Genomic DNA, 72089 nt, shown 5'->3' with positions numbered 1-72089 from the left:
ACGCGCCCCCTCCCTCGATCAGTTGCAGCCGAAGCGACAAGGGACAGGTTTGCGATGTGCACGCGTACACGCACACATATGTAAACTGCATAAATGTGCAACCAGTTTTGCTATCCAATGCGCTAGTTGAAATACTCGATAAAAACAACAATTATCATATCGCATGCGCTTTAGTGGACAGTGGTAGTCAGAGTTGCTTCATTACACATTCGTTTTGCAAAAAATTAAATCTTCCTTTAATGTAATGTTTAGGATAATCAAATAAGGAAGGACAGTCATCTATGTCTATTAATCTAGAATCTGAAATAGCAAAGCTGTCTATGTTATCCTGTAAGTCTTTTAAATGTGACATGGCTCTAGGGTAAATGCAAAGTAGGATGGTTGAAAGTACGATCGTGGCAACGTAACGAATTATGTTTGCTTGGGATCTACAATGGAGAAACTTGTGATAACTTATGGATTTATGGCCAAGCCGGTTAAAATTATGCTTTAAGAGTAATTTAATGTCGTAGGACTTGAATTGTCTGTACTGATTCCAGATATAGATATAAGTGTGTGTACGAATTGTGTGTTTATTGTGTAGAGTAAATAGTGTAATAGTGTAAATAGTGAATAAATAATGAGGGATTTGTTGCTCTGATGCTAACATGATAAGGTTTAAGAAGAAGGAATGAGATAACATAATAAGAAAAAGATGACAATATGGATTGCATTGTACCTTTAGATATAACGAAACACATGTGCTTCTACAGTTGCGCCTTATTTCATCAATCAGGTATAGTCATGTTTCCATTTTGGAGTTTGTTAGGTTCGCTTCTGATTCGATTTTTATACGTTTTCCTCCGTCGTCTTTTCGCAAGAAGATTTGGCCATAAGATATCCAACAGTATTTATATTTATTTCTCGAAGCGAAATCTTTAGATAGCGTAAATAGTTTTCTAGTTTTTGGAGACAGATTTTCCGACAGGTATATGGGCGTTTTGGGTCCATTTATTCCTATGTGTGTAGTGTTGAGTTTATTTTCTCTGGATTTATTTCTATTAAACACGTTTATTGATTTTAACAATTTCTCTTTGAGAAGAGTGGAATTCAGATCAGCTATGACTGCAGTTTTACCACTTTTATGATTTGTACGAAAGACGTCCTTGAAGTCTTGTGGTTTTATTTCAACATTAACTGAGTTTCCTATTTTCATCACAATGTCTATCAGGGTGTCCTTCGATTCTTTACCCGTCGCCGGAACGTTTCTGATTTCAACGCTTGAGCAGCGTAACTTTCTTTCCAAATGTTCAACTTTATCTTCGAGGTATTGAATGCATTTCCGATCATTTAATCGCGCATCTTCGAGTTTTTTAAATTTTCTTAACATTTCGTCATACTTAGCCGATAGAAATTCCACCGATTCCTGCAATTTGCTGTTCTGTTCCATAAGTTGTTGTCAATGAGAATAATCCTTATAATATTCCGCAAATAAATTCGAAAATTCCTGGATTATGGAAACATGAGATGGGTGGATGATCTGATAACAGAATTTATAGGTTTACGTGCCAAATTATATTTTATAAACAGTTTAACATCCGAAATAAAAAAGGCTAAGGGTATTTCGAAAACAGTGTCAATAAAATTAAAATTCAGAGATTACAAGAATGTACTGTCAACAAATGATACTTTTAGACATAAAATGTCTATGATAAAATTCATTAAACATATGTTATATTCTCAACAAATCGATAAAAAAGTGTCAGATAGAAACGATGATAAAGTGCAAGTTTTACCTGATCAGATACATACATGACCATGGGGTCATTGTGATTCAGTATTCATGGATTATTCCAGCGATGTGTAAAAATAGCTGGGAATTATTTATCATTTATAATCATATTGAAAGTAATGTAGTTGACATTGTTTATTTGATATGTTTATTCATTAAACCAATGTAACAGGACAATCGCGGTCGTTCCAGGTCCAGGTCAAAGTCGAACTACCGGAAGTACCCCATTCGCTGGTATCATGCGAAGTTTGGGGATAAGGCCAACCATTGTTCGCGACCCTGCGACTACAAGTCGGAAAACGTGCAGGGCGGTCAGTAATGGCGACTGCCGATTGCCCTTACACAACTAGTCGCCTGTTCGTCACCGACCGGAAGACGAAGATGCAGTTTTTGGTAGATACTGGAAGCGACCTCTGCGTCTTCCCCCGATCGTCACTGCAGGACCGACGAGCGAAAACGGACTACCAACTGTGTGCAGCTAACGGCACCCCCATAGACACTTATGGTTTTGTGTACTTGTATTTAGATTTTGGACTTAAACGTGTATTTAAATGGAGATTTGTAGTAGCAGATGTTCAAAAAGCTATTATTGGTGTAGATTTTCTAACCTTTTATATTATAATGGTAGATTGTCGCCATACCTTTATCATATAAAAAACTTCAAGAAAAATTTAGTATAACTACACTTAAAAATAGAAGGCAACAAATAGATGCTACTATATTGTACAACATATGTAATGCTAAGTATAACTGCCCTGCCTTGTTGGCAGAAATTCGTTTCAGAACCCCCGCTAGACGAACGCGATCGACGGCGTTACTGGACACAGTTTCGTGCTCCACTAACGCCGGTGAGCGAGCTCCTCTACAAAGAATATGTAAATCATATAATATAATATTTGGTTCTACAAACCTTTTCGGCAACAGCTTATATAAATTTTAAAAAGAAATTAATGCTATTGTGGGCTAAGATAAATGTATCTATGTGTAACGTAGGTATACTTACAATTAAATTTATTACTATCTGTAATGGGCTTATGACACTTAGTAGTAAGGTTAAGTAATTAAGTATATAATATTAAATTAAGTAGTTAAATTACCCTTGCATATTATACACTTGTAAATATATAATTTACTGTTTTCATCGTAACGTGGCTAATTTGTTACCGGGCAGAATATGTTTGATTGGATTGTCTACATATTATTATTACTTGTCACTTTACACTTAGTATGTAATCTTACTTTTTTGTAGCTTCTTTTGCAATTATGTATGTCTCAGTGAGAATATTTTAGGATATAAGTTTTTATGTACTTATATATTAGATTGTACGCATGTAACTATAACATAAACTTGTGTCTGTTAATTCTCCGAATAAATAAATAAATAAATAAATAAATAAATAAGCGCTTAATAAACAATACTACTACTATAACCGCTGTAGCTTCACTAGATTGTAAGAATGCTATTACCTCTGTAAAAGTTGCAACTGGAAACACAAACAATCACAAGATCTTGGAAGAGTTCCCAGATATCACACGACCCCCAGGTACACACCGCGCCATACTACATAACACCGTGCACCACATACGCACTACACCAGGCCCTCCAGTTTCTTGTACCCCTAGACGTTTGTCCCCTGAGAAACTCAAAATTGCCAAGCTCGAGTTCCAGTCAATGTTGGACGGCGGGACAGCTAGGCCTTCGGAGAGCCCGTGGTCCTCCCCATTACACTTAGCACCTAAAAAAGATAACGGATGGCGCCCCTGTGGGGATTATAGGATGCTCAATGCGCGTACGCCAACAGTTGACGCGCGTTTGCCGGTTTGCTTCAGTCAATTCGTGAGGTACCCACCTTTCAAGCTTTTTAATCTTTCCAATTTGCTTCAAGTGAATTAAAACAGTTTTATCACTAACATCGCAGCCTGCAGCTAGCTCGGACGTGGTTTGCGATGGATCCGCTTCCACAATAGCCTTCAACTCTTCATTATCAACTTGAGTCTCAGGCCGTCCACGGGGCTTGTTCTGCAGATCGAAATTTCCAGAACGAAAACGTTGGAACCAAAAACGAACTGTGTTTTCTTTTGCAACACGACCGCCATACACATCATTCACCCTTCGAGTCGTTTCCGCAGCACTAGTGCCACGGCGGAACTCGTACTCGTAAATAATGCGATATTTTAAGTTTTCCATTTTGTAAAATGATTGCTGCAAACAGAAAAAAACAGAAGAAAAAAAACAAATGAATGACGGTCATCGAACCACAAATACATGAGTCTATAGCTGTACAAATTTGAATTTGGAATTCCTTACCAAAGAGGAGAAATTCGTGATTAAAGTGGCCAGTACGAAAAACGCCAATTTCATATGTAAGGACCTAATATTAGTTCATAAGTTTCTTTTGTGTGGCAATAATCGCTTATTCTATTCTATTCTATTCTGTTCTGTTCTGTTCTGTTCTGTTCTGTTCTGTTCTGTTCTGTTCTGTTCTGTTCTGTTCTGTTCTGTTCTGTTCTGTTCTGTTCTGTTCTGTTCTGTTCTGTTCTGTTCTGTTCTGTTCTGTTCTGTTCTGTTCTGTTCTGTTCTATTCCGAAATTGTTAATAGGCTAAGATAATTATCATATTATTGCACCTGTTGACTGTCACAATTATTTCACACTATTGACAAGATATTTCCGTGGCTCACTTTTTCACGTCCGATGTCCGAAGATGAGGCTTCTTCTGACGCTGAATCTACTAGTGCGCCAGAAAATGAGTAGAGGTCAAACAGGGAAATTGTCACGATCTCAATATTTTTACGAAATATTATGATTAAGAATAAATTGTAAGTCGAATTACGCAGTTTGATATTACAATGTTTATGGAGTTGATTGTATAGTTAATTTTGATATTATGTTAATTCATTACGATTTGTAGATCAATGGACCAACTGTCAAGCTGTTATTATTTGTTAATTATTACTGTAAAGTAAAAATAAGCAGATCGAACATTAGCAACGTGTATCGAATCGTAAATAAATCATATTAGCTCAGAGGTCGTTAACTGATTAATGTAATTATTAGTTAATGTCAGTCACTGGTCAACGTAAAGGATCAGTTTAGGTCGCTGATCAACGTCATGGATCCTTTTTGAAGGACAAGGAGCTCGGCTTTGGTTCGCGTCGTAAATAGTTGTGACAAACAACTAAGCGCACAGACCAATTTACTTCAGTGTTCGAGTAATAAACATGAGTATTTTAATATGTGCTGTGTGACTATCAGTACAAGACTATAAAGCTTATCTTCGGACAAACCTGCAAAACTATTTACATGTTTATATCTAAAACATAAATGATATAAAAAACAGAAAAATCGTAAGAAACATAACAAGGATTTTACACTATTTTTTTGAGATCTTCCTCCTCGACTATTTGTAGGGCTTGAGTTGTATCGTTTTTTTCTCGTGTAAATTCTTCCGTTTTTGACCACACATATTGGTAATGTTTTAATTTTGCCAGTTCTTTGCATTTTCGAAGTAAGAATTTATTATATGGTGAAAGATGATCATTTATAAATATGGGTTTAGGCTCACCTTGTAAATTTATGTCTTTTGTTGTGATACGGCATTTGCGCACTTGCGAGAAAAAATTATCCTTCGTCAGTCTAGAAGCAAACTTGACGATTATTAATCTTGGTCTTCCTTGGACTTTGGTTCTTGGAGAAATTCTATTTACATGTAAGATATCATTACAAGTGATAGTGACACCTGCATAGCTGGCAAGTTTGAATAGTAATTCACTAAGGTTTTCATTTCTGTCCTCGGGGATACCCACGATCTCTAAGTTCAATAGACGCTCCCTTTGCTCATTTGCATTAAAATCACTCTTGAGCTTCCGATTTTCATTATGTAATCTTTGTAACTCGGCTTATCTTCTGTAAGTACGGTTGTTTTTTTAACTAATTCCTCATACTGAGTGTCATTGAACTGTAGTGACTGCTGTAATTCCTTAATTTCCTTCTCAAAATTGTTCTGCCTTACATTTAATTTATTTACTGAGGTTTTCATTTCTGTGTAGTCCATTCTAATTTTGGTTAATTCCGATTTCAATTCCGATGTAGTATCTTTTAGTATTGTTAGGTCATTCTTAATTATTTGATCCAGAGATTTATGGACCTTAATAATTTCTTTCCCGAATTCCGCTTTCCAGGTGTCCAAAGAGCACCCTATATTTTCGCTAAATTCCTTAAATACTTCTGACATATCTTCGCTATGTTTTCTTTTACGTATCGTCACATGATCCTTTTGTTTTTCATGTGTAGACAATTCCGGAGTTGAAGAAGTTTTTGGTGACCGGATCATCTTGAATATTTTATTAAATACACTGTGCCGCGGGGCAAAGTTGTAAGAATTACTGTTAGTACGTCCACTCGCGACCAGCGCGCGCGGAGAATGTACCACCATTATTTAGCTATTTCACTAGAAGGGTGAAAAAAGGATATTCGCGACAAATTAATGAGAGTAAAGATGGGAAATATTTCGGCGAGATGAAGATTTATGAAGCCGATGAAATAAAAAAAATACAGCCCGTCCATCGATGGCGGCATGCAATTACAACTATCAAAACCAGAATTGATGACGATGCGGAATCTTGGCTATACATTAAGAAATTTGTGAAATGTATCCAAAAAGATTTCATAAACAGCCCCATAACACTTATAGGCCGGTATGATTATTAGGATAGGTTAGATCTTTGTATTTAATCAGTATTTTATTTGACTATCTATATTTGTAAACAAAATAGCTTTTAAACTTTGTGTCCTTTTTGTATTTTGCATAATCAACAATATTTCAAAAGTGTTTCTTTTTTTTACAGCTGTGTTTCCCGATGACTTAACAAGATCTATACATTGTAATAATTGCAATATGTTTGTCCAGAAAAGGCTGTTTTCACATTAGTAACATACCGATTGAACGTCACTCAGGAAGACGAGTACCTCAGTCCAGAGGCGTTCCTGAGTGATAATCAAACAGATTTATTGAAATTATTCAATATGTCATTGAAAGAGCATGATGTTTTGAGTTGTTCGCTTATTTTTTACTGCCAAAATTAGATGAAAAGGAATTGAAATCATTTAATACTAAATATATTATAGTTTATAAAAAGTTTACTGAATTTCAGCATACTCAATCTGGATAGTCATTTTTATCAATGAGTCATGTTGAAATTAACATTAATAAGTATTCTCCTATGAGAGGTGGATCTTATTTAGATCTACCACCAGCAATCAAATATTCAAAAAGTTGCATTAATATTAAAAATAAAGATAACCACTGTTTCTTATGGAGTATAGTAGCTGCATTATACCCAGCTAAGAACAAAGTTTGTGTAACTAGCTCATATCCTCATTATTCCAGTATACTAAATACCAAAGGAATGAAATTTCCCCTCACATTGAATGATATTAAAATATTTGAAAAAAATAATCCTGATATTAGTGTAAATATATACATATATGGTTTACAGAAGGATACTGTAACAGGACCCTTATATTTGTCTAAAAAGAGAAAGAAAAACCATGTAAATTTATTGTATATTGAACGTTTTAACAGTAGTGAAGGGCATTATTGTTTGATTAAAGACTTGACTCGATTAGTTCGACGTCAAGTTACTCACTATAAAGGAAAAGTTTACTTATGTGAAAAATGTTTACAATTTTTCAGTAAAGAAGCAAGATACAAAACTCGTAGTTGTTCTAAAATTGTATCTGTTTTACCTGAAAAAAACTCTATATTAAAATTTGAACATTACGAGAGACAACAAAAAATTAATTTTATTATTTACGCTGATTTTGAATGTTTGCTCTTTGACTGCGATGAAAGTATTTCTACTAAAACTCAGAATCTAAAAGTACACCAACCTTCATGTTTTGCGTATTACATATGTTGTTCACATAACGATGACTTAAACAAATATGTTTCATACAGAGGTAAAGACTGTGTGCAAATGTTTGTGAAATGTTTGATAAAAGATGCTGTACGTATACATAAAATATTAAATGAAAAAAAAACCGATCACTCCATTAACCTCGGAACAAGAAGTAGAATATAACAACGCTACTTTATGTCACATATGTAAAAAATCATTGTTAAACGACAGAGTTCGAGATCATGATCATATTACATCAGAGTATAGAGGTGCGGCGCACTCGCACTGTAATTTGATGTCCAGAGTTTGTCCATTCATTCCTGTTGTATTCCATAACTTAGCTGGGTATGACTCACATTTATTCATTGAAGAATTAGCGAAGTATGAAGGTTCGATTAACATTATACCGAAAACAAAGGAAAAATATATGTCATTCACAAAAATAATAAAAAGTAAATATTATAAACACCCCATTCAAATAAAATTTATTGATTCTTATCAGTTTTTGAATTCTAGTCTCGACACACTAAGTAAAAATTTAACAGAAAGCGATTTTTATCATTTATCAAAAGAATTTAGCGACAAAAATAAATTTGAATTAATAAGAAAAAAAGGTATTTATCCATATGATTACTTAAACTCTTGGTCAAAATTTGATGACTCCCAACTACCCTCAAAAGAATTTTTTTTTAATAGTTTAACTAAGGAACATATTTATATCTGATGAAATGTATTTGCATGCACAAACAGTTTACAAAGTTTTCGGAATTAAATCGCTTGGCGAATATACAGACTTATACATAAAATGTGATGTTCTTTTATTATGCGATATATTCGAGAAATTTAGAAAAATGAGTTTACATTATTATAAACAAGATCCAGCTTATTATGTTAGCTCACCAAGCTTAAGTTGGGATGCTATGCTTTTTTATACCGGTACTGAACTCGAGCTTATAAATGACTTGCAAATGTATGAATTATTAGAAAAAGGAATTAGAGGTGGATTAGCACAATGTTCTCTTCGACATGCTAAGGCAAATAATAAATATTTACCAAATTTTAATAGTTCACTTCCAAGCAGTTATTTGATTTATCTTGATTCTAACAATTTATATGGCTATGCAATGATGAAAAAGCTTCCGATATCAGAATATAAATTTTTAACTCAGAAAGAAGTTATTGACTTTGATTTACTTAGTATTTCAGATGATAGTGATATTGGTTATATCTTGGAAGTAGACTTAGATTACCCAGATTATTTACATCACCAGCATAAAGACTTACCATTTGCTATCGAAAAGATTGTACCCCCTTATGGGACAGCTGAAAAATTGATAGCAAATCTTTATGACAAACATAATTATGTGATCCATTATACTCATTTAAAAGAATGTCTTAACAATGGTTTGATTTTAAAAAATATACACCGTGTAATAAGTTTTAGACAAGACAATTTTCTCAAAAAATACATAGAACTTAATACTAGTCTACGTCAAATTCCAAAACAGTATTTGAAAAATATTTCTTCAAGTTATTAAATAATTCAATATTCGGAAAAACGATAGAAAACAAACGTAAGCAAGCAGATGTCAGATTAGTGTCAAAATGGAAAGAATATGATAATCGTACAAATAAATATTTAGATGCTGAAAGATTGGTAACAAAACCAAATTTAAAAAGCATAACAATATTTTCAGAAAATTTTGTAGCAATAGAGTTGAATAGGGAGAAAGTTATTCTAGATAGCCCAATCTACATTGGATTTACTGTTTTAGAATACTCGAAGTTACATTTATATGAATTTCACTATAACTTTATAAAAAAAAATATGGAAATAAATCTGAACTATGCTATACTGATACTGATAGCCTACTTTACTTAATTTATTGTGATGATTTTTATCAAGATATGCATGATAATCTTTCCTTGTTTGATACAAGTAATTTCAATGAGAATAATCCTTATAATATTCCGCAAATAAATTCGAAAATTCCTGGATTATGGAAACATGAGATGGGTGGATGATCTGATAACAGAATTTATAGGTTTACGTGCCAAATTATATTTTATAAACAGTTTAACATCCGAAATAAAAAAGGCTAAGGGTATTTCGAAAACAGTGTCAAAAAAATTAAAATTCAGAGATTACAAGAATGTACTGTCAACAAATGATACTCTTAGACATAAAATGTCCATGATAAAATTCATTAAACATATGTTATATTCTCAACAAATCGATAAAAAAGTGTTAGATAGAAACGACGATAAAGTGCAAGTTTTACCTGATCAGATACATACATTACCATGGGGTCATTGTGATTCAGTATTCATGGATTATTCCAGCTATGTGTAAAAATAGCTGGGAATTATTTATCATTTATAATCATATTAAAAGTAATGTAGTTGACATTGTTTATTTGATATGTTTATTCATTAAACCAATGTAATAATTAATGCATAAGTATTATAATATGTGAAATTTTATGTAAATAATAAATTTTATATATTTTATATGTATTTTATTTATGTTTTTATGCAATATAAATTGTGGTTAGTAATCTGGCTGATATATAAGGACTAACAGTTCAAATAGCATTGCATTTAAAAATGAAATTCGTAAAGCAAGCATTGTCCTTAGAAGTAAATAGCTTAAAAGTCAGTAATAATCGAGGAATCGTAAAACATAGTCCTTTACCTTGGGCTATCTAGAATAACTTTCTCCCTATTCAACTCTATTGCTACAAAATTTTCTGAAAATATTGTTATGCTTTTTAAATTTGGTATTTATTTGTACGATTATCATATTCTTTCCATTTTGACACTAATCTGACATCTGCTTGCTTACGTTTGTTTTCTATCGTTTTTCCGAATATTGAATTATTTAATAACTTGAAGAAATCTTTTTCAAATACTGTTTTGGAATTTTGACGTAGACTAGTATTAAGCTATATGTATTTTTTGAGAAAATTGTCTTGTCTAAAACTTATTACACGGTGTGTTCTATCTTTAGTAGATAGAATGGTGCCTTAAGTTAAACAACCGGATACTTTAAAATAGTATAATTAAAAAATACATGTGAACGTTACGGTGATCTCGGGACAAGTGGCACACCCGCGACCGATTTGTATTAAAAAATGCCCAAGCGCCTGATGCGGGCGACGGCAATTTTCGCGCCACTATGCCCCGACGCAATATTGAGCAGGCGTCAGTCTGAACATCCTCCCGGCCGTTGAAAGATCACTTTCAACCTTGAAGTTCCTCGGCTGTCGGTAGCTTGCACAGCCTTACTAGAGATCGGCGCACACAGCCTTTATTAGTGGTGATGTCTGCCACTCTCGCTATTCCATCGGATCCCGTGATGAGCCGTAGTACTCTCCCGAGCTTCCAAGATAGTGGAGGAGCATTGTCATCTGCTAAGAGTACCATATCTCCTATGTCCAGCTTTGATGTACTGCTTTTCCATTTTGTTCTCTGCTGCATCTCAGACAGATATTCACGCTGCCATCTTTGCCAGAAGTGTTGCTGCATTTTTTCTAAGCGTTCATAGCCTTGGAGTGTACTTTCCTTAGAGTCACCCAGATGTTGCGACGGTGGAGCAGTTAACGGTCTCCCGATCAAGAAGTGTCCTGGGGAAAGGGAAAGGAGGTCATTAGGAGAGGATGATAGGGGACACAAGGGACGGCTTTTCAAAATCGCCTCCACTTGTGTAAACAAAGTATTAAGTTCCTCAAAAGTAAGGTGGCTATTGCCAACGACGCGTTTTAAGTGGAATTTAGCCGACTTAACGCCGGCTTCCCAAATACCACCAAAATGAGGCGAGTAAGCCGGAATAAACTTAAACTGGATAGAATTTTGACTTGCAAAATCAAATAGAGAGTTTTGATTTTGCTTGATAAATGATCCTAACTCCCTTGCGGCTGCTACTAAGTTAGTTCCGTTATCACAAAATATTTCCGTTGGCCTGCCTCTGCGCGCTACGAAACGCCGAAGTGTCATTATGAATGCATCCTTTGTTAAATCACTCACAGCTTCGAGGTGGATGCATTTATAACGCAGACATACGAACAAACACATGTAGCATTTTATTAGACGACTTCCACGGCCCTTACGATTTACGATCGTGAACGGTCCCGCGAAGTCCAGACCCACTGACAAAAACGGATGACCTGGGGTTATACGTTGGAGTGGTAGATTACCCATTTTAGGTTGCAACGTTTCACCGCGCACACGTCTACACCGAACACAGTTGTTAACTGTCCGCCATGCGAGATGTCGTCCATTTACTGGCCACACTGTTTCCCTTACGATAGATAATAACAGTAAAGGACCCGCGTGCATATTGTTGACGTGTTCTCTTTCAAAGTGCAGTCTTGTTAACCTGTGCGAGGCATGAAGTAAAATAGGGTGCCGTTTCTCATACGAATAATAATTAGCCGCATCCAACCTACCTCCAACTCGCATTAATTTATTACTTAAGAATGGAGACAAACTTAAAATTTTGCTTTTATTACTTAAAGGTTTATTTTTAGCTAGCAGATCGTATTCAGTTGGGAAGGATTGAGTTTGAGCGATAATACATAATGAATGCCATGAGTCACGTAATTCCTCAACTGTTAATAAACCTACGCGTTTTGCATTGCTATTTCTAGTGTTAAATATGAATCTTTGCACATAAGCAAATGAACGTTGTAATCTATTGAGAGAAGAATATCTTTCAAAATCTAAAAAAGGTTCACTAATTGTTGCAGAGTGCACTTTCAATTCGGGTAAAGGATCAGATTCCTTGGCATTCAATACTGGCCATTTGTTTTCATTTTCAAGCAAAAATGTTGGTCCCGACCACCAAAGTGACTACGACATCATGTTTTTTGCATTTACCCCTCTTGAAATGCAATCCGCAGGATTTAAATCGGTTGGAACGTATCTCCATGATAGCGGTGAAGCATGCTCCAATATTTCGCTAATACGATTAGCTATAAATGTTTTCAGTCTAGTGATATCACCTTTAATCCAGCCCAGAACCACACTCGAGTCACACCAGTACACAATCCTGGCGGGCTTGTATCTCAAGGAATCGACTACAGACTTAGTAAGTTTAGTAGCAAGCAAAGCGGCACATAACTCTAATCGTGGGATACTGGTCGGCTTTAATGGTGCTACTTTAGACTTAGCACATAGTAATTTGACGGTGACGTCACCATTTGTGCTAATTGACTTAATATAAACACATGATCCATATGCGGACTGAGAAGCGTCACTAAACGAATGTAATTCTATATATTTAGGAGAATCACACAACACCAACCTCGGAATTTGTAAATTAGATAAGAATTTTAAGTTGTCTGTAAATTTAGTCCATTCCTTTTTTATTTCGGAGGGTACTGGTTGATCCCAGTCCAGCAAAAGGATTTCCCACCAAAAGGATCGAATATTTTGAAGGAATTTGACATTATAAAACGTTTCGTTATAGGTACATCTGGTTCCTGTGTCACCCTAATAGGAAAATGTAAAGTGTCGCTAGAGGGTTTCCATCCAAGACCAAGAGTACTCGAAGACTCGCTGATAGTTAGACTGTCTTGCTTATTTATGTCAAGGTTATCAAATACATACGGATGATTGCTCTTATATTTTCGAAGATTAAAACAACCTGATTTTAATGCATTGGATACTGACTTTTGTATGTAAATTAATTGCTGAGGATCATCAGCTCCTGTTATTAAATCATCTACTTAAAAATCATTTTGGATGATGTTTTTGATAAGTTCATCATCTTGTTCCTGTCCTAGCTGCCACAAACACCGTGTACTGAGGTAACTTGCGCTTGCTGTGCCATAGGTTAAGGTATTTAAGACTAACGTTTGGATGGGGCGTGACTCGTCCTCTCTTCACAAAATTAGCTGCAAGTTCCTATCACTTTCGTTTACAAGCAAAGCGGCCATGCCTATACATTTTTTCCACATCTCCAGTGAGTAGGTACTTGTATTGCCTTGCCCGAATTAGGATGGAAAAGAGGGTGTCTTGGACATTGGAGCCTACCATCAAAATATCATTCAATGAGTAACCTGATGTAGAAGAGGCTGAGCCGTCGAATACTACGCGGAGCTTGGTAGACTCGCTCTCTTGACGTATGACCGCATGATGACACAAGTAGTACGCTGGGGGAGGGACAGGTGAACTATTATAATTAGATACAGAGAGATGCCCTAATTCTGCATATTCTCTTATGAATTTTGTGTATTCAGATTTAAGGTTTGGATTACGCTTGAACCGTTTTTCTAAATTAATAAATCGTTTTTTAGCAAGATTATAGCTATCACCTAAACAATCTACTGATTCTTTCAAAGGTAATTTGACACAAAACCTACCTTCTTCATCTCTAATGGTATTAGCGAGAAAGTGCCTTTCACACGCGCTTTCATCTTCAGTTATGATTGACTTTTTCGAAACTTCTTCTAACTCCCATAACTTAGAAACTAACTGTTCTATATTTTCATTTTGTGATGAAGAGACAATGGCGTGATTATAGTGTATCCTATTGCTAGATACTGCTGAATTTATAGGGCCAGAGATTATCCAACCTAACTGTGAACTCCTTAACTTAGGATTGTTTGGTCCTAGAGAACGTTGTTCGTTGCCTAGAATGTCCCAGAAGAGATCAGCACCTATTAGTACATCTATGGGAGCTGGCTGATAAAACATGGGGTCAGCCAACTGAATATTTTCTGGTAATTTAATTGACTTGATGTCAACCGGCGTCTTTGGTAAACGACCGGTGAGCTCATTTAACACAAAACACGATAACATTGCACTGAAATTACTATTTGTTGCTTTTAATTGAATATTACAACTTTCAATTACATTCATTGAAGAAGTATTGCCTACACCAATGACCTTTAGTATGTCAATGTGGCGAGACTTTAATGACAGTCTGGTCTTTAGGGACTCAGATATAAATGGCTTCCGCAATCTAAAAGAGCACGAACTTTGACCTTTTGATGATCAACTGGATTCGATACTTCAATGATAGCAGTAGATAATAACACCTGATTTGTATTGTGATTAGAATAGTTAACGATAATTTCATTTTCATCTTGTTCATCAATGAGAGCGAGGTGGCTTGAGGAGGATGATGGGCGATGGAGCAGACTATTGTGCCGCTCGGTGCAGCCGCGTTCACGGCATGGACCCATGCGACACTCGCTTTCGGGGTGACCTTGTCTTAAACAATTAACACACAGTTTATACTTCGTCACGTCCATCATTCGCTCGTCAACCCCCTTCGCTTTAAACGTTGGACAATCATATATCATATGACGCTCATTGCAAATAATACACATAAATGTAGTATTTGGCTTCTTGCTACAAATTTTGCTGGTGCTCGCAAACGATTTTACGACATTGTTTTGATTTTGACCTTGCCTTTGAATATAATTATTATTAGCTATAGAACGCACAGGGGCACTGGTCATCTTTGACACGCTACTAACGTCAGACCGATTATTACGATTCAATGACTCGAGCACATCAGCACGGTCTATCATAAATATATAAAATTGTTCGAGGGTAGGTACGTCGCCTTCCAAATTGTTGCGATATTCCTCCCATTTTAACAACGTATTGCTATCTAACTTAGATGATAACATAAATATTATTAGTACATCCCATTTGTCAGTGGGCTGTTCTAGGCTTGTTAACGCGCGCAAATTTTTGGTCACGTGGTCAACCAAAAATCGTAGAGATCGCTCTGATTCCCGTGGAAGCTGTTTAATATTAAATAATGATGTTAAATGATGATTAATCAATATTCTTTTGTTGTCGTATCTATTGCAAATCATCTTCCACGCTTCAGCATAATTGTTGGTTGACACCTCTAAATTTGAAATGATCCTGGCCGCGTCACCTTGCAAATAAGAAACGAGGTAATGGAATTTATGAATGTCTGATATGCGATCATTCTTGTGTATCAGATTTTCAAAAGTATCCCGAAACTCCAACCAACGGAAATATGCGCCATCAAATTTGGCTATTTGAATTTGAGGGAGTTTCAACCCTAATTCGTGGGGGTGATTAGGATCATCTATGCAACATGACGCGTTATGACCCGAACTGTGCCTTTTTTCGCATTCTAATTTTTTGGAAAATTTTTCGACTAAAGTTTTGGCCTTTGCTATATTCATAATTATATCTTGCTCAATTTTATCGCGTTCCTCAATTTCAGTCGAAATATTTTCATAATTTAAAACCTCTATTTCACTTTGCAAATCATCATCCTTCATAGACAACGCTTCAAATTTAGTGAGTTTTAAATCTAACTCCGTTAATTGAACGTTGTTTAGTTCTATTAAACAAGCAATGCTATTTAAATAATTTTTAAATTTTGTAATTTGTCCCTTGGCGGACGTTCTCCTAGTGATTAAATCACGTAAACTTTGTTTATTCATTTCTTCTGTCATTAAATATAACACTTACGAACAAACAACAACAAAACAATATAATTTAAACTATTCTTTTTTGAAGTCAGTTAACTAAATATTGAATCTCTTTATTTAAATAGCAATGCAATTCCTACGTTATTAAATTGAAATGGCTCACGTTCCTCGTTCTGGTGGTACTTGCCGCTCAGGGAAGCCGGCTGCGCACGCTCAACAATTCGCTCCCGGCCGGTGCAGGAGCCGCGGCCGGCCAAGGTATTCCAACGGGATAAGTATGTATGTACTTGCGAACGGCGCACGGCGATGATGAATATTAGCCTGGAATATTCGGCAAATACGCTAAATATTGTATGTATAAACAATACGAAACGAGAAAACATAAAATACGAAGCTAACGTTACTTCGTAAAATAATTTAACTTTATATCAATTGAGTGACCTTTTATTGTTTAATATACTTCCATTGAACAATTTTACGGAATAGTGAACATAAAATTGAATGATTCATGTATTCATCTAAATAATATTGCGATAAATAACTAAAGTTAATTGAATTGTTCACTTTTTTTTACATAAGGGTAGGTAACAAAAATGATGCAATTTTGCACTAAATAACCAATTTACGTGCATAAAACGCTGTAAAACTTTTCTAAAACACTTAATTTACACAAATGACGAACGATTTTGAATATTATTTTGTTAGTTATTAGGTTTTTTAGGAATTAGTTAAGAAAGGACACTTATCTTAGCGGACGAACTCGTAACTGCTCGATGTGAAACTTTAGCTGATTCACTGCTCGAATCTTCTTTGTTTTTCTGCTTCCCAATACAGCCCGTGGTTTTAGAAATATCCACTGCAAGGCTCCATCCACAGGAATGATTTGATGTGATGTTGAAGATCGTTAGGTCGCCGCGCTAACCGGTGTCTCGTCGTATTTACGTATTAATTGTCATTATTTCGCGGATTCTTCTTTGTTCCCCTCATGGGCCACCATGTTCTATCTTTAGTAGATAGAATGGTGCTTTAAGTTAAACAACCGGATACTTTAAAATAGTATAATTAAAAAATACATGTGAACGTTACGGTGATCTCGGGACAAGTGGCACACCCGCGACCGATTTGTATTAAAAAATGCCCAAGCGCCTGATGCGGGCGACGGCAATTTTCACGCCACTATGCCCCGACGCAATATTGAGCAGGCGTCAGTCTGAACACGGTGTATATTTTTTAAAATCAAACCATTGTTAAGACATTCTTTTAAATGAGTATAATGGATCACATAATTATGTTTGTCATAAAGATTTGCTATCAATTTTTCAGCTGTCCCATAAGGGGGTACAATCTTTTCGATAGCAAATGGTAAGTCTTTATGCTGGTGATGTAAATAATCTGGGTAATCTAAGTCTACTTCCAAGATATAACCAATATCACTATCATCTGAAATATGTACTAAGTAAATCAAAGTCAATGACTTCTTTCTGAGTTAAAAATTTAAATTCTGATATCGGAAGCTTTTTCATCATTGCATAGCCATATAAATTGTTAGAATCAAGATAAATCAAATAACTGCTTGGAAGTGAACTATTAAAATTTGGTAAATATTTATTATTTGCCTTAGCATGTCGAAGAGAACATTGTGCTAATCCACCTCTAATTCCTTTTTCTAATAATTCATACATTTGCAAGTCATTTATAAGCTCGAGTTCAGTACCGGTATAAAAAAGCATAGCATCCCAACTTAAGCTTGGTGAGCTAACATAATAAGCTGGATCTTGTTTATAATAATGTAAACTCATTTTTCTAAATTTCTCGAATATATCGCATAATAAAAGAACATCACATTTTATGTATATGTATGTTTCACAATTTATAAACAACATGTTAAATATTGGTTGCGAAAAAAATACTATAGAATTTGTACGAAGACTAGGAAGAAAAAATGATAGAAATAGACCGATTTTAGTATCGCTATTGACTATGGGGCTTAAAATAAAAATAATGCAATCCAAAAGTATATTAAACGGAACACCGTTTTATATAAAAGAAGATTATCCCAAGGAAGTATTAGACAAACGCAGGGAACTCCAATCAGAATTAAAGAAAGCAAGAGAGCAAGGAATAAAAGCTATTTTAAAGTACGATAAGTTAATTATACTCAATGAAAAAAATAGCCGACTTCAAAAAAAACAATCTCAAACAAAATGCACTCAAAAGTAACATAAAAAAACAATTTCAAACAAAATGCATTCAAAAGTACCATAAAAAACAATCTCAAACAAAATGCACTCAAAAGTAACATAAAAAAACAATTTCAAACAAAATGCATTCAAAAGTACCATAAAAACAATTTCAAACAAAATGCATTCAAAAGTACCATAAAAAACAATCTCAAACAAAATGCACTAAAAAGAAACAAAATAATGACATGAAAACTTCTTTCTTTCTTTCTTCTCTCTTTCAAAAACCCTCTAAACTCTAAAGAAAGTTCTCTTCTTTCTTGTAACATGTCTATATTGTATAATTATTGTTATTTCGCAGTCGGTGTCGGCCGAAGTAAATATAATATTATACATTTTATGTCCCTACTTAGGCCGAAACCGACTCCAAAATAACAATAATTATACAATATAGACATGTTACAAGAAAGAAGAGAACTTTCTTTAGAGTTTAGAGGGTTTTTGAAAGAGAGAAGAAAGAAAGAAAGAAGTTTTCATGTCATTATTTTGTTTCTTTTTAGTGCATTTTGTTTGAGATTGTTTTTTATGGTACTTTTGAATGCATTTTGTTTGAAATTGTTTTTATGGTACTTTTGAATGCATTTTGTTTGAAATTGTTTTTTTATGTTACTTTTGAGTGCATTTTGTTTGAGATTGTTTTTTATGGTACTTTTGAATGCATTTTGTTTGAAATTGTTTTTTTATGTTACTTTTGAGTGCATTTTGTTTGAGATTGTTTTTTTTGAAGTCGGCTATTTTTTTTTCTTAAAATTTTTGTTTTATTTCACAATTTTTAGTGAATTTGAAGTTCAATTACAAATTTCCTTAATACGCATGAGGAAAGAAATAAGACAAATAAAGAAAAGGACTTTCCTATTTAATATGTGTGTACTCAAAAACTAATATACAATGCAGCAGATAACCACTATTCCTTTAAACAATGAACTAATTATCAAAATCGGTATACAAATTGAAAATTAACGAACTAATACATCGTACTTGCCTCTAATTTTGTCCAGCCGCGCGCCGCAGTAGCATTTTTCGAATGCGCGTAGTTTTTAATCATTTAATATCTTCCAAACTATTGATCAGAATTACATAGTTTAAAGGCTAATGTAATCTGCATTTAATACTCTAGCCATCAAACATATTTATTTGGATAAGGATTCATATCGAATATAATATAATAGCGCCGTAAGTTTACGACGCTGTTTTTCGTGTGCATTTTAATGGAAGTTTGTTCACAATAACATGGTTTTTGTGAGACATCCATAGATGATAGATATATGCCACCTGAGACTTTTATTTAGCAAATTTAAGGATCTATAATTACTCCATACATCATTTTAATGTAGGTCATATAGTTTGACCTACGTAAGCCCAGAAAGCAAATTTGTGCTATTCATTGTAACGCGATGTAGCATTTTTCGTTTCCGCGTAATTTTATTCTTACGATATCTCCTAAACTATTAGACAGAATGATATAGTTTCAATTGCAAATATAATCTACATTAAATTCTCTTGATAATGAACATATTTATTTACATAAGGGTTAATACTGAACTTGAATAATAGCGTCGAAAATAGGGCATGAATTTAATTAATGTTTCGTAAAGAAAAAAATGGTTATTGTGAGAAAACTATAAAAGATAGATATATGCTATCGCGGACTTTTATTTAGCACATTTAAAGAGCTACAATTCGCCATACATCATTTTGATGTAGGTCTTATAGTTTAGCCTACGTAAGCGCTGAAAGCAAAAATGTCCCTAATTTCCGCAACAAATTTTGAAGCTATATTCAAATTCTACTATTCTTCTAGTTATTTAAAAAAAAAAACAAAAAAATGGGACCCACCTGCAAGCACTTCCTTTCGTTTAAAATAATTTTTATCAAAATCGGACCACCAGGGGCGGAGATTCGCGGTAACACACATAAAAAAAAAAAAAAAATTCAGTCGAATTGATAACCTCCTTCTTTTTGAAGTCGGCTAAAAAAAGAAGATCAACAAAACAAAAGCAAAAAAAGGAATTTGTCGGAATCGCCAGAGACTAACACAAAAGAAAAATTGAAACAAAAACAACCCGCAAAAATTAACAAAACAAACAAAATAGACCACTTCATTATGAAAAAACCGGCAACTACATCTCCGCAAGCTCATTGCTCTAAATTTACTACACAGTAGCAACCAAGGCCCTCCTCTCACGATCTCCCATCACGGTTGGTCACCGCGGGAGACCTAGACCGCAACCCTCCATTACGCCGAAAATTGTACATATGTACATACAATGTAAGATCTTTACTTTCACCTGAAAGAATGATACTTCTCAAACATTCCCTAGAGAAAATTAAACATGATATAATAGGGCTAGCAGAAGTAAGAAGACGTGGCAATAACATTTTAGAAGACGACACCCATATATTCTGTCACACTGGTGAGACAAATGGCCTATACGGTGTTGGTTTTCTGATAAAAAAAGAACACAAAAACAACGTGGAAAGTTATAGGGGAATATCCGAAAGAGTATGTCTGTTAAATATGAAATTCGATGCAACAAAATTTTCCATTATTCAGGCCTACGCACCAACAACAGATGCGTCAGAAGAGGAAATGAATGAATTCTATGAACAACTAGAAAAAGCTCGAAACCTTTCGAGCGAAAAAATTATATTATTAGGAGATCTGAATGCAAAGATAGGTGAGCGAAAAAAAGGAGAAGAAATAATCATGGGCCCAACCTGTTATGGAAAAAGAAACCAAAGGGGCGACAAACTAATCGAATACGCGTCTTTCCATAACCTAACTATAATAAGTATAAAAAGTAAGTAAGTAAAACTATAAAAAGTATATTGATACTGATTTTTTAATGTTAATTCAAGTTCTAATAATTGTATTTTTAAAGCCCGAGGCAGAATAAATAGGACAGTTTCTTTTCTACTTCTGGTTGCCTTTTTTTTCTATTCTGTGAACCGCATTAAGATTTTCATATACAAATAGAAAGATAAACCTTATGCATAAACCGTAATCCATTATTTTCCAATAATAAGTCTGTAATAGGTGCCTCTTAATGGTATAGAATTGAACGCTTCGTGCGCGAGTCCGACTCGCACTTGGCCGGTTTTTTTTTTTCTTTATGGCGCCTTCAAGCACAATTTAGATTATTTAAAAAAAATGTATCCTTTGATAGCTTTGTGTTGTTTAGCCAGGTTTTGCCCTTAAAACGATCTAATGAGATATAATTGATCAAAATCGGTCATGTCGTTGCGTAGTTAAGACAGTTTAAAAACGTCGATATTATTTTTCCCATCACTAATCGCAGCGAAAATTTGCCCTATTTCAGTGCGTTACGAGGTGTATAAGATCCCATATTTTGTTTTGCTAATAATTCCTAAACTAGCCATCAGATCCCGGGGCGACGGTGGATTAGGGTTCATCAATTCACTGTCTATATCAATAAGGACCAAAATTCTCATTTATCTTTGATTTCGCGCCAGAAAATGGATTTTAGTCTGTAAAAGGAGGTGGGGTCTAATAGACCGCGTGTCGCCCTAACGTCTGGTCACGGTACGGGCCGATTATACCTCGTGCCGCAGGAACGGAAAGTATGCAAAAATTGGTGCCGCAGCTAACGTGTTACTCCTACTAATATTATAAACTAGCTTTTGCCCGCGACTCCGTTCCCGTGGAATTTAAAAAAAGAAAACGGGATAAAAAGTATCCTATGTCCGTTTCCTGGTTCTCAATTACCTGCCCACCAATTTTCAGTCAAATCGATTCAGCCGTTCTTGAGTTATAAATAGTGTAACTAACACGACTTTCTTTTATATATATATATATATATATAATATATATATATATATATATATATATATATATATATATATATATATATATATAAATAGATGCAAATGTTTAGATGGATAGATGTTTGTGTGAAGGTATTTCTGGAATGGCTCAACGGATCTTGATGTAATTTGGCACAGATGTAGAACATAGTCTGGAAGAACACATAGGCTACTTATTAAGTTTTTCTTTTCCGCTAACCGGTGGTTCCTACACCAAAATACCTGTATACAATATATCGTCATCCCTGTCATTATCTTTGACAAAACAGAGATAACAATGTTTTAAACGGAGGTTTTGGTTTCAGAAACCCACGGTTAAAAGTACTCGTATATTTTTTCAAAAATGATATAGTTTGAGGAAGCCCAATGGCAAGATTTTATGTATACTTATGTATGTCGTTTTTTTCTTAATTCTAGAAATAGGCTCGCAGAGGATATATAGGCCTTGAAACCAAACATGTTTCTGTATCATTCTAAACTGATTATGTACATCAAAGTTCGGCAATACGTTAAATATAAAGATATGTTAAAGATAATTTGTTTTATTTTTATCTTGGGATTCTTCAAATTTTATCATGACGTCTATAACAGAATTTAATTTTATCACCTCTAAAGCTAATTTCGGAACTTACGTCCTTAGATGTCGGTAAGATATTGTAGCAAATAAAAAATTGTGGTTCCGTTTAAGTAACTTAAGCGCAGGTACTTTTCTTTGTGAAATCTAAATGCATTATAAATTGCTTGTATTAAACAAATTATAAACACACCAATTTTTGTGACCATGAGTTAATGAACACAAAGATTCTGTTTTGGTTTTATTTTTTAATTAATCTTATTTTAAATCTGGAAATGTAATTAGTAAAATTGAAAACTTAAAAATCAATTACAATTCTTACACACAAGTGAGTAATATAAGCCATGATAGAATTTTTTTTTTTCTGATGGTAACATTTTTTAGTACATTACTATTAATGTACTAAAAAAGTACGAAACTCAAGAACAATTGCGTTGTACCTTGAGACTAATATTTAGAGAATCCCTGAATTGGGAAGCACATTTTTACTACCTATTTAGTTTAAAGTACCGGTTAAGAGAAGACGTTAAACAAATCTGTTTTAGTCTTATCGCTAATCCGAACTTATCTTTACTGTAAAAAAATACGCGTGTTAGAACGGAATGTACATTTATACTATTAAAAAAAAGTAACTACTAAATTACTCTATTACCATACTGACATGATATGATGACCATGATCGCGATTGACGGTACCTATCCTAGTGTATTTTTGGTTAACCATTAATTCAGTCTTAAAAAATGCATATCGTTGCACAATAGAAACCTTAGTTTTTATTTTAAATTAAATTTAAGAATCATTAAATTATTAAAAATATAATCGTATAAAGTTTGATCAAATTGTAGTTCCAACATTACGATGAGTCGTTATATTTTTTCTTAAGAGAGGCCAAATTAAACAGCAGATTGTATTTCCGATATGGGTCGGAGCAAGTGGAGACTTTTGTTGTTGGAGGCCAAGGCCCACTTCAGGTCACAAAGTCACCCTACTTTTTTTTATATCATAATATGGCAAACGAGCAAGCGGTCACCTGAATTCGCCTAAATAGCGAAACGACCACTACCCATAGACATTCGCAATTGCAGATGCGATGCGACTTTTAATCTACAGAGGAGGGGACGTACCGAAAGAGGATATTTGAGGATATATTCCTATACGTCCCGTCCACTCTGTTGAGTTTAGTTTCACTTTGTCAGTTTAAAATTTGGGAAAAGTTCACATAAACTGCAAATAATAATAAGTTTATAAGTCAAATTACCTTATCTAATTCCATAAGCAAACTATCTAGACTTTCATCACATAACTTTCCAACTTCAAATAAAGTGACAGCATGACTTTTTAGATCGTGTAAATGTCAAAAAGGGTTTACATAAAATCTTAAAGTCGCATAAATCTCTTATTACAATGTATTTAAAGGCACTTCCGCCTTATCAGAGTGAGTTTCCATCTTAGGGCGTGGGAATTTGGACCAAGTAGGTAGATAGGAAATACAACTTTTAAAAGTAACAGCGTCTTATAATTAATTGCTACAATAATTTGTCACGTTTCATCGAGCACGTAGTTGTGAACGTAACTGACGTCTTTTCGCACCGACGATCAAACACTAACTGCCCTACGCTCTCCTCGTGGCGTCACCTTTTTGTCCGGAAACAGAACTGTCAATTAATCACCCCACTAGCGCTCGGTGCTACGTTTTGAAATTAAAAAAAAAAAACTATCTCAAACAAAATGCGCTCAAAAGTAACTTAAAAAAAACAATTTCAAACAAAATGCACTCAAAAGTAACGTAAAAAAACAATTTCAAACAAAATGCACTCAAAAGTAACGTAAAAAAACAATTTCAAACAAAATTCACTCAAAAGTAACATAAAAAAACAATTTCAAACAAAATGCATTCAAAAGTACCATAAAAAACAATCTCAAACAAAATACACTGAAAAGAAACAAAATAATGTCATGAAAACTTCTTTCTTTCTTTCTTCTCTCTTTCAAAAACCCTCTAAACTCTAAAGAAAGTTCTCTTCTTTCTTGTAACATGTCTATATTGTATAATTATTGTTATTTTGGAGTCGGTTTCGGCCTAAGTAGGGACATAAACGTAAGTATGTCTAATACATCTCAAATATAAAATGTCACCTATTTACTTCGGCCGACACCGACTGCGAAATAACAATAATTATACAATATAGACATGTTACAAGAAAGAAGAGAACTTTCTTTAGAGTTTAGAGGGTTTTTGAAAGAGAGAAGAAAGAAAGAAAGAAGTTTTCATGACATTATTTTGTTTCTTTTCAGTGTATTTTGTTTGAGATTGTTTTTTATGGTACTTTTGAATGCATTTTGTTTGAAATTGTTTTTTTATGTTACTTTTGAGTGAATTTTGTTTGAAATTGTTTTTTTACGTTACTTTTGAGTGCATTTTGTTTGAAATTGTTTTTTTACGTTACTTTTGAGTGCATTTTGTTTGAAATTGTTTTTTTTAAGTTACTTTTGAGCGCATTTTGTTTGAGATAGTTTTTTTGTATTTGTGAATACCTATGTTCAGCGGGCGTTAGCGTGCGCGACGCAAAAGAGACAGCGGGGTTAGGCAGTAAAAAACAAAAACGAAACGAAAGCGACTGTCGTTCGATTGTGATTGGTTGAGAGACTGACGTCTGACGTCACGCGTTAAAACCGTAGGCAGTAACACGCACGAAAGACGAAAGACGAAGCGTCGTCTATCGTCTATCGTTTTTCGACCAATTCCTTTGAAATTCTTAGGCAGTTACACGAAATGACATTTCCAATCGTTTTAAAAGCGACACGATCGTTCGTTTTTGAGACGATCGACAAAGGTGTCTCGTTTTGCCGCGAAGTCAACCGAATCAACTTTAGTTAAATATCTTAAACTATTATTAAATATTAAATAAAACTTCTAAGGTGAGAAATCAATTTGGTATTATGTTATAAATGATTTGTTAGTTGAATAAAGTAAACAATTTATGATTTGGCATATTATAGATATGTCTCGCATGTGGAACGCCTTGATGTTAGAAGCTGCAGATGCCGAAGCTAAAAAGATGTCTCGGCAGCGTATGCTTCTACAAAGATTAAAGAATCGCGAACGGTTACTCCAAAAAATTCCGGAGTGGCAGTTTAGAGCTCATTACAGGCTGAATAAGGAAGAGTTCCACTCGTTGTGTGACGAGCTCAGGCACAATACCAGTTTAAAAGGTTCGAAAACAACTTCACTGGAACTTAAGGTAAATTGATTTCTTATGATATATGTTTTTTTTAATATATGTGTGTTAAAAGGTGATTATGTATTTAATATGATTAATGTTAACTTTAGTCACTTTGAGTCTTATACTGACACAATTATTATATTTTAGGTGCTGACAGCATTGAACTTTTATGCCATGGGTTCATATCAGAAAGGTGTTGCTAATGAGGTACATATGAATCAAAAAAGTGTAAGTCGGTGTATCAGAGAGGTGACAAAAGCTCTGAATGAGATTTCAAATAAATGGATACAATTCCCACAAACAAGCACACAAAGAACTAAAATTAAGCAAGGGTAGGGGTTACTATATATAACTTCCGTCATTTTATTTTTATTACCTTGAGCACATACAACTACTTACAAATATTATTTTACAGATTTTATACTAAGTTTAATTTTCCTGGTGTAATTGGTGCCATTGATTGCACCCATGTGGCCATAGTTCGTCCAGCTGCAGATGTACTTTGTTTTTATAACAGAAAAGGCTTTCATTCTCTTAATGTCCAAATGGTATGAACCTTTTTATGTTTATTATAATAATTATAAGATAATTAAAGATTAATCTCAATTAAATATTTTAGGTATGTGACAGTGATCTCAGAATCACTAATGTTAATGCCAAGTTTGGTGGTGCAAGTCACAACAGTCATATCTGGGCAAGTAGCAGACTGCAAAGCCATATGGAGGCTCTGCAACTATCTGGCAAGTCAGTTTGGTTGTTGGGTAATTGCATTTTTAGTAGAAAAATATTCAACAGGTGATGTTCTATGTTAAATATTATTTGTAACTTTAATATTACTTATAACATTTTAGGTGACAGTGGTTACCCTCAAAGGATCTACCTTATGACACCTATTCTGAATGCAGAACCAGGATCTAGAGGAGAGAAATACACTAGAGTGCATGTCAAGGCCCGAAACTGCATAGAAAGGGCATTTGGTTAAATATAGATTTTGATATTTGTTAGGTCAGTGTATCCTTTATTATCAGCATAACATGCTCATAGATTCAAGAGGAACTCCTACAGATGATGCAGAAGTACTTTTGTCCACTGCTCTTACACAACCAACTGTTGTTGAAAACGGGCCGGATGTGATTGTGGGGCGGGCTGTTAGGAATAGACTAATTATTGGCAGTTTTTAGTTTGGTTGAAGAAGCCCACACAATAATGTCTAAAAGTGTATTTTTAAGAAGAAATATGATGAAGATGAATGTTTTACAAATTAAAAATAAACTTTATTTATATACAATTATTTTTTATTTCAATATTCACTTAAACATTAATTACACAAGTTACAACCAAAACCAATGTAAATGTTACATGTTTTTGCATTTGAGACTGCATCTCAAAGCATAAGCATTACATTAATAAGCCAGTGAGTGAGGGTCCTGGATGCCATTTCCCTCTGCTTTGAACTGATGATGGGACAGCATATACTCTTGAAGAGGAGGCAACATATATATCATTTTGTTCATCATCTGAAATATCATGATAAAGTTAGTAAATATTAATGTTTAAACTGTATATAATAAGATAAAACTAAACATTAAATTGTATCAATTGATTTTAGTTAATTTATTTTACCCAAATGATTAAACAGAAACATGGGCAAATAAATTGAGGTAGGTACTAAATAAATATTTTTCTATTAATACAGTTACCAACTGAAGAATAGATTTGCATATCTGTTTTCTAAATGAAATAACAGGATTGTAATAAATTACTGTCAGTGATCTGCTCCAAAATTTGTATTTGGATAGATGGTTCCTCAACTGGAGGCTCCTCATTTGACTGTTCCTCTACTGGTAGTCCTAAAATATAAAGTTTGGGTGATGAAATGTGATATTCGTAGCTAGGAAAATGGCAACTACAAAACTATTGTTATTAAATACATGATTCAATAGCAAGGGCACTTGCAAAGAATAAGTAAAATAAAAAAGGATGTGTCTGCCAGCATAACAAACATGCTTCAGAATGAATGTCTTGTTTTATGTTTACAATCATTATTACATTAGAACCAACCTTGATCCATTGCTCCATAGACTTGTCAGGATCACTACCTGCCTTACCCAGCAACATCTTTAATAGTTGGCAAAGTTCCTGGCGCCTCACTCTTCCCTGCGGGGTGTTTACCATTTTAAATACGTTATTGACGTACCTTTCCATAAATTCCACCATTATGGCGATTTGCTCATTGCTTGCGTTTTAAGAATTCATTTTACAAAACGTAAATTGAAACACAAACACTTCACTAAACTTTTGTATTTTTACCGCGAGAATATTTGACCTTTATACGTCAAATTCAAATGACACAATGTTGATCGTCAAGTATAGACAATAATTTTTTTTTTTTGACGATTCACCTTCGTCTGCACGAAAGCGACTGTCGTCTGTTACTGCCTAGCCTTACACGGAAAAACGAGAGACGCTATCGCTTAGACGAAACGATCGATCGTTTCGTTTTTAGTTTTTTACTGCCTAACCCCGCAGGTCTCTCGACGCCGTCGTCCCCCACTTGCGACAATATTGCCCCGAGGCCGGTGGGGGACGCGTCGACCGTTAAGATAAGTTTGGCCTTTTGGTTAAAATGAGCCAAAACCGAATCCGACGCTAGACATTTCTTTATAGCTAAGAAGGCATCCGAGTGAATCTTCGTCCACTTCCATTTAGTATTCTTTTTCAGTAGCTCGTACAATGGACTTAACATCATTGATGCACCGGGTACAAAATTCCTATAGTAATTAGCCAGCCCTAAAAATGATTGTAACTGACTAACATTACTTGGTCTAGGTGCATCTATTATTGCTTTAATTTTTTCCGGTGATTTTTTAAGACCGTTCTTATTTATCACGTAGCCTAAATAATTAATTTCGTCTTTAAAAAATTCGCACTTTTCTTTTTGTAATGTTAGCCCCGCTTCCTCGAGCCTCTGCAATACGCTACTAAGTCGCGTCAAGTGTTCCTCCCTATTACTACCTGTAATTAAGATATCATCGAGGAGACACAACACCCCGTCTAAACCCGCCAACACGGTTTCCATGGCGCGCTGGAATATCGCCGGGGCCGAGGACAAACCGAATACGAGTCGCGTATACTGATACAGCCCCCGGTGCGTGTTTATGCACGTCAACTTCTGCGACTCCTCATCGAGACACAGCTGATTATATGCGCTTGACAAGTCTAGTTTTGTAAACTGTTCGCCGCCGTGTAGCTTCGAAAACAACTCATGCACCGTCGGTAGGGGAAATTGCTCGACTACTAACTGTTTGTTGATACTAACCGAGTAGTCGGCGCATATTCTCACGGAGCCATTCCTTTTTAAAACTGGCACTATAGGGGATGCATACTCGGAATAGTCGACCGGTTTTAGGACACCTAGATCGACTAACCTATTTAGCTCATCGGTAACTTTTTCCCTTAGAGCGAATGCAATAGGTCGCGCCTTAAAGAAAATTGGCTTCGAATTTTCTTTCAAAAATAATGTTATTTTATATTTCTTGAAAGAACCTAAAGTGTCCGCGAACGTTTTGGAAAAACGAGCCTGAAGCTGTTCTATTGAAAGCGATGAATCACAATATTTCACCGGCGCTAGTTCTAAATTAAATTTTGAGATAAAATCCCTGCCGAGAAGTGCCGGGCCACCACCACGTACTACATATACGTCTATAGCGCGGTTAACCCCACCGAATAACATTTTTGAATCGCGCATAACACCTAAACAATGTATTCTTTCGCCTGTGTACCCCATTAACTTTTTATTTGACGGAGATAAAGACACGTTATGAAAATGCCGTCTCCATGTAATATCGGAGATGACCGTTACAGCGGACCCGCTGTCAATTTCAAATTTTAAAGTTACCCCGTTTAACCTAACGCACTCCACCATAGGTTCACCCCTAAAAGAACGGATATGATACAACTCACCATCGTCATCGTTCTCGTCCGTTCCCCTCGTCACGGCTGACGTCACCAGGTTCACCTTCTTGCACATACGTCGGAGGTGCCCTGTTTGTTTACACTTTTTGCACGTATAATTAACAAAACGACACTCTGACAACCTGTGGTTAAAATATCCACACACGGAACATTGTACTTTTTCCGACCTATTCTCACTCACGCTTAGTTCACTTTTGTTCGGCTGTCCTGTTTTACACAATACTTCTGTAGGCGCGGCGACGACGACGCTGGTCGCAGCGGCTGCGCAGGCGGCTCCCGCTCGCGCGCATCGTATGTTCTCGGCCAGCTCCACCACTCTAGCCAGGGTCAGGCCACTCAGATCCTTGCCAAAGATTTCTTCTTTCTCGAGCCCCGGCAGCATCCCCATGATGAAGCGGTCTCGGAGAACTTCTTCTAAGTTGCTGAAGCCACAATTAGCCGTGAGACCCCTTAGACGAGCCGCCCATTGTATAAACGACTCCGCGGGTTGCTGAACTGCAGCGTAAAAATTGTACCGCTCGCCGAAGCCGACGCGTTTCGGAGTGAAATATGCATCTAGGAGTCCTAGAATATCTTCGTAGGGCACCTCGTTGAGTTCTTTGGGTAGTGCTAGGTCTGCTGCTAACTTGTATGTCCCCTCGGAGAGCGCACTAAGCAGTATAGCTCGTCGTTTAACTCCCGTCGCATCGGTTAAATGGTTCACGTCGTTCGCGATAAACCACTGCGTTATGCGATTTTTATACGTCTTCCACATTTGCTCACTATGATCAAAGCACGATAAAACACCAAAATGTGTTACTAACATTTTGGTTTTTTTTTTTTTTTCAAAAGTGGGTATTTCGCTCACTCGTCGCCACTGTTACGTATTTGGAGTAATGAAACGATTGCTTGCTTAGCGCAGACTCTTTATTCAAAATGTTGTCACATTGACGGCGGGCGTAGCCGCCAGTTCAGAAACATGCGCTGTGCAAACGCATACACAACAATTACAAAAATACGTATTAAAAATTTGTTACGTGCCGGGACTTTTAATGTTCATAGCGGACACGCTGTCGCGTGCACCGAACGAGTCTGCGTCGAGCGATGATGATATGCACACCAAGATAGACATACATGTTAACTTATTGTACGAAAACTGTAACGTTAGCGGGGACAAATTGCAACAGATTAAATTAGAAACGGACAAAGATATTGCTTTGAAACAAGTGAGGGAATATAATCACGTTGGTTGGCCTCACACAAAAAACTTAGTTAACAGTAAATGCAAACAGTTTTGGTTAGTTAAGGATGAGCTACATACTATAAAAAAATAGCCGACTTCAAAACAAAAAAAAACTATCTCAAACAAAATGCGCTTAAAAGTAACTTAAAAAAAACAATTTCAAACAAAATGCACTCAAAAGTAACGTAAAAAAACAATTTCAAACAAAATTCACTCAAAAGTAACATAAAAAAACAATTTCAAAAAAAATGCATTCAAAAGTACCATAAAAAACAATCTCAAACAAAATACACTAAAAAGAAACAAAATAATGTCATGAAAACTTCTTTCTTTCTTTCTTCTCTCTTTCAAAAACCCTCTAAACTCTAAAGAAAGTTCTCTTCTTTCTTGTAACATGTCTATATTGTATAATTATTGTTATTTCGCAGTCGGTGTCGGCCGAAGTAAATAGGTGACATTTTATATTTGAGATGTATTAGACATACTTACGTTTATGTCTCTACTTAGGCCGAAACCGACTCCAAAATAACAATAATTATACAATATAGACATGTTACAAGAAAAAAGAGAACTTTCTTTAGAGTTTAGAGGGTTTTTGAAAGAGAGAAGAAAGAAAGAAAGAAGTTTTCATGACATTATTTTGTTTCTTTTTAGTGTATTTTGTTTGAGATTGTTTTTTATGGTACTTTTGAATGCATTTTTTTTGAAATTGTTTTTTTATGTTACTTTTGAGTGAATTTTGTTTGAAATTGTTTTTTTACGTTACTTTTGAGTGCATTTTGTTTGAAATTGTTTTTTTTAGGTTACTTTTAAGCGCATTTTGTTTGAGATAGTTTTTTTTACAAATTTCCTTAATACGTATAAGGACATAAATAAGACAAATAAAGAAAAGGACTTTCCTATTTAATATGTGTGTACTTCAATTCAAAAACTAATTTAGAATACACCAGATAACCACTTATCCTTTAAACAATGAAATAATTATCAAAATCGGTATACAAATTGAAAATTAACGAACTAATACATCGTAGCGTGCCTTTAATTTTGTCCAGCCGCGCGCCGCAGTAGCATTTTTCGAATGCGCGTAGTTTTTAATAATTTAATATCTTCCAAACTATTGATCAGAATTACATAGTTTAAAGGCTAATGTAATCTGCATTTAATACTCTAGCCATCAAACATATTTATTTGGATAAGGATTCATATCGAATATAATATAATAGCGCCGTAAGCTTACGACGCTGTTTTTCGTGTGCAATTTAATCGAAGTTTGTTCATAATAACATGGTTTTTGTGAGACATCCATAGATGATAGATATATGCCACCTAAGACTTTTATTTAGCAAATTTAAGGATCTATAATTACTCGATACATCATTTTAATGTAGGTCGTATAGTTTGACCTACGTAAGCCCAGAAAGCAAATTTGTGCTATTCATTGTAACGCGATGTAGCATTTTTCGTTTCCGCGTAATTTTATTCTTACGATATCTCCTAAACTATTAGACAGAATGATATAGTTTCAATTGCAAATATAATCTACATTAAATTCTCTTGATAATGAACATATTTATTTACATAAGGGTTAATACTGAACTTGAATAATAGCGTCGGAAATAGGGCATGAATTTAATTAATGTTTCTAAAGAAAAAAATGGTTATTGTGAGAAAACTATAAAAGATAGATATATGCTATCGCGGACTTTTATTTAGCACATTTAAAGAGCTACAATTCGCCATACATCATTTTTATGTAGGTCCTATAGTTTAGCCTACGTAAGCGCTGAAAGCAAAAATGTCCCTAATTTCCGCAACAAATTTTGAAGCTATATTCAAAATCTACTAGTCTTCTAGTTATTTAAAAAAAAAAACAAAAAAATGGGACCCACCTGCAAGCACTTCCTTTCGATTAAAATAATTTTTATCAAAATCGGACCACCAGGGGCCGAGTTTCGCGGTAACACACATAAAAAAAAAAAAAAATACAGTCGAATTGATAACCTCCTTCTTTTTGAAGTCGGCTAAAAAAGCGTTACTAATGATCAAAAATTGTATTTCAATATCATAATCATAGATGGCGTTAGGGACGCGCCGTCATATTAATATTCTTACCGGCGATAAATTACCCATCATTAGATATGCGGCAAGAGTTGAATCAAAGAGAACAGCCACTCGTTGACCATTGTTACTTGATCCAGCTTCAATTACCTCTTGAGAACTCTACAAAAAATAACACTGATATACGATGTTCTAAATAAAGACTAAATCCTAAGTTATAAGGTATCTAGCTGTCGCCCGCGACTTTGTCTGTGCGGAATTAAAAAAAGTAACAAGTAGCCCATGTGTTCTTTCAGACTATGTTCTACATCTGTGTCAAATTTCATCAAGATCCGCTGAGCCCTTCCGGAGATACCTTCAAACAAACATCCATCCATCCATCCATTTAAAAATTCGCATCTATATCTATATATAACTAGTCTGGCCATAAATACTGTTACATACAAACATTTCTTTTTTTCAACTTTTTAATTATTTTTAAATTTGAACACGTATATTATTTTAAAAACTTAATTCGTTTTTGCACCATTTCACATATTTTTTTGTGTTCATTATCAAATTACAATATGGAATGGGGTATCAAGGAAAATAGGATTGCAGTGATGTGCCTTGCACAAAGTGGGTATGGAGCCGTCGATCATATTCCAGACACTTCAAAAGCTTGGTATCAGCTGTATGTTTGTATATCGTACTATTAACAGATACAGCATCACTTCGTCTGTCGAAGACCAGAAAAGATCAGGGCGGCCGCGTGTTGTTAGAACTACAAAGGCTGTTAAGGCCAAAATTCGTCGAAACCCCATTAGGAAGCAAAAAATCTTATCGCGGGAAATGAAGATTCCCATTAGAACTCTGTCGCGTATTATAAAACAAGACCTGAAGCTCGGTGCTTATCGACGATATACAGGACATGCCCTTAATCAATCTTTACAATTAAAGAGAGTGGATCGATCAAAACGCCTTCTGTCTTCGATACGCAGGAGAAAGGCACAGAAATATCCTCTTTACCGATGAAAAAATTTTCATGATTGAAGAACACTACATTAAGCAAAATGATAATGTGTATACTCACACTTCTTAAGAAGCTGCTCAAGTTGTCGGAAAGGTAAAACGTGGTCATCATCCTGCATCAGTGATGGTTTGGTGGGGCGTGTCTTATCAAGGAGTCACAAAACTACATTTTTGTGGAAAAGGAGTAAAAACTTCAACCAAAGTATATCAAGATACAGTCTTGGATCATGCAGTGAAACCTCTCAGCAATACAATTATTAAAAATATACCGTGAACTTTCCAGCAGGACTCTGCACCTGGTCACAAGGCACGAACTACCCGAGGCTGGCTTGAAACCAACGATCCGGACTTTATAAGAGTTGAAGACTGGCCCTCATCTAGCCCAGACCTCAACACTTTAGACTTCAAATCATGTTCAGTTTTAGAGGACATGGCCTACTCTAAACGACACGGCAGCATTGAGTCTCTTAAAAAATCTTTGGAGCAAGCAGTGGCGAAATTTCCCTTGGATGCAGTGCGTAAATCCATAGATTCGTGGCCAAACAGATTAAAGGCCTGTATAAAAACTAAAGATGGCCATTTCGAATAGAATATTTTTTTATTTTTTGCTGAGACCTTAATAAATATGTAGGTACAAATTTTATTAATATTACATTACTTCATTTAAAAAAAAATGGATTTTCATTTGTAACAGAACTTATGGCTGGACTAAGTATATATAAAAGAAAGTCGTGTTAGTTACACTATTTATAACTCAAGAACGGCTGAATCGATTTGACTGAAAATTGGTGGGCAAGTAGCTTAGAAACAGGAAACGGACATAGGATAATTTTTACCCCGTTTTCTATTTTTTATTCCGCGCGGACGGAGTCGCGGGTAAAAGCTAGTTTATAATATTAGTAAGATATAAAGCTATAAAGAAGAGTTTGGTTTCGGCGAACAATTTTGATAAATTGTTAATTGTTAAATTAAATAATAAAAAAATATTATACCTGTTTGGAAGTGGACGGCATATCTTTGATTAACACTGGCTCCATTTGCAGGGCATCTTCATCCATTGTTTGATCAAATGTTAACGGCGCTATTTGTCTGTACCTAAAAAGATTTATTCCATGCATGAAAACAAACATTGTCTATGGTTTCACTATTTTCTAAATCAACACATAATTTTTTTTTATATTGAAAAAGCTAGCGCTTGACGACGATCCCACCTGATGAAGTGATGATGTGGTCTAAAGATCTAAAGTAAATGCCTATTCACCCTACTCTTGAATTCCTGCTTCTCTATGGTTTGAAACCAAAGATAAAAAAAAAAAATCTAATCATCACTGACGGTTGATGCTTGTATGTGGTAACGGCTTCCTTCCACGAGGGGTGTTGCGGCGAGACGGGCGGAGGGTTCAGGTTGTTGGCGAAGCCCAGCCTGCAGTACAACGACACCGCCTGCTTCACCAACTCACAGTCGACCTAAGTACGAAACATAATTTACGTTACATTGACCAAAATAAGCGAAGTAATGAGGCCGCTAAAATCGAGCGGCGTCACTCCAGAGATACATCCGTGTAGGGCACTGTGTGAGACAAACGAGCGTTTCAACTTTACAAACATTAAAATTTTTGATAGATATTTCAAACAATTAACACATAACTCTGTATGGGATAAAGACAATTTATGTGAAAAAAAAAATTGCCCACAATACCAAAGTATGCAGTAATAATGGATTGGATAATCATTGATTTTTTATTATTCTAAGGTTTATTTTAGTATCTAAATTTGCAGTCTTATACGAATTAGTTTATACCAAACATGGAAAATAAACTATAGACGTTTTTTTCATATTATTAATCGTGACTGCTTTTAAACGTAATTTATGGAATTTAATACTTTATTAACCATATTATATAACATTGGAAAACGTTGTGAAAGGGGGCTAGACGGAAAAAATTCTTACGAAAAGTTGTCACGACACTTTTTGCTATAGACGAATGAGCGCTACTTCACCATGGCAACGACGTGACAATATATAACGAAAATTCATAGAAATAAAATGTACTTCTTGTGAAGACTTAAGTTTTTTATTCATAGAATAAACGTTCACTAATTAATTGAAAGGAACTTCGTTCCATCCGGGTGTCCCTTGACACCTCTCAAGTTTTTTATTTTTTAATGATTATAATTAAAAATAATGCCATCTACAGTTAAAAATATAAAACTTTAATTTATCTAACGTTTTATCACGTAACTAGCTATTTTTATTTTTGTTTCAATTCAGTGTGTACTTAGACATAATAACAATGATTGTTATCTCATATATTGAAATATTTTTCGACTGTAATCAGAATTTGTTTGCTCGTATCACAGATTCTATCCGGAGAATGCAAATCCCTTTTCTCCGGAGGCTTAATTTTTGTTCTAATTCCCTTCTCACCCTTTTCTTATTAGAAAAGGATGGGAAGAAGTGAATTTGGCAGAAGAGGTGACGCATAGGAAGGGGAAAAATCCTCTTTTTGTGTGTCTCCTTCTCCGTTGATTAATGGTAGGCAAATTATTTGCAATTGCAGATGTCTATAAGCAACGATTCCTTAGTTAAAAAAATATATATTGTTAGGACTGTTGAGGGTAGCCACATAAAAAAAAGGTTTTATAAGGAAGCGTGCGCTGCTGCTCGAGGCAGTCTCTTTCCATTCGTCATTGCGGAACGTCTGACATTTTTGTTTGTTTACGTTCGGTTTGAGTTTATACTACAGCGAGGATTATTATGAAGTAGAGTTAAATTCATTATTTCGCTGTTAGTTTAATTCTTTTAAAATACTTTTGCATCAAATATCTTACATCAGAAGTGGGATAGGATCCGCGTGATTCTATCCACTTTGCTCACTCTGTCTTTGTGTTTGCATTTTCGTAAAAAATAAATGCAAAGAGAAAAATGTCAGATCGTTACCGTGATAATTGTTATAGTCGTAGCAAGTTGAGTCGATATCAAAGTCGTAAAAGTGTTCGCGAAACAAGGGTAGCGTGGACCAAGCCGTGTATTCTGCATGGGAATATGTGAGTAGTGAGGCTCACGCGCTGTCTGTGTATTTCACAGCAGAAAGGATTGTGGACGAGATCTATCCAATTTGTACTGCGGTAAGATCGAACCAATATTTTTATATTTCAAGTTTTGATGCCAAATAAGTCAACATCAGACTTTTCAATTAATTTAAATATGTGTTCTTTACTAAAGACTGAAATTGAATACCTCGATCAGTTTATTAGTGAGGGTCAGGTAAAGCCGAGTCGTGGCAAGATTTAACACGTTACATGCCAACATGATTTTTCCATTTTAAAGTGAACTTGTAAGGCTAGTCGGTTGCGCTGAGCGTGTTAAGCCATTACCTGAGTCAGATGTATGTCATTATGTCGTAATAGTCATTGATGCCCTTTATTAGTTCAGTTTGTTTTGTCCATGTATTGTCGAGATGCTCTGCGTTGCGTAGACTGCGGGATACCCAACTGCAGAAGTGAGATTGTGAACGGAATGTGAGACTGTATCAGGAGATGCTTCTAGGGTATTTTCAGGACTGACAAACTGCGGGTTGCCATTAATATCATGTAGAGGACGGACTGCGGGACGCTCCTATCGGCAACGGACTGCGGGACGCTTGCCCTACATGGTCTTTTGAAGTAAAATATTGAACGGACTGCGGGACGTTCAGCATCTGGCATACTGCGGGCTGCCATTAATATCATGTAGAGGACGGACTGCGGGACGCTCCTATCGGCAACGGACTGCGGGACGCTTGCCCTACATGGTCTTGTAAATTAAGGCATTGAACGGACTGCGGGACGTTCAGTATCTGGCATACTGCGGGCTGCCACTGATGTCGTGTAGAGGACGTACTGCGGGACGCTTGCTGTACATAGTCATGTGTCGAATGTTTTGAAACCATAAAGAGTTATGATCAAATAACCGAGGACACCATTATTGATATAGATGCAGATTTGGTCGGGTCTTGTGTCCTTGTGTCTATGTAGCTGTGTTGTGCACCGCGCCCCAGCCGCGCCTGCCTACAAGCAGCGCGCCCCAGCCGCGCCTGCCTACAAGCAGCGCGCCACAGCCGCGCCTGCCTACAAGCAGCGCGCCACAGCCGTGCCTGTCTGCAATCAGCGCGCCTGAGCGGTGCCTGTCTGCAATCAGCGCGCCTGAGCGGTGCCTGTCTGCAATCAGCGCGCCTGAGCGGTGCCTGTCTGCAATCAGCGCGCCTGAGCGGTGCCTGTCTACAATCAGCGCGCCTGAGCGGTGCCTGTCTACAATCAGCGCGCCTGAGCGGTGCCTGTCTACAATCAGCGCGCCTGAGCGGTGCCTGTCTGCAATCAGCGCGCCTGAGCGGTGCCTGTCTGCAATCAGCGCGCCTGAGCGGTGCCTGTCTGCAATCAGCGCGCCTGAGCGGTGCCTGTCTACAATCAGCGCGCCTGAGCGGTGCCTGCCTGCAATCAGCGCGCCTGAGCGGTGCCTGTCTAGCGCGCCAGTGCAGCGCCTGTCGCCGAGCAGCGCGCCAGTGCAGCACCTGTTGCCGAGCAGCGCGCCAGTGCAGCGCCTGACGACGAGCAGCGCGCCCGCATAGCGCCTGCCAACGAGCTGGTATCGAAAGACTCTATGCCATTGTTACAGACGAATTCCAGTGTTGAAGATGCTGGAAGAACGAGCCCGAGGACGGTCTCATGTCAGGAGAAGCCGTGTTAGGACTGTTGAGGGTAGCCACATAAAAAAAAGGTTTTATAAGGAAGCGTGCGCTGCTGCTCGAGGCAGTCTCTTTCCATTCGTCATTGCGGAACGTCTGACATTTTTGTTTGTTTACGTTCGGTTTGAGTTTATACTACAGCGAGGATTATTATGAAGTAGAGTTAAATTCATTATTTCGCTGTTAGTTTAATTCTTTTAAAATACTTTTGCATCAAATATCTTACAATATATTTATAATATTAAGTAATATTATTTCGTATTATTGCAGGCCAGTGAAATGGTTGATCCGTCAGATCCAGTTGCTCCTGTAAGTGCTTAAACCCTGAACCACTGACGCTCTTATCTGTATATTTATATTGAATTAACTCTTTGTTGCATTTGTTAATAATATTCAAATTCTGTTAAATTTCAGAAATGCTTATTAACTGGTTGCACATTTGGACAAACAATAGGTAGTATTGCAAGGTTTTTCTCGAAACATAAGGAGATGAAATGAAAGAATTAATGGAATAATTTAACTATTTAATAAATATTTATCTTATGAAATACAACAATAAATATAATATTTTTACATATTTACAGTTTTATTTTTACTTTACTTTCCACCTAAGAACATAACATAAAAAATTTGGAAGGGAGTAGATTTCTTCAAAATAATATATTTTCAGCATTTTATGAGGAAACAACACACTTATCGGACTTTCGATTATATTCGTTCTAGATTTCTAGAAATAACATTAATAATACTGAAATTGTACAAATTATTATCAATCAGACAGAGCTTTAGGTAATGTAGTTTTGACTGTAATTTTTATTAGAGTCGTTTTCGAAGTCGAAATTTTATTCACATTTGTCATTTAATTTGTATGGTTCTTTTTTCAGAAATCAGTTGAACGCCTACTGGGGGATAGACATGTCTCGTTTTTACGCTTGTTTCTGTTGATAACATCGTAATATATGAAGAAATATAAACCGTAGATAATCGAGAAATAATCATGTCTATAGATAACATAATCTATGGTACCGTCAAAGAGTATAAAGTTGTTTTTTTGATCTTTGTAAGTGTTGATCTCCAGTAGAGCGTGGTAACCTCTATGGTCTAAAATAAAATACAAGGGACAATTTACATTTACAGAATAATCGGTCGTTGAATATCATTCAATAATTTAAGATTTTTTTTTGAGGCTAAAATGTATTATGAAATTTTAATTTATTCGATTGCTTTTAAAATTATGCAATTTTCTGGACGAAATTTTCTATTATTCTGTGTATTTTTTTTCTATTTCTTTGCAAATGACAATTCTATTTTTGAACCATTGCACATCTGTCAGTGTGACAGTTAGTTTGACACATTTTGAAGGAATATTTTTTATGTAGTATGGGGGCGTTCATAAATTACGTGAGGTGTTTTTTTGAAATTTCAGATGCTCCCCCCCCCCTTGGTGAGATGTCGTGAGATTTTATTCAACCCCCTCCCCCCCTCCCCCCATCCCCCAATCTCACGTGAGATTTTTCAAAATGTGGGTTTCTTACTAAACGCGTTAGATTATTACTGTAAAAAGAAAATGAAATTTGCTTCGTGTTTTTATTAAAGCGCATTGAAACTCAAAAAATTATGGCCTTTATTACAGTACTAGCTGTCGCCCGCGACTCCGTCCGCGCGTAATTAAAAAAAACATAATAAGTAGCCTTTGTTTTCCTCCAGGCTATGATATACATCTATGCCAAATTTCACCGATATCCGTTGAGCAGCCATTCTGGAGATACCTTCAAACAATCAACCATCCAAACATTCGCATTTATAATATTAGTAAGATTTATTTCTCAGGTATACATATGAATTTATATAAAGAATTACAGTACGAAATATTGAATTTGTTCTAATTAATGGAATAGGCACGAAATTTGTCTTCAAATAATTTACGCACAACTCGAAATATTAACCGTTGGTTTCTGAGCCGAAAATCCCTGTATAAAACATATCGTCATCCCTGTCATTACGTTTTAAATGGGGATTTTGGTTTCAGAAACCCACGGTAAATTCATCATAATTAATATTGTTCTTAATTTATAAACGTTTTGCGTGATAACATACAAGCTTTCGGTGGTATGTTTATAATTATCGTTTGTCGTTTGTTTCTTAAATAAATACATTTCTTATTATAACTCTACTCCAAATTTAATTTTTATCTAAATTTATTAATGTTTTGTCTTTCTGCTATCTATAAAGAAAAAAAAAACTGTTTAAAAAGTGAATTGACTTTTTATTACGTTTTCGAATATTTTAAAAACTTTTATTCCGTGTGTATTCAGATTTATTTTTTGCAATTTGATGCAATTCTGTTGAAATTTGATTTTATTTGTATATCACATTTTTAAAACATGTTCACAATAATATTCGAACAAATTCTTGGCTTTTGTGTTACACGTTCTTGTACGCTAAATCCGTTACATCACTAAAATAGTTTGTAGTGAGTTAGGGCCGCGGATTGGTTTCGATGCTTCACACGTACATCCGAAAATATTATAACATGAAACTAATAAATAACATTAATTAACGCAAGCGTATCGTGTCATTAGTAAACAGGTGTATCACCGCATAAAGTTCGCCACGTTACGTGACATGGATTTAATTATAATATAAATTCTGATATTATAAGCTAAAAATGTTAATAATAAAAATTCCTTCTATTTTATACCGAGCAATTCTCCTATCTAAAATAATTGCTGCATAAACGAATTTTATAAGAGACAAGCTATGTAAAATAATTATTCGTTTAACATAGTTTCTTAGCCTCACTAAATTAATCGAAACATAACCGAGTTATGGTTATTTTACTCAATAAAATAACCTCCAGTAATAGATCCAGTAATAGTAGATATCTATTGAAATAAAACCGAAAGCGGTATATAACGACTGAACGGTAATAAAATAGACATTCAAAGCTGTAAACGTTGCTTGTAAAATTTTAAATGCACTTTATCTAGTTTCTTCGTATGTCGCTAATTACTATGGCAGTTTTTACCCGACTGACGACCGATTAATGTCTATACGTCTATTCTTGGTTAGCGGCATTCTAAAGATACGCATTATAACCGTATATTTTCCTCCGCTAAAACCCCTAGACAAAACACCGAAGACGACGATGATGAGGAGGAGGAGGATGACATCACCGATGCCCTTGACCCTGAGGACGATGACGAAGATGATGATGAAGAAGAAGACGATGATGACGAGGAAGACGACATAACCGACGCCCTCGGCAGGAACATCTCGAAGCACTCACGTGAGTCCAAAAAGTTAAATGATACCAACAACTAGTTCTAACGGTGAGTCTCCACTGTCTCTACACATGTATCGTAACAAGTGTCACAACAATAAAAAGCTACGATAACACATTCTCAAATAAACAAGACTGGCCTTAGTCCAATTACATCAGCATTTTATTTTTAAAAATTTTCACCTTTTCTGACAATGTTCAAAGAATTTAGTTTAGATTGTTGAAAGATCGAGCAATAACTAATTCCGTCAGGAAAAGCGATTAGAAAAAAATTAAAGAAAGAGAGGAGGACGGAGAAAAAAGAAGCATATTAAAAAAAAATGGAGGGGATACGAAATTTTAATCTCAGATGATCATAAAAATAAAAGAAAGAGAAGGGGAGGGAGAAATAAGAGAAGCATATTAAAAAAAGTGAAGGGGATAGGAATCTTTAATCTGATCATCTGAGTTTATTCTGAGAGATAATCACTTGACCAGGGTAAAGATAAAAATAGAAAACTTGAAAAAAAAAACATTCATGATGAATGTAAATAAAAGCCATATATAGTTTATTTCAAATTTAATTTTAAATGACCAACAAATTATCGCTACATATAAATAAAATGAATCACAGGGGCCAAGGCGGTCTCGTCGCAACTTTCACTACATTCGGAACCACAAATATCCTAAAAGCTATACATCGATAAAAACAATCCTAAACTACGCACATCCATTTAATTTATATCTACTAAACACTAATATTTATAATAAATGACCGCTGTAATTGAATATAAGTCAATTGTTCCATTTAATTCAGTCTTTAACAATCTTCTAATTAAATAACCAATCAAAACGACAAACTGATAAACGAAAAACTGTCATAAAAAGATGATTTGACTTGAAAAAAAAACGTGAGCCTTCATGGGACGCCTGGCAGATGTGAAACATCGTGTGTGTACAAGTAATATGCATAAAATATTAAATAAATAAATGACAAATGAATGAATTAATGATTGAATGAAGGAATGAATGAATGAAGGAATGAATTAATGAAGGAATGAATTAATGAAGGAATGAATGAAGGAGTGATTGAATGAATGAATGAATGAAGGAAGGAATTAATGAAGGAGTGATTGAATGAATGAATGAATGAAGGAAGGAATGAATAAAGGAAGGAATGAATGAATGAAGGAATGAATTAATGAATGAATGAAGGAATGAATGAATTAATGAATTAATGAATGAATGAAGGATGCGTGCGTACGGATGTCAAGGTACAGTAATATTTATAAAATACAAAGAACAATGGCAGCCGCCTATACATCAAAATAGTTGAGGCTAAATGATAGCGTCTAAGCATGAAAAATATCTTAAAACGATAAGAATTAGTTGCGGAGCAAATATCTGAAAGAATTTCGGCCCGAGGAAGCCGCAAAAAATAGATATTTTGATTTTAATTTTTCGTTTTTTAAGGTTACGTCATAATGACAGCTTGAGAAAATTCGCAATGAAGGTTGTTTTTTAAGTAAATAAATCTAGTACGTGATTTTATTTTGTATATTAAATCAGAACTGTATCGTTATAAATCAGGCAGATGGTGGTTACGAGTAGTTATGTGGCTGATTTCGAAAAATATAAGAGTACCACTAGCTGTCACGCGGCATGTTGGTACTCTTTGCTACAAGCGCCACACGAACTCAACCGACACAAGGCGGAGTATTTGTGACGTGCGTGACATTTTAAATGTTGCCATAACCATAAAAGCGAATAGTTACAACATAGTGCGGTTTGCATTCATTTAAAAATGCCTGAAGCTCAAAGAACTATCTTTTTTCACTAAGGCTGAAATTTATAGTCGGTACTCGGACTTAGCTCCGACTTGACTTAGGTTTATCTTATGGCAAACTCATCTAAGCATTTGCTTAAAGTTATCTCAGATTCGAATTTATAGTCGTTCTGGGCTGAGATTTTGTTAGTGTTGCCAATTTAGCATATTTTATGTAAAATTTGGCAGAATTTTAGGACATTTAGCACATTTTTCTTCATTTAGCATATATCATTATTTTTAATACCATATTAACTTATATAGATATAAATGAAATTTAAAAGTGAACATGATGCATTTTAGACGTATTCAAGAAATCACAAGGTAATCATTATATATTTTTTAATATAATTTAGTTTGGCATTCATAACAACGAGTATAGCAGATCCACTTTAATAGGCCACATTTAATACTTGGAGGACTTTTTAAGAAGATAGTATATTTAGGCATATTATAACAGGTCTTTAAGCACATTTTGAAGTAGCCGAGGTGGCAACAGTGATTTTGCTAAGCAAGAGAGTTTGACAAAGTTTCTATTTGCACAATATCTTCTTGATACTTCTCAGTATTTAGAAAAAATATATTTAAAATACATGATCCATATATCATTTAACTAATTGATTTAATCGAATCATTATATTTATTTATAATTTGCTAGCGAAATTATAAGCAAAACGACGAAATTAACATTTTTAAATTAACAATTTTGTAAAATTATGGTTAGGTATACGGTAGAACGGAACGAGATTATTTGACTTGACAAAGTAAATGACAACGTCAAACAAATAACAACAAAATTAATTAGATTTTGTTATTGTCCAGGTTAATATCTTAATTTTTGTTGACTCTTGCATTCCATTACGCTTTTCTATCATATTATGCATTTCTTCTGGAATTTGGCTTATCTACCTGGACATATAAAGATTCCATCCTTTGATGTTTACCCAGGACCCGTATTCTTACGGACTTTCCATACTTTATCTTTAATTTGGATTTGGCTAACGAACTAACAAAGATTTTCGAATGGATTTTATTGAACGGACAAATTGGATATTGTCTCGAATAGATAAAATTGACAAGCTTGGAACCCAATATTTGTTACATTTACACCATAGATCTTTACCTACGAGTATATCAGCTAAACGTGAATACACGAGAGCCCTGTATAAAATACGTATGGACAATGTTCATTAACTCTGTATTAATTTTCTCCTTTCTGTTGTAGACTGTTTGTGGTGATTAACCAGGCTTAAGCCAACCTACACCGTACGTCATCATAAATAAAGTTTCAAGAAAATTGAGTTAACTTCTACCGCAATTTTATACGTTTCCCTATCCACCTACATACGCAATTCGAAGAATTGGGTAGCAATAACAACCTGCATGGCCTGAACAATATTTTTCTTAATAAATAAATATTAAAAAATGTATTTCTTCGTAAATGTTCAGAATATGGTTTTTGTTTGTTTATTTTATTGTAGCAATCCATGTCGTAAGCAAAATTGAAATCCTTTGAAGCGAGTAAGAAGTGTTTGTAAGAGTAGGCAGGTACAAAATCCTTGGAAACGGAGTGGTCATCAGGTGAATCCAAAATATATAAAAAACACAAAACAACAATATCTTTTGCACGAATGGGTCGGCTCGCCCGGTGAAATACCATGACCACACAGAAGACAGGCGGAAATGGAAGTAATTCCCTGTTTCGTCTGATGAATGGGCGTATCTGAGGCCTATGTTTAGTCCTCTTCATTATTCCACCCTTTTATTATAAGGAAATGATGGGAAGGGGAAGCGGATTTGACGGAGGAGTGGACGCCTAGGAAGGGAATATACTCTTTCTGACCCTCCATCGATTAAATGAAGGCAACGTATCTGCAATTACGGATGTCCATAAGCGGCGGTCGCTTCGCTATTTCAACGAATTTAAATGGTCACCTGCTCATTTGCCACCTTATCGTATAAAAAAGTAGGCGAGAAACGTGTAAGATTTCGTTAAGTCAACGATTTTGGTGACTTAGCATTTGCTAAGCAAACGTCTAAGGTAAGCTTAGCATGTGATTATAAATTTCAAACTCGTAAGATAAGTCTAAGCAAAGTCCGAGTACCGACTATAAATTTCAGCCTAAGTATACACCTAATATAAATAATAAGTATCTATTTGAAAGTAAGTATTGGAATATCATACGTAATAATAATTTGTAATTCGTACACTTTGCTAAATATAATTCCGAAAATACGGCATTCTTTAAATGGTGGGAACACTTTAATGGGTGATAATCCGATTAGTCAATACACATTCTTTAAATTATTATAATGTTTCTGTGGCTTCAACAAAAATAGAATTATTTACGTAAATTATTAAAAAAATATGTAAATTAATTGTATCTATATGACATTTCTAGACGCAAATTTTTTTTTCAACTATTTTTCTGCCATTGTTCTTTAAAATTATCATTAATACTCACAATGATAAAAGTAATCTATCAGTTTAAACAAAACACAATTCAACAAACCCAAACATAATATTAATATACACCACCTAAAAACCACAATATGTTTTCGGATATAACAACTTTATTAATACTAACAGATAACAATAAGCTGAAATAACTCATTGCAGTTTGTCAGCAGGCTCCTCTGATATCTATAAATGGATAGCTTGGAACTGGCTGCTTTTACTTCGTCCGACTTAACACTGCCCGTTTATTTCTATATTATCATTTCGAATCGCAACCGTCAGCGCCAAAATGGCGAAATTCAAATAGGCACAAAATAACACGGTTTATAGCCTGTCCATGTATAAAGGTCAGTGGCAGGCTCATACAATCACGTGGGTCTTGCGCACATTTTTAATTCTAAATAAAATGTAAGTACAAATGCATGTGCTGTCATCTATCGGAGGTTAAGCATTAAGTACAAACAGCTCATCATCATTCACTGTAGAACTGCTGAACAATGATTCTTTTCTAGTTCAACTGATTCGTTCGACTGACCGCAAGTTCACTGATTCTTTTCTTCGTCTATGGCAGTCTAGTATTTTTCCCGGCACCTTGAATTTCTTTTTAACTAAATGATAACTTGATTGAAAGGATCAGTGGTGGTGATGACCGAAGAAGAGTTGAGACCATTCATCTGCGCCTGGTAAAGCGCATCGTTGATCAACTTTTCTGCTAATATCCGCATATTTGGAGGAAGGTTCCTTAGTTTTGCTGCTACATTGATACCTAGAGACATATAGAATAATGTCAAAGAAAATATAAAGATCAAATGTTAATTGCTATTATGTGACTATCGCCATCTATCGAAAACCCCCATCAACAAACGTGCAAGCAATTTTTTTCCAATATTGTAACATATTATTTTATCTACAGACTATAGAAGTAGATAGACCACAGGTTGTAATAAATATTGAATTATTTTCTCGCTGGTGCTCTTAATTTTTTTTAGTGATGTTTTTAATTATTCTTTATCCCCCTGTGTGCTGTTGATGAAAAATAATTAGTTACTTATTCACCTTTAGAGTATTATTAAAAATATGATTTACGCAGCACACTCTTGTAGCGCTTAATTAATACTGCTATCTGATAAAAAAAAAAAAACATTTTTTTTTAATCTAGGCGGGATGAGGATCCATGTCACTACACTATTTTAGTGAAATCAGGCCGCTTATTCATTGCCATATTACACTGTAAAAAAAAATTAAAAATTACCAATAGCATCATATTCATCTTCTATCTCCGTGCAGTGACGTTTACTACTCTTGCTGTCATCTTCGAAGGACAGATACCTCTTGTGGTCTTCCACATTCACCATGTTCGCGACGCTGTACTCAGGATAAGTCTCCATTGATTGCTCGAACGGTGGACCCTCTTCATCACCATTGTCGTGAACACCGTCTTCTGAGTTCTAAATAAAGATGTTCCATGTTAGGAAAATAAAATGAAAAGTTCATTGATCTTGGACTATTTTCGCCAATCTAAGTAATCTAATTTGCTTCAAGTTAAACAATATTAAATATTTGTATGAGTCTATCATTTAGAAGGCGATTTATCATTGAATTCTTTACAAAAAAAATTACTGTCTACATAATTTTTCCATGTTTTATGTTTTACTTCATTATTGTTGTATGACAAAAAATATTTTTCGGAAAAAGAAAAAAGACAAGTTATACAGGGTGTCCCAAAAGGTTACGTACATATGAAGGGGGGTGATAGGGGTGGTCACAAGGGTCACCAGAAAAATAAAATAAAAATTCCCCTGTGGGTATTAAAAAAAATAACATTTCTAGGTAGATATTAGTTTTACATATTTCCTGACAGAACTTATCGCGTTAGCAGCACCTCTCTCATCTGGACAGACGTGTTTATCGGACTACTATATATTATTCATTACTATTAGTTCCTTAGTTCATGTATGGAAATCGTATGGCTGCGGAATGACATCATCTAATGATACAACTGTAAATGTGTAGGTACTATTTTGCATCCACTTGTAAATTTTCTAACGGCTCTTGAATAGGCGATAATTCATACTGAATAGTGTACATGAAAACAATATTGAATTGTTGCACAATATAATTATTACGTCTTACGTTTACAAAGATTAAATTTTACGGTAAATTGATAAGATTGATTTTATCCCGACAATGCAATCTAAATAGACATTATTTTTAATGGACTATTGCCGAGTAACACTTAACTTGTAACTAGCATTTAGTTGCGGTTAATGTCGCAGATCAACCAACACAATTACGGTAACCGAGAATAACTATGGCTGTTATGCAATACCGTCGTAGTGGCCCTTAGTTACGAAACGTTTATAACATTTCGTCTTATTGAGGGGGGTAGTTGAGTCACAGTTAACATTGGCTCGTATATTTTAAATGTTTTTAAATAGATTGAAGACTAATTTCTATTCATCTTAGTACTACTCATGTGCGCTGTGAAACAATAGTGTAGTGTAAGTGGAGTGAAGGCAAAATATGCACAATTGAAGTGAAAAATACATTAACCAATTGCAGAAGAAACCGTCCGCTCAAAACAAACATTTCAAAAATGATCATAAACCAGTGACTTCCTTCAGCTTAGCTCGACCAGCGTCTCTTCTAATTAAGGTACCGATAAAGAATCTAATAAATTTAAGAGAAAATCGTCTAAAATTAATGAAATAAATTAATAAACGGGAATACAGTTTCAAAAAATCATTAACGCCATCTATTGATAATCCTGGAAGTTACGAATTAGTTTCGATGTGCAATGACGTAGATGGCGTTAAATTTGTCAATACCAAAAGAATAATCATTTACTAAATTTATTAGCGCCATCTCTTAGTAAGAAAAATAAACATTGTTTGCCAAGAAGATCAATAACAAAATAATCTCCAATTAAGTTGGGTTGTTTGTTTTTTAAGCTCCGTTTGATTCTTTCAAGTCATAAATATTTAAAAATGTCGTCCTCCACCTCGCCTTTGGAAAAATGTGCTGGATGTCATAACCCAATACCAAAAAGAGAACACTTACGTTGCGAGCTATGTAGTTTGGCATATGACTTGGAGTGTGCAAACGTGAGTAGTAAGCGATTTAACATTATGGAGCGCAAGGACAGTTGGAAATGTAGAACCTGTTTAAATAAGAGACAAAAAGGAGTTAGCAAATCATCGGGTCAAGCAAATATCATGTCAGATGAAACAAATAATATAACATGTCGGAATAAAGAATTAAAAAATACTGATAAAAGAAGTCCGTCTGAAAGTACTATTACAGAAGAAGCGATGCAAGACATAAAACTATTCCGCGAAGAGCTAAAAAACGTTCGTAGTAAAATGTCCGAACTCCTTGAAGCGATTTCTTCCCTTTCGGGGATTATTGAAGCTCAAAATTCTAGAATTAATCACTTAGAAAATAATATAGAGGTTATCGAAAAGAAAATAGAGTCTAATACGAGTGAAACAGAGAAACTTAAAGCTACAATAGCTGAACTTAAGGCAGACATTCGAGATCGTGATCAGGATATGCTTTGCAATGATATCGAAATTATACACTTACCCGAAACCCAAAATGAGAACACCGTCCATGTCGTTCTTGCGATAGCGAAGAAACTTAATGTTCGTCTTGACGAAAGAGATGTAGTTTTTGCAGAACGGGTGGGCTATTATCGCCCGACAGCAGACAAACTAGCGCCAGAGAAGCCTCGTCCGCTGATCTTACGACTTTCAAGACGTGCTACCAGAGATGACATTATAAAAGCCGCCAGAGTCTGTCGCAGCATAACCACAGAAGGCATGTCCCTTCCTGGACCTGCTGTTTACTTCTACATCAACGAACGACTTACAAATTACAAACGCCGACTATTTCACACAACGAGGAAAATAGCAAAGGAAGAAAAATGGAAGTATGTGTGGACACGTAACGGAAAAATCTTCATTAGAAGAGAGCAAGGCAAGGCCCGACACCAGGTTCATGCAGAGAATTGTCTGACAAAAATTTTTGGATATGACCCGTTGGCATCTACTTATGATAAATCTAATGTTCTTAACGCTTAAATTGTGTGTATTAGTTCTAATATTACACAAACAATTACTCCGCATACACTCGAACACAACTACATGTCTACAGATACACAGATACACCGTTCATTTAAACATAACAGAAAGAACAATTAACGTAATGCACTACATAACATACACAAAAATATACTATAAATACCTTTTAAATATACTTATTTACAATACTTATTTACAATATCTACGATACATTACTTACCCTTATTCCTTATATAGTATACCTTATATCTTATCTTTATTTTATTTATTACAACATGGCTAGGCTAAACAAAAAATGTTTGAGGTTAGGACTGTTGAATGTAAGATCACTGAACACAGGAGAAGATGAATTAATAATGTCTGTTTTAAAATATGACCTTGATATTCTGGCTCTCAATGAAACATGGCTTCGAGAAGGCCAAGAATCACTTGCACCCGTCATACCAAATTATAAATTCTTCCATAAAGCCCGTAAAACAAGTAGAGGCGGTGGTGTAGGCTTTTATGTAAAGATAGGTATTAAGGCACGGAAACATAGAACAATTATGGATTGAAGTCCAGCTGCCAGGAGCTACAATGGCCTTGGGCACCGCCTATCGCCCAGAAGATATTGCGCCCCATATAGCTCTTGAAGCATTAAGTGAGTCAATATGTTGCTTTTCAGGTTGTGACTATATGTGTATACTGGGTGACATTAATATTGATATGAACAAATTAGACTCGTCACGTGCGCAAGAACTCGTGAACTTCTGTCGTCAGCATAATCTGGAGCAGGTGGTTCAGGAGCCAACTAGAATAACTAGCGATACTGCGACACTAATCGATGTTATTATGACAAACGCTGCTAATCTGTGTAAAAAAATTACAGTTGTCCACAATAGTTGTATTAGTGACCATGGAATGGTATTAGCTGAATTCAATATCAAAAATCCAAAACCCGTAAAAACAATAAAACTAACGCGCTCTTTAAAATATATAAATCAAAAGCTGTTTAAACAACATTAAGTGGACTCTAATTTCAATGAAATTTTAGAATCAGAAGATGTCAATGAGATGGTTGAATGCCTAAATAATAAAATTCAAACCTTATTTGATCATCACGCTCCGTTAAAAAAGAGAATTCTAAAAGAAAAACCCAAACCATGGATCACAGATAATATTATGTTTATGATGAGCTTGCGAGACAAAGCTTTAAAAAGGGCTCAAAAAACAAAGACAGAATCCGCTATTAAATACTACCGCTCCTTTAAAAATCTGGTAACAGCATCCGTGGCACGAGAAAAGAGAGCATACTTTAATAACTTCATAAATAATAATCTAAGAGATCCTCAAAAATTGTGGACAAACATAAAAATGACAACCTTAAATAATTTTTTTTTTTTTTAGCCGACTTCAAAAAGAAGGAGGTTATCAATTCGACTGTATTTTTTTTTTTTTTTTTTTTTTTTTTATGTGTGTTACCGCGAAACTCCGCCCCTGGTGGTCCGATTTTGATGAAAAATATTTTAATCGAAAGGAAGTGCTTGCAGGTGGGTCCCATTTTTTTGTTTTTTTTTTAAAATAACTAGAAGACTAGTAGATTTTGAATATAGCTTCAAAATTTGTTGCGAACATTAGGGACATTTTTGCTTTCAGCGCTTACGTAGGCTAAACTATAAGACCTACATCAAAATGATGTATGGCGAATTGTAGCTCTTTAAATGTGCTAAATAAAAGTCCGCGATAGCATATATCTATCTTTTATAGTTTTCTCACAATAACCATTTTTTTCTTCAGAAACATCAATTAAATTCATGCCCTATTTCCGACGCTATTATTCGAGTTCAGTATTAACCCTTATGTAAATAAACATGTTCATTATCAAGAGAATTTAATGTAGATTATATTTGCAATTGAAACTATATCATTCTGTATAATAGTTTAGGAGATATCGTAAGAATAAAATTACGCGGAAACGAAAAATGCTACATCGCGTTACAATGAATAGCACAATTTTGCTTTCTGGGCTTACGTAGGTCAAACTATATGACTTACATAAAAATGATGTATGGAGTAATTATAGATCCTTAAATTTGCTAAATAAAAGTCTTCGGTGGCATATATCTATCATCTATGGATGTCTCACAAAAACCATGTTATTGTGAACAAACTTCGATTAAAATGCACACGAAAAACAGCGTCGTAAGCTTACGGCGCTATTATATTATATTCGATATGAATCCTTATCCAAATAAATATGTTTTATGGCTAGAGTATTAAATGCAGATTACATTAGCCTTTAAACTATGTAATTCTGATCAATAGTTTGGGAGATATTAAATAATTAAAAACTACGCGCATTCGAAAAAAGCTAGTGCGGCGCGCGGCTGGACAAAATTAAAGGCACGCTACGATGTATTAGTTCGGTAATTTTCAATTTGTATACCGATTTTGATAATTATTTCATTGTTTAAAGGATAAGTGGTTATCTGCTGCATTCTAAATTAGTTTTTGAATTGAAGTACACACATATCAAATAGGAAAGTCCTTTTCTTTATTTGTCTTATTTATGTCTTTATATGTATTAAGGAAATTTGTAATTGAACTTCAAATTCACTAAAAATTGTGAAATAAAACAAAAATTTTAAGAAAAAAAAATAGCCGACTTCAAAAAAAACAATCTCAAACAAAATGCACTCAAAAGTAACCTAAAAAAAAACAATTTCAAACAAAATGCATTCAAAAGTAACATAAAAAAACAATTTCAAACAAAATGCTCTCAAAAGTAACCTAAAAAAACAATTTCTAACAAAATGCACTCAAAAGTAACATAAAAAAACAATTTCAAACAAAATGCACTAAAAAGAGACAAAATAATGTCATGAAAACTCTCTAAACTCTAGTAGTTAGTAGTAGGGGCTCAGTTTTCCGCAACTCCACGATAAGCGCGTATTTTGCGTGTCTCTAAACTCTAAAGAAAGTTCTCTTCTTTCTTGTAACATGTCTATATTGTATAATTATTGTTATTTTGGAGTCGGTTTCGGCCTAAGTAGGGACATAAACGTAAGTATGTCTAATACATCTCAAATATAAAATGTCACCTATTTACTTCGGCCGACACCGACTGCGAAATAACAATAATTATACAATATAGACATGTTACAAGAAAGAAGAGAACTTTCTTTAGAGTTTAGAGACACGCAAAATACGCGCTTATCGTGGAGTTGCGGAAAACTGAGCCCCTACTACTAACTACTAGAGTTTAGAGAGTTTTCATGACATTATTTTGTCTCTTTTTAGTGCATTTTGTTTGAAATTGTTTTTTTATGTTACTTTTGAGTGCATTTTGTTAGAAATTGTTTTTTTAGGTTACTTTTGAGTGCATTTTGTTTGAAATTGTTTTTTTATGTTACTTTTGAATGCATTTTGTTTGAAATTGTTTTTTTTTTAGGTTACTTTTGAGTGCATTTTGTTTGAGATTGTTTTTTTTGAAGTCGGCTATTTTTTTTTTTTTTATTTATTTATATTAAACAGGGTACAAAATACAAAGTTATATTAAAAGTGTCTATAAACCCATCGTGGGTTTGTCCAGACACTTTGGTACTACGCTATGAAATATAACTGAAGGTAAGTTTAGATTAATTTTTTAAACAGCAACTAAGTGAGATCGCTCATACCGTCATATACAGGGTGCACAACGGGTAATAATTATATAACGCTCAGGATTTAAGATAGTAGTCTTTAAGTATGTTTTTTAAATTTTTGTAGTTTATGTTATTTTTAATTTCAGAAGGTAAATTATTTATTAATGTTGGAATTATATATTCTGATGTACAATCGCGGAACTTCCCGGTGTTCCACCTCTAGGGCTAGAGTCGTTTAAATGTTTCGTACGCATTGAGACTACGACGCGGAAACAATAACCAATAGGGTGCAGCCTTTAACTCTAATGTTCGAACACGGTCTGTGAATGGTCGGCGTTGTAACAATAGACTAAATAAAAATATTATTTTCTTTGTTGTCGTTCGAAACGAAAGCAGGGAGCATTACTTCGGAGTCCATTATAACATTTAAAAAAAATTCTGTTTTAAAATAAACAACGTAAATCATCGGAAGTAATTTTTACTTTATTTTTTTTCTACCGATATTTTACGTAGTCATATATTGTTGGGGATGCAATGTGGTTCTTGAAATTTTTGAATAAAGTGCTTCTATAATGTGTAAGATGTATAATTTTCAATCACGTTTTACAATGGTTGCAATAAGAAGGGAAAAAAAGTTGCGATTGCGTTACTTTTAAAATGTGCTAATGTCATCTGTCAGTTGTCGTATTATGTCATCTGTCAGTCACAAGTTTCGTTCAACATACCGCCCACCAAAAGGACAGATGGTCCTTTTCTAGCTGTCTAAGTTATACAAACAAAATATGAAATCAACTAATAAATTGAAAGAACGTTAATACAATTAAAAGATGTTAAAGAAAAAATAAACTAATAATTGATAGGCAATGGGCATAAATTGACTGCTGGTCTCTTGACGGTCGAACCATGAGATCCGCTGCTACTCCAAACACTGTAGACTCTGGTCAATCCTTCTTCTCCTGGATGTTTGGCTGTAATTCTACCAAGAGACCACTTTCCTGGCGGTAGAGTGAAATCTTTAATTAGTACAATGTCTCCAATCTTGAATTCTTTCTCTAGCTTCAGCCATTTGGGGCGTTGTTGTAGTCTTGACAGATATTCATTTTGCCAGCGCCGCCAAATATCTTGTACTAACTTCTGTGTGTGTTGCCAACGAGCTAAGGGTGAAATTTTGACGTCCTTGAGGTCTGGTGAAGGCACGACGATTGGAGCTTCACCTATTAAAAAGTGTCCAGGGGTAAGAGGAGTGAGATTATCTGGATCATTGTCATCTATTGGACATAACGGGCGTGAATTTAAGCAAGCTTCTACTTGGCATAAAACTGTTGTCATTTCTTCGTACGTAAGGTGAGTTGAAATTATTCTTTTTAAATGGTATTTTATAGACTTGACGCCAGCCTCCCACAATCCGCCAAAGTGAGGGCTGTGAGCTGGAATAAAATGCCATTGAGTGCCTTCTGTGGCTAGTTGTTGTGCGATATGACCAGAAAATTGTAGTTTAGCCTCATTCCAGGCATCGGCCAGTTGCTTATCTGCACCAACGAAGTTTCTTCCTTGGTCGCTCCATAAATGACTGCATTTGCCTCTTCGTGAGACGAAACGTCGAAAGGCACCTATGAAGGCTTCGGAAGTGAGATCGCCCACTAATTCGATGTGGATAGCTTTGGTAGCTGTGCATATGAAAATTGCTATGTATGTTTTCGTCGTTCTGTTTCCTCGACCCTTGCACATCAGCGTTTGAAAAGGACCGGCAAAATCGACTCCTGTGTTCAGAAAAGGTCTGGATGGCAGCACTCGTTGCTTAGGTAAGTCTCCCATTAATTGCGTTCTTGATATTGCTTTTATTCTTGCACATATTAGACAACGGTGTATGTGTTGTTTAACTTGTGATTTTACTCTTAATATCCAGTATTTTGAACGTAAATAGCACAACATTAATTGTGCGCCGCCATGCAGCGTTTTGGCATGTGCATCTGCTATTAAATATTGAACAAGAAAGTTTGTGTTTCCAATAACTATAGGATGCTTTCTGTTTTGATCTAGGTCTGCGTGTCTGAGACGACCGCCCACCCTGAGAATATTTTCTTCGTCTAAGAAAGGGCTAAGTGACTTTAATTTACTTTTCTTGCTTACTTGCTTTTTATTCTTTAGCTTACTAATATCTGCGTGAAATTCTTCTTCTTGTGCTTTTCTAATACAAAATTTTAATGCTTCTTCTATCTCTTTTACTGTGATTTCTTTTGCGTTTGCTTTTATATGTTTTTTAAAATTTAAAAATCTTTTGCAATATACAATTGTATTGAGTAATTCACTTAAGTTATCAAAATTTTCTAATTGTGATATTAATGTTGTTTCTTCTTTTACAGGTTCATCAGTAATCAGGTAAGTAATTTCAGGTTTGTTTTTATCCATTAATTTATTTTTCATTTCTAATTGTATTGGTTCTATATCTTGTTTAATAATTTTAATATCTTTTTCAGATAACCAATTTGGACCATTCCACCACAAATCGCATGTCTTCAGAGCTGACAGCAGCATTCCTCGAGAAGCTGGATCTGCGGGATTGTCTTGTGATTGTACATGGTTCCAGTGGTTGTGGTTGATATTCTCTATGATTTCTATTACACGATTTGCTACAAAAGGTTTCCAGCGGTTGGGATCTCCAGAAAGCCAAGAAATGACAATTGACGAGTCTGACCATGCATACATCTGTGAGGTAGGTATTCTTAGTGCTTCACCAATTTGCTTCATAAGTTTGGACAGTAGCAAGGCTCCACAAAGTTCTAAGCGAGGTAAGGAAATTGTTTTGAGTGGTGCTACTCGTGTCCTTGCAGCAATTAAGTTTGTTTCTATTCTGCCATTTGTTTCAGTTCTAATGTAAACTACTGCAGCATATTGCATGTGTTGAAGCATCGCTGAATCCGTGTAGTTGTATTTTATCTTTGTTAGTAGTGGTTGTTCCAATCCATCTTTTCACTTTAATATTTTGGACTGTGTCAAAATCAAATCTTAATTGTCGCCATTCTTGTTCTAGTTCTTCACTGACTGTTTCATCCCATGTTAGTTTCTGTAGCCATAGTTTTTGCATTAACATTTTTGCCAAAACAATACTTGGTGCAATCCAGCCAAGCGGATCGAAAAGTTTTTGTATGTCTGATAAGATGCTTCGTTTTGTAATAGACTTTCCGATTTGTGATAGGCTTAGTGAATATTCAAAGCTGTCTGTGTTTAGGTTCCATGTTATACCTAATGCTTTTATTGTGCCGTCTAAATTCATATCAATTTTAACATTTGCAGATCGTTTGTTTTCTTCAATGGACTGTAAGAATTGAATGTTGTTGGATGACCATTTTCTTAGTTGGAAGCCTCCCTTTTCTAGAATAGTTGTAATTTCATGAGCTAAAGTTATTGCTTCTTCTGGTGTATCAGCACCTGAGAGAAGATCATCCATGTAGAAATCTTCTATAATTGTTTGTGAAGCAAGTGGATTATGTTTTCCTTCATCATGAGCAACTTGTTGTAAAGTTTTGACAGCCAGATATGGTGCAGAGGCTGTTCCGAACGTTACTCTAAGAAGGCGATATTCTTGCAGGTCTTCGGCTTCATCTGATCTCCAAACAATGCGTTGGTAGTCTGTATGCTCTTTGGTGACTAATATTTGTAAGTACATTTTTTGAATATCAGCCATAAAACAAACTTGCTTGGTACGCCATCTTATTAGAAGATATCTTAAGTCTTCTTGTAACTGAGGACCTATAAGCAGATCGTCATTTAATGATATACTGTTTGTGCCCATACAGGAACCGTCGAATACGACTCGTGTGCGAGTAGTCTCTTTGTCACTACGGACTACTGCATGGTGAGGTAAGTACACTGAGTTCTTTATATTCTTTTCTGTTTCAGAAACTTTTTCTAAGTATCCCTTTGTAATATATTCATTTATAACATTTGTGTAATCTGTTTTTAATTCTGGTAATTTATGAAACTTCTTTTCTAATTGCAGGAATCTTCTTATGGCAATATCTTTAGTGTTTCCTTCTGCAGATATAGGTTTGTTATTTTTAAAAGGTAAGTACACTATATATCTTCCTTCTTTATTTCTTTTTGTAGTTTGTTGATATATTTGTTCACAGAGTTCTTCTTCTTTAGTTAATGATCTTTTGATGTCCACTTCTACTTCCCACATTGTTTTCAGAATATCTTCAATGTCAACATGATGATGCATTACGAGGTAAGTATCTTGTGGATTTGTTTGAATCTCTCCAAAAAGTATCCAACCAAGGCTTGTTTTCTGTGCACATGGTGTGCCTGTTGGACCCTTGATGAATTCTTGTTGTAGTATTTGTGCATACTCTTTGACCCCGAGTAACAGGTCAATTGACCCTGGCATGAAATAGTTAGGATCAGCCAGGTTGAGGCCCTTGAGATGTGGCCACGGTTGAGTGTTGATTGTTTTTGCAGGTATCATTGTAGTCAGTTGCTTAGGCATCACATAGGCTTGTATTGGTAAACTAAAGTTGTTATCCCAGCGTGATTTGATTAATAACTGCACCACATGTTTAATTTCTGTTCTTGATGACCCCACACCAATGACGCTTCCCTTCATATGTGTTCTTTGTAGCTTCAATAATTGAGTTGCTTTTTCAGTAATAAATGTTGCTTGAGAGCCTTGATCAATGAGTACTCGCAGCGGTATGATTTGACCAAGCCCTTGTGCTTCTACCAATGCAGTGGCCAGAAGCGCAGTACCTTGAGTAGTTGTGAGATGGGATGCAATAGTAGTGTCTACTTGTACCGGTTGTTCATCCTCTAGTTTGTGTTGTGAAGCCTGCGGTTGTGGTGAGTAGCTTGTTGAAGCCGCAGTCTCCTGTTCCTTGTTGTTGTGTAGAAGAGAATGATGTCGACGTTTGCAGATTCTACATGAGACGGGTAATGTACATCTTGATGCAGAATGTCCTGGTATAAGACAATTGTAACATAACTTCTTTGATAATACATATTGGCTTCTTTCACTTTGACTCATACTTGTAAATTTCTTGCAATGACACAAGGTGTGATTTTCATAACACATTATGCATGTTTTGTTTGTTGTACTGGGTGCGGAAACATGATATACTCTCTGTTTGATGGGTTTCATGTCTTTTACAGAATTTGTAAGTTCTAATGTTCTGAATCTTGAATTTAAAAACTTTTGTAAATCCATCCATGATGGTAATAATGATGAATCCTCCTTGTATGAATATTCTTCCCAACCTTTGTGTGTGTCCGGGTCTAATTTTTGTATAACCAAATAAATTATAACTGGATCCCAAGAAGATGTTGATATTTGCATATTCTCCAAATTATTCAAACATTCTAGTGTAGTGTCTAATATGGATTTCAATTGACAAGCGGTAGGAGACATTATTCTTTTTTGGTTAAAAAGTTTCTTCATGATTGAATTTAATATAATTTTTTTATTTCAATATCTATTCTTCAGCATTTTCCATGCATGACCATAGTTATCATTGGTAATTTGTATGTGTGTTAATAGTGATTCAGCTTCAGCGGTGACACTTGACTTCAAGTAATGCAACTTTTCAACATCACTCAATGTTTCATTGTTGTGCACCAATGATACATATATATCATGGAATGAAGGCCAGGACTGATAGTCTCCGTTGAAAGTTGGTAATTTTATTTTTGGTAATTGTGCAAAGTCATTGCGTGCGTGTAACGCCATGTTTGTTTTTTCGCTAGCTTCACTTGACAACTTATTTAATAAATCTTTTAATTCGCTGTCTATAGATATAAATAAATCTTCAACAACAAAGTAATCGTCATTAGTAAAATACGGCAATGTTTCCTTTTGTTCTTTTGTCGTAATTTTAACAAGTTCGTGATGTGTGTTCTTGAATGTTTCCCAGTAATCACTTGTTAATTTTAATCGGGAACCAATATATCCAGGCGTTAATCGTGACTTTGGACATTTCTTGATGTTAGATTGTGTTTTTTTTATCAAACACGCCGTGTCTTCCAATATAGCTACGATTTGCGTCGCAGACGACATCTTGATTTTCACAAAAAAACTTCGTAATCAAAGTACTTGATGATGTTATATCTTGCAATTTGCTGATATTCGGCTCGAGTTGGGACCAAATGTTGGGGATGCAATGTGGTTCTTGAACTTTTTGAATAAAGTGCTTCTATAATGTGTAAGATGTATAATTTTCAATCACGTTTTACAATGGTTGCAATAAGAAGGGAAAAAAAGTTGCGATTGCGTTACTTTTAAAATGTGCTAATGTCATCTGTCAGTTGTCGTATTATGTCATCTGTCAGTCACAAGTTTCGTTCAACATATATATTAAAATATATTTTAGAATTATAAATAACAATCAATATTTATCATATTAGCAACATAATATGATATAATTTACCTTGTGTTATCTTTCGTGGAAACATAACTATGATATCAAATTTAACCTGATTTAATAAATTTATTTGAGTTCATTTAAAGCTTATTATTTTTAGTGACATAACATGTGTCATTACGAATGAAACGACGAGCTTAAAACATTAAATAAACGCTATAAATAAACTTGAATATGTTTAATTTTGTTTGTATAGATTCGAGTATAATATAAAAAATCATACTAAGAGTCTATTTTCAGTGTGGTTGTGGTATTTCACTGATCGGCCGGCCCACTCGTTGTTGTTGTTGTCACTGAAACGCTAACAATTAATACCAAAACCATAATATGCGCTCTCGCTGCAACTTTATTATTTAAATCTATAATTTTACGACTTGACAATTGCCCGTGATTAGCGCATGCCTATCTAAAGGTGATATTTTCAAAACGTCTTAACTCATTAATAAAATATATTTAATTAATGCTACTTTTATCAAGGGCATGTAGAACATACTAAAATATTGAAAAAATATATGATATGATACTAGACAAACCTTTTTTGATTCTCCGTTCCGCGTAAAAAGTCCCATTTAATTTGTTCTAACATTGCACTTATGTTGCAATTTAGATATCATGACAGTTAACCTTTATCTTAAAACATTTCTCCTTGGTATCAGATGCAACAAATTTTAATTTATACGGGGGTGTGATCATTAGATAATATACGGATTGGGTTATGATGTTTTTGTTATAAAATAGGCTACAAAAAATATTACAGGTGATCGACGAAAAATATTTTGCTATTTGTAGTTTTTGACAGTCTATTCTGTTTAAATTACTATCTTTTGTTATTGCTGCGGCATTCTTTACTGTAGAAGCATTTACTACTTGCACCTGTTGAGGCGGCTTTTTACCACGGCGCAACCGATTCAAGGAATAAAATAAAATAGACGTGCCGAGTTGCCAATGTATGAATATTGCATACCAATTAAACATTGAATAGTAAATATAATTATATTTCACAGTGTTAAAAAATCAGTACAGTGAGATTTTACTATAACTATAAATGCAGGCGTTTATCAATTTTCAGTGAGTAAGCTATGATAATGACTCCTAGTTAAGTAAAAAATATAATTTATAGTTCGTTACTTTTGAATTAGTATATTGATTTTGATAATTATTTCTTTGTTTAAAGGATTGGAGTTTATCTGCTGCGTTCTTAATGAGTTTTTGAATTGAAGTGCATACATATTATTATGCGGTTGTGTTGTCCTTTTTTTTTTTTTTTTTTTTTTTATCGTTGGGAAATGTGTTAAGCATACCGCCCGCACTTCGGGGGGGGCGGGCGGTTATGTGAGGCGCAATAGGGGCGCCGGGTATACTCACCAAAACCCAACGGTGTTCCACCTTCTCCGCTTGTGATGGGGCCGTGGGAACGCAATAGCACACCACCACGGCCCCGTCTGCGGATTGCCCGCCACGTGGAGATGCGGCGGGCCCTGCTTCCGCGACGACGCCTTCAGCAGAAGGCGCCGTCGGCCTTCGCCGAGGACTCCCCGGAACACGTGGGGAGTCCTACAGCACGGAACCCTTGCGAAGCAGGCGGCGAACCCCGATTCGCCGCCCGCGGGTCCCTCACGGCGGCGCCCTGTCTAGCGCCACAAGGTGCGCCCGACGGCGCCGCCCCGGTCTCCTGCGGCGGATCGGGAGCGAGTCGACGGCGTCTTCCCGCGCCCGCTCCGCCGCTTCTTTCAGCGTCATAACCTCGACGCTGAAAGAGGAGACCGCCGGTTGTGTTGTCCTAACTCCTATCGTAAAATAATAAACAATTTTAAAATGAAGCAGCCGTAATGCCACTCAGGTGCGCAAAGCCTAAACAGTAAGAATAATAACAATAGTAACCATCTGTCCGGGGGATTATCGAATTCACAAAAAAAAAAAATGTTCCAACTAGTTTAGTTATAAAAAAATAAATACTTACGCTAAGAGATGTGCGCGCAAATTACAACATTAAATTGATATCCTGAGATATGAGTTTATGAATTTATTAAAGATAATTTTTTAAGTATGAAAATAAAACAGAAATATTTATTAAAAGATTAAATTTTAATCTTAATAATCTTTTAATCTCCCTAATTCATTCATTTATTCAAAAAAGTTTTGGGACGGGTGGATGGATATTTGATAAAAGGCATCTTAAGGAAACTCGATTAAATTCCGTCCAGATGTAGAATTTAGTAACAAGTTCTTTTTTTTCTCAATTCCTCATGGACAAAGTTTCGGACCAAACCTAGTGAAAGATGAACTTAAGCTAAAGATTTTAGGGCCCTACCATAAAATAAATAATTAGAACTGATTGATTTTATAAACAATAACGTAGTTATACTCGTAAGTTTCGCTAAAAATATGTTTCACCATTCTACTTTCGGTATTAGTGTTATTTATTAGTATTATTTATTGGACAATATTTTTGCATTTTCATAAAGCCTACGCGTTTAAATAGCCATGATATGCTAAAATCTATTTGAACGCTAGAGTCAAGGTATAAAAGGTTGACATATGTTTAAGCTTAACTTGTAGGTGACCTTCTACATATTCCCAAAAACACTCCACAGTTACACATACATACTCTTACATAACACACATACACACACACACATAAACTCAGGTGCTTGACGAGTGGTCGACGTCGCGCATGACAACCGTAATTATTGACCTCTGATTGGCAATTTCAAAATTGCAACGCACAGCTGAGCGGGGGTCACTGACCGGTTTTGCACACGCACCGGACTTCAGTGGAGTTTTTACAGTGCCGCGATATACCACGCCGCTTACGATTTCTTAAACCCGTTCGTTGTTTCTCGAACTGATATTTATCTTTCTCCTGTTACTTTTACTTTTCTTCTCTGTGTTGTACTCTCCTTCTATATATTTATTAGTGTGTGTACGAGTGAGAATAAATTGTGTTGTGAATAACGGTCGCATCATTTCGCTACCTCACACCCTCACATCACCACATCTCTCACCTTCCACCGCACACCACATTGGTGACCCCGTGGAACATCAAGATGAGCAACACCGAGGATGAATTTCAGGAGGCACGAATTTTGCAAAATGAACCTTCTGACCATGTATGTAAGGTTGGAATTCGCATACCACCGTTTTGGCCTGAGGAACCCGAGATATGGTTTGCCCAAGTGGAAGGTCAATTTAGCATTGCCGGCATCACAAGCGACTCGACCAAATTTAATTATGCCATTGGTCAGCTGGGAAACCTATACTCCAAAGAGGTCAAGGATTTAATTGTCAATCCACCCTCCACCAACAAATTTGAAAAATTGAAATCGGAGCTCATTAAAAGGCTAAGTGCATCAAAAGAAAAGAAGTTAACGCAGCTGTTGATGCATGAGGAGATGGGTGACAGGAAGCCGTCACAGTTTCTTCGGCATCTTGAGAGCTTAGGCGGATCGCAAATCTCAACCGACTTTTTGAAGACAGTTTGGGTCAGCCGGTTACCTACCGGCATTCAGACGGTTTTGGCCGGACAGACTTCTACCACAATTGAAGAGATGGCGGACATAGCAGATAGGATCAATGACCTGGTCCCCTCGACACCTCAGGTGGCATCAACCAGCCGACAGAGTGAGAATGTCGACTTGGCCAGGGAGATCGCTGCTTTACGAAAGGAGGTCCATCAGCTGGCCCTCAGGCAACGAAGCGGCAGATCAAGAGCCAGGTCCCGACTACACGGCCGTCAGCGCTCTTCATCGAGATCCCAGTCCAGCTACCGGCGACAACCAGTCTGTTGGTACCACCTTAAATTCGCGGACAAGGCGACAAAGTGCTGCCCCCCATGTGACTTCAAGTCGGAAAACTCCAGAGGCAATCGGTAATGACGACCGACGATTGCCCCTCTTCAACTGGTCGCCTGTTCGTCACCGATCGCAAATCCAAGACACAGTTCCTGGTCGACACTGGGAGCGACCTCTGTGTCTTCCCGCGGTCGCTGCTGCGAGAGCGTCGTGCCCGGACTACGTATCAGCTAAGTGCCGCTAATGGTTCTTGTATAAACACATATGGTTATGTTCATTTACAACTTGACTTTTGTTTACGTAGAACTTATAAATGGCGTTTTGTTGTTGCCGATGTGACTAAACCTATTATAGGTGTAGATTTTTTAAATCATTACAATTTAATAGTTGACTGTCGTAACAAACGTATTATTGACAATACAACATTTGTAACAGCTTGTGCGTTGCGAGTTAAATGCAACGACATTTCATCGGTCAAAGTCCAATCGGGTGACTCGGGTTACCACAAAATTTTGTCGGATTTTCCCGATATTACTCGACCATCCGGCACGCACCGTATCATACCACACAACACGGTACATCACATTCGCACAACACCAGGCCCACCAGTTTCATGTTCACCTCGTCGCCTCGCTCCAGACAAATTAAAAATCGCCAAAGAGGAATTCCAGACCATGATTGAATGCGGTATCGCTAGGCCGTCTGAAAGTCCTTGGTCGTCGCCGTTACATTTGGTACCCAAAAAGGACAATGGTTGGCGTCCTTGCGGGGACTATCGAATGTTAAATGCCAGGACAATTCCCGATAGGTATCCTATTAGACATATACAGGACTTCGCTCACAGTATAGCAGGGTGTAAAGTGTTTAGTACACTGGATTTAGTAAAAGCGTACAACCAAATACCTGTGAGTCCAGAGGACATTCCCAAAACTGCAATAACAACCCCTTTTGGTTTGTATGAGTTCCCGTATATGAATTTCGGCCTTTCCAACGCAAGCCAAACGTTCCAGAGGTTTGTCGACGAAATGACAAGGGGACTTGATTTTTGTTATTGTTACTTAGACGATTTTTTAATTTTTTCAAAGGACGAAGTAGAACACAAAGACCACTTACGTATTATTTTCCAACGTTTAAAGGACTACGGTATGGTGATTAATGTGTCTAAGTGCGTTTTCGGGGCCCGAGAAGTGTCATTTTTAGGATATCACATCTCCGCGAGTGGCACCAAACCACTAGACAGTAAAATAGAAGCGATTAAAAATTTTCCCATTCCTACTAACATTCGTCAACTTAGGCGTTTTCTAGGAATGATTAATTTTTACAGACGTTTCTTACCGCGCGCGGCAGAATTACAAGCGCCACTAAACAAGTTATTAGTTGGCATAGTAAAAAACAACCAGCCGATAACATTGAAAGATGAGTCACTCGATGCGTTCGAGCGCTGTAAACAATCCCTTTCAGACGCTGCGTTATTAGCGCACCCGGATTGCCAAGCGAAACTCGCACTTGTTACCGACGCATCGGACACAGCTATCGGCGCTGTATTGCAACAATTTACTGATAACGCGTGGCAACCGCTTGCATTCTTTTCGCGCAAATTAAGTCCATCTCAAGTTAAGTACTCACCTTACGACAGAGAATTATTAGCTATTTATGAAGCCATTAAATATTTTAGGCACATGTTAGAAGCTAGACATTTTATTATTTATACTGACCACAAGCCGATCAGTTTCGCATTCCACGAAAGGAAGAAAAACTGTTCGCCTAGGCAGTATAGGCATTTAGACTATATCGCTCAATTTACTACGGATATTCGCCATATTTCCGGCAAGGATAATGTTGTTGCCGACACTTTATCGCGTGTAGAAGCGTTGGAACAACCTCTAGACTTAGACACCTTAGCTAAAAGTCAGGCTACGGATCCCGAACTTCAAAAATTAATTACTGAAGGTTCGTCGTTACGTCTAGAAAAATTAACATTGCCCGGGTGTCGAACCCCATTGTACTGCGACGTAAGTACACCGACATCTAGGCCGTTTGTTACAAAAAATTTCCGTAGACAAGTTTTCGATTGTTTACATTCGTTGAGCCATCCAGGCGCTAATACAACAGCGAAGTTAGTCGCAGAACGCTACGTATGGCCGAGTGTTAGAAAAGACTGTCGTGGATGGGCAAAAACCTGTTTGGATTGTCAGCGCTGTAAGGTTACGCGACACGTAAGCGCACCGCTAGGGACGTTTAATTTGCCCCGCGCAAGATTTAAACATGTACATATCGATCTCGTAGGGCCGTTGCCGTTATCGGATGGGTATCGATATTGTTTAACTTGCGTTGATCGCTTCACGCGGTGGCCCGAAGCCGTACCGATCGCGGATATAACAGCGGAGACAGTGGCTAAAGCGTTGCTTTCGTGCTGGATATCTCGTTTTGGCTGCCCGACGGATATTGTAACTGACCGCGGCAGACAGTTTGAGTCGGCGTTATTTCAACACCTCGCGAAAATAGCCGGATTTCAGCACAAGCGTACGACTGCTTACCACCCAGCAGCTAACGGTCTCGTTGAACGCTTCCATAGGCAGTTAAAAGCGTCCATAATGTGCCATGCGCGAGAAAAATGGACCGAGTCCTTGCCGTGGGTATTGTTGGGAATACGATCTTCATTTAAAGAAGACTTGAACGCGTCCACTGCTGAACTCCTGTACGGGGAGCCTCTTAGGTTACCCGGGGAATTTTTTGACCCTCAAGTAGCGGTACAACTGATGTCAGTGACTTCATCGCTAGATTGCGCGCTTTTGCGCAAAAGTTAAACCCAACCCCGGCCTCGCGACATGGAAACAAAAGCGTTTTCGTTTTTAAGGATCTCGCCAGTAGCGGTCACGTCTTCCTGCGCGAAGACGCGGTGCGGGCGTCATTACAACCTGCGTATACCGGCCCTCATAAAGTCGTTTCTAGGAGTGACAAATCTTTTACTTTATTAATTAACGGGAAGGAAGTGAGAGTCTCGATTGATCGTCTTAAGCCAGCGTACATTTTATGCGACAATAACAACAGTAGCGCAACTAATGATGAACCTGTGACTGCGGAGTATACGACCCGTTCGGGACGTAGGGTAAAGTTTACCGATTTTTATCGCCCTTAACCAGGTCTCTGGAGGGGGGTGATGTAGGTGACTTTCTACATATTCCCAAAAACACTCCACAGTTACACATACATACTCTTACATAACACACATACACACACACACACACACATAAACTCAGGTGCTTGACGAGTGGTCGACGTCGCGCATGACAACCGTAATTATTGACCTCTGATTGGAAATTTCAAAATTGCAACGCACAGCTGAGCGGGGGTCACTGACCGGTTTTGCACACGCACCGGACTTCAGTGGAGTTTTTACAGTGCCGCGATATACCACGCCGCTTACGATTTCTTAAACCCGTTCGTTGTTTCTCGAACTGATATTTATCTTTCTCCTGTTACTTTTACTTTTCTTCTCTGTGTTGTACTCTCCTTCTATATATTTATTGGTGTGTGTACGAGTGAGAATAAATTGTGTTGTGAATAACGGTCGCATCATTTCGCTACCTCACACCCTCACATCACCACATCTCTCACCTTCCACCGCACACCACAAACTGTTACTGGATACTAAGTTTTTAATGGCCCTTAAGGTTTTAATTCAGATTTAAGTAAAAAGCTTATTCGTATTTCATACATTTTAGTATATAATAAGTATGGTTAATATCATACTGTGAATGATGGTTCACAATGATGCTCACAGTATGGCAAATCACAAAAGTCCAAAAACCAAGCAGGGGTCGTAAAACTTAAGAACGCATAACAAAGACAGCGGCAATAACAACACGCAGGTATGCGGAGCAGTACGCAACTGATTGTTGTTACTATTACCCAGTCGTTTGCGTAACTCATTGGCTATCTGTAAAAAGGGGGCGGAGTTTGTTTCGTTGCACGGTGCAAGGCATATTTTCTGTAAGTGGAACACCGGGAATTTCCGCGACTGTACGCATACCATATACATTGACATGTTCTGGAATTGACAATTTTTTATTTGTTATACTCCTAGTTGTAAGTTTATGATTAATTGGAAGCTGAATTTCATTCCGAAAATATTGTTCAACTAATAAGTTATATTCTACTTTTTTATGTACTGGAATTACTTTACAATGTTTAAATAGTTTTATAGGGTCTTTAGAATAATTCTGTTTTATTTTCGCTGGTGTTATTAGTTTTAAAATTTTATATTGTATATTATATATTTGATTTAGGTATGTTTTATAAGTTCGTCCGTAGCTACTTAATCCGTATGATATTATACTTTCTACAAACGCCATATACATAGTGATTAGAACATTGTAAGGTATTCTATCTTTTATTATATAAAATTTAGCCATGATTGCCCTTAGCTTATCACATGTCTTATTTATATGTCGCGACCAACTAAACCTATCATCTATAACCAGGCCAAGATATTTATGCTCATGGACCTGCTCAAGAGGCACACAGTTAGATGTGCACTTTCCACTGTGGAGACACATGTGACTGTGTGCTAAAATTTTAATAATTTTATTCGGAGAGCACCGATTGTGGCTCGAATGCACATGCATAAATTTAGTTTTGTCAGCATTGAGTACTAAACCAGCATCATGCGACCATTTACAAAGCGCGTCAAAATCCGATTGTATCTGGCGTTCAGCCACCGCGATGTCTCTGTCAGCAGCCATCAGACATGTATCATCCGCAAACTGGTACACAGTGCAATGTTTAATGACCATGGTGATGTCGTTGACGTAGGTCAGATAATGAAGCGGACCGATAACAGAACCTTGTGCTGTTCCTAACGTAACAGGTACACTATCGCTGTACGACGTTCCGACTTTTACTTGGTAGCTGCGATCATTAAGATAATTTTTACACCACTGTAGCAGTTTTCCTCTTATGCCATTATTATCTAACTTCTCAATTAACAGATCATGTTTAAGCATGTCGAAGGCTTTGCTATAGTCAATAAATATTAATATGACATGTTTTTTTGAATTAAGGCAAGCATTAATATCATCGGTGAATTTAGACAATAAGAGAGTAGTACTTTTTCCAGCTTGAAACCCATATTGCTTTTCAGATAAAACTTTGTGAGATCTGTAGAAATGTTGGATTGTTCCGGTTATATGCTTTTCAACGATTTTATCAACTACTGGTAATATGGTAATGGGACGATATTTATCGTAATGAAGAGTACTGCCTCCTTTGTGGATAGGTCGTACGTTACCAGTTTTTAATTCTTTGGGATAAACCCCCGTTTGGATACTGACGTTAACTAATCGCGTTATCACGTGTACAATTTTATCCGACAATTTCATGATATCGACTGCTCGAAGTCCGTCCACTCCTGGGGCTTTTCTAGGGTTAAGATTTTTAATTATCTTCCTAATATCTCCGACCTTAGCTTTCTTAAAGAAGATTGATTTGTCAAGAGGCCTTACATACTCGGATTCGTTTAAGATTTTAATATTACATTTTGGAATTAACCCTTGTACATTATTTTTAAACTCGTGGGCGAATTTATCAGCGATATTTTTATTCGTACCATCTTTTCTAAATGCTTTAGTTATTACGTCATCAACTGTATTGTTTATTTTTCCAGTCATATTGTTTATTATTTCCCAAAATTTACGAGTATTTGATTTACTATTGTTTATTTGATTTATATAATACGCATTTCTGGTTCTTTGTACTATTTTATAAGTTTTGTTTCTGATTTTTTTATATTTAACTCTAATTTCTTTATTTGTCGGGTCTTTAACGCAGTGTAAGAAGAACTCATCTCGCTTTCGACAAAGATTAATTATATTTTTATTTACCCAGCCATAAACATTTCGTTTAGATTTACTTAATTTTTGTTTGTATTCAGCTTTATTATAACAATTAATGAAATTATCTTTCATATATTAATATATTTCATTAGGACAATTCATGGTTTGTATGGGATTCCAATCAACCTCATTAAAGTATTTGTTAAATATTTTGTTATCAATTCGTTTTACGTAAACCGGAGCATCCTGTATATGGGTATCTGAGCATAGTGAGACCGTCGTTAATCTGTGGTCGGCCAACACTATGCCGAGCACCGCGGCATACGCGTTTCCTAAGCGGAATCTCACGAATATGTGATCAATACAACTTTTTGTAACTTTAGTTTTATATTTTTCTATCCTTGTATAATCTGATATCCCGCATAGGAGACCGTGTCCACTCATAACATCCATGTATGATTTTTTAACAGAATTTTGAAGTTTTAGATCAATATTTATATCACCCAACAATACAAGATCTGTGTTATTGTAATTTTCAAGTAACATACCTAATTCAAATACAAATTGATGTTTGTTAGTGTTAGGCGGTCTATACACTGCACACAACGTTAACGGCACTGATGAGATAACAACTTTACCTAACAAACATTAAAAATGGCGAGTTATTACATTGATATGCGTAAACGTATAATAATTTTTTATATATAATATTATTCCACCGCCTTTTTGTTTATTTCTTAATACCGTATACATTGTGTAACCATTTATGTTTGTTGGAATTATTTAAATTTACAATCTATACAAAAATTAATCTGTGACTGTTCTATTGTTTATGATAAAAGATTGTTTATGGTCTAGGGTAAAAACGCCCGACCCCCTGAAATTTTGATTATTCTCACTTCTGACTTTGCTCTGAGCAGTGCTAGGGATCGGACATATACCTCCATAGTGTTTATTATAAAAAGGATAATATATATAATTTTATTTAAATCCTTAACCGTTGTTTTTACTTTTTACCATAACTTCCTATAGGTTATGGGCCCAGTTTACGTTAATTTCATCGAAATATATATATCGGAAATAGCGAGGACATAAACGATAACCATTTATAAAAACGACGCCACCTAGTGTTTAATCACAAAAACTGCCATCACTTGTAGGGGGTGGGTCGATAGATGGTAGTGGGGGTTTTGGAAACATTCCTTTTTCAGTGGAGTGTTCTCATCTCAGTCTGTTTTGAGCATTAGCAGTTGACGGTTGCAATTTTCGAAAAATGGATAATTTAAAATCAAAACGGAATATTAAACCTTTCAACGGCGAGAAATACAGCGTGTGGAAGTTCCGAATTCGAGCTTTATTATCTGAGCTGGAGGTAATAAAAGCGATCGACGACGACCCGATAATACGAAGCAGCGATTGGGAGAAGAGTAACCGAATCGCAAAGAGTGTTATAGTGGAATATCTCTCCGACTCCTTCCTTGGATTTGCTAAAGAGGACAGCACTGCACGCGACATCTTAAAGAGGCTAGATGAATTATACGAGCGTAGAAGCATTGCCACCCAGTTGGCTTTACGTAAAAAACTGTTGACGCTTAAATTACAAAGCGATCTACCTCTCATAAAACATTTTACGAATTTCGACGACCTGATTTCCGAATTACTCGCTGCAGGTGCGAAGTTAGAAGAAACAGATAAAATAGCGCATTTGTTGCTAACATTACCCTCAACTTATGACGGAGTTATTACTGCAATTGAAACCCTTTCTGAAGACAACTTGACCTTGGCTTTTGTGAAAACAAGATTATTAGATCATGAGGTCAAACTAAAAGACGAAGCAAGTGATACAAGTGG

General features: G+C 35.8%; 6 protein-coding genes and 1 long non-coding RNA gene across 10 annotated transcripts; 3 read left to right on the top strand and 4 right to left on the bottom strand.

Annotated features, from left to right (window-relative positions):
* Positions 1-10675: 10675 nt before the first annotated feature.
* LOC123722950 lies at positions 10676-14475 on the bottom strand. The gene is made up of 2 exons (XM_045685503.1): positions 13734-14475; positions 10676-11297 (listed from the first exon to the last, which is right to left on the bottom strand). Exons 1-2 carry the CDS (start codon positions 14473-14475, stop codon positions 10915-10917), a joined length of 1125 nt encoding a protein of 374 aa, XP_045541459.1. The 3' UTR covers positions 10676-10914.
* An 11037-nt stretch (positions 14476-25512) lies between these two features.
* On the top strand, positions 25513-27229 carry LOC123723244 (putative nuclease HARBI1). Of its 3 annotated transcripts, XM_045685818.1 has the most exons (6): positions 25513-25658; positions 25740-25981; positions 26111-26295; positions 26379-26511; positions 26583-26724; positions 26815-27229. In XM_045685818.1, the coding sequence occupies exons 2-6, from the start codon at positions 25742-25744 to the stop codon at positions 26943-26945; spliced, it is 831 nt and encodes a 276-aa protein (XP_045541774.1). In that variant the 5' UTR covers positions 25513-25658; positions 25740-25741; the 3' UTR covers positions 26946-27229. The 3 variants fall into 3 exon arrangements, with proteins under 3 accessions (XP_045541774.1, XP_045541775.1, XP_045541773.1); XM_045685819.1 differs by having other exon boundaries at positions 25513-25981; positions 26583-26703; XM_045685817.1 differs by having other exon boundaries at positions 25513-25981.
* A 3-nt stretch (positions 27230-27232) lies between these two features.
* LOC123723249 lies at positions 27233-28358 on the bottom strand. Of its 2 annotated transcripts, none has more exons than XR_006756697.1 (3): positions 28025-28358; positions 27664-27813; positions 27233-27480 (listed from the first exon to the last, which is right to left on the bottom strand). It is a non-coding gene; the product is annotated as an uncharacterized LOC123723249 (long non-coding RNA). The 2 variants fall into 2 exon arrangements; XR_006756698.1 differs by having other exon boundaries at positions 27727-27813.
* Positions 28359-46833: 18475 nt separating this feature from the next.
* Positions 46834-47871, bottom strand: LOC123723247. Its single transcript, XM_045685824.1, has 2 exons — positions 47751-47871; positions 46834-47264 (listed from the first exon to the last, which is right to left on the bottom strand). Exons 1-2 carry the CDS (start codon positions 47851-47853, stop codon positions 47107-47109), a joined length of 261 nt encoding a protein of 86 aa, XP_045541780.1. The 5' UTR covers positions 47854-47871; the 3' UTR covers positions 46834-47106.
* A 1989-nt stretch (positions 47872-49860) lies between these two features.
* LOC123722949 lies at positions 49861-50580 on the top strand. Its single transcript, XM_045685502.1, has one exon. It carries the CDS (start codon positions 49861-49863, stop codon positions 50578-50580), a length of 720 nt encoding a protein of 239 aa, XP_045541458.1.
* Positions 50581-55049: 4469 nt separating this feature from the next.
* LOC123722948 lies at positions 55050-56909 on the bottom strand. Its single transcript, XM_045685501.1, has one exon. It carries the CDS (start codon positions 56907-56909, stop codon positions 55050-55052), a length of 1860 nt encoding a protein of 619 aa, XP_045541457.1.
* Positions 56910-63660: 6751 nt separating this feature from the next.
* Positions 63661-64485, top strand: LOC123722947. Its single transcript, XM_045685500.1, has one exon. The coding sequence runs from the start codon at positions 63661-63663 to the stop codon at positions 64483-64485; it is 825 nt and encodes a 274-aa protein (XP_045541456.1).
* The last annotated feature ends 7604 nt before the right edge of the window (positions 64486-72089 follow it).

This window comes from Papilio machaon, chromosome W (genome assembly GCF_912999745.1).
Source record: "Papilio machaon chromosome W, ilPapMach1.1, whole genome shotgun sequence".
Lineage (NCBI taxonomy): Eukaryota > Metazoa > Arthropoda > Insecta > Lepidoptera > Papilionidae > Papilio > Papilio machaon.
This window is presented reverse-complemented; position numbering and strand designations above follow the sequence as displayed.

What these genes read in the sequence shown, in the direction of transcription:
- LOC123722950 (XM_045685503.1), bottom strand. Translation starts at nt 14,475, where the DNA reads ATGTTATCGTGTTTTGTGTTAAATGAGCTCACCGGTCGTTTACCAAAG. An exon ending in CTCAGCCTCTTCTACATCAG is followed by an intron (nt 11,298 to 13,733) that starts GTTACTCATTGA and finishes CCCTTTCCCCAG; the next exon opens with GACACTTCTTGATCGGGAGA.
- LOC123723244 (XM_045685817.1), top strand. Translation starts at nt 25,721, where the DNA reads ATGATTTGGCATATTATAGATATGTCTCGCATGTGGAACGCCTTGATG. An exon ending in AGAACTAAAATTAAGCAAGG is followed by an intron (nt 26,296 to 26,378) that starts GTAGGGGTTACT and finishes ATTATTTTACAG; the next exon opens with ATTTTATACTAAGTTTAATT. An exon ending in CAAGTCAGTTTGGTTGTTGG is followed by an intron (nt 26,725 to 26,814) that starts GTAATTGCATTT and finishes ATAACATTTTAG; the next exon opens with GTGACAGTGGTTACCCTCAA.
- LOC123723247 (XM_045685824.1), bottom strand. Translation starts at nt 47,853, where the DNA reads ATGGTGAATGTGGAAGACCACAAGAGGTATCTGTCCTTCGAAGATGAC. An exon ending in AGATGAATATGATGCTATTG is followed by an intron (nt 47,265 to 47,750) that starts GTAATTTTTAAT and finishes ATATGTCTCTAG; the next exon opens with GTATCAATGTAGCAGCAAAA.
- LOC123722949 (XM_045685502.1), top strand. Translation starts at nt 49,861, where the DNA reads ATGTCCGAACTCCTTGAAGCGATTTCTTCCCTTTCGGGGATTATTGAA.
- LOC123722948 (XM_045685501.1), bottom strand. Translation starts at nt 56,909, where the DNA reads ATGTATGCATGGTCAGACTCGTCAATTGTCATTTCTTGGCTTTCTGGA.
- LOC123722947 (XM_045685500.1), top strand. Translation starts at nt 63,661, where the DNA reads ATGAGCAACACCGAGGATGAATTTCAGGAGGCACGAATTTTGCAAAAT.